This window comes from Dermacentor variabilis, chromosome 2 (assembly GCF_050947875.1).
Source record: "Dermacentor variabilis isolate Ectoservices chromosome 2, ASM5094787v1, whole genome shotgun sequence".
NCBI lineage: Eukaryota > Metazoa > Arthropoda > Arachnida > Ixodida > Ixodidae > Dermacentor > Dermacentor variabilis.
Window position 1 is genome coordinate 219589994 of NC_134569.1, and position 72089 is coordinate 219662082.

The 72089-nt window shown below is 46.4% G+C and overlaps 2 long non-coding RNA genes across 2 annotated transcripts; both read right to left on the bottom strand.

Annotated features, from left to right (window-relative positions):
* Positions 1-25955: 25955 nt before the first annotated feature.
* LOC142573111 (uncharacterized) lies at positions 25956-33627 on the bottom strand. The gene is made up of 3 exons (XR_012826223.1): positions 33296-33627; positions 32079-32169; positions 25956-26203 (listed from the first exon to the last, which is right to left on the bottom strand). It is a non-coding gene; the product is annotated as an uncharacterized LOC142573111 (long non-coding RNA).
* Positions 33628-46404: 12777 nt separating this feature from the next.
* LOC142573112 (uncharacterized) lies at positions 46405-54076 on the bottom strand. Its single transcript, XR_012826224.1, has 3 exons — positions 53745-54076; positions 52528-52618; positions 46405-46652 (listed from the first exon to the last, which is right to left on the bottom strand). It is a non-coding gene; the product is annotated as an uncharacterized LOC142573112 (long non-coding RNA).
* Positions 54077-72089: the final 18013 nt, after the last annotated feature.

Genomic DNA, 72089 nt, shown 5'->3' on the forward strand with positions numbered 1-72089 from the left:
GGTATTTTTTGGTGGAGTTAATTTAGGCGTGAATTTCCAGACATACCACTCAGGTCTACGACCGAATGGGTTATGTCAGCAACCACAGAGCGTCATGCTTCTAGCCACTTTAAGCTGGTTTGAAGAATGACGCAGCGGAGTTAGCAGCGCCCCCCAAGTGCACATCCCACGAATTGGAGCCATGCTCCGGGCAGGGGAGACACTTGTACCCTTTATGCGGTGGGTCTCCGCCGGCGGTGGGATTCGAACCCGCCACCTCCCGAAGCCGAGGCCGGCGCCCTAACCACTGCGCCACGACTTCGGTGACATTTCGAATGTTAACATCGTGTTTTGTGTGCGGGAACGCTTTCTCCCCCTTACCTACTCCGGAATCCTTTTGTTCCCTTCTCGCCTGAGGCAAATCTGCCCTTTTCATGGTGCGACGGCGCATGCGCCCAGGCCTAGCGGGTTAGTCGCGAAACATCTTGGAAGGGTCGTGCGCAAACCCGCGTGCCGGGAAGTCCCCTGTAAAAGAAAAGAAAAAAAGTAAGCGCTCGAACGCACGCCGCTACAAACGCTCGTGTCAGGTATTGCCTTGAAACTCCACTGGTAGCTCGTCAGCGTCAGCGCGGTGCCGAAAACATGTGTAGCTTAAGACTGCAAGTCAACTTTTAAACAGAAAGCGACTAGGTTGTCGTATGGACTGCGCCGTGAGGCTACGTTGTTGCCGCCCTTCATTGATGGCTGACCAATTCATTAAGCAAAATCCCTTGTGTTACACGTGGGCAACGCTTTAACATATCACGTTGAGGACGAAGTCTTGTTGCAAGGTCGGCCCTCACATGCTGGTGGTGGCAGCGCGCGCGTGGCTTCACGTACTCATTCAAGGCGCGGTAAGAATGGGTCGATACGAAACCGACAAGACGCTCACGTCAACGAGTGACCAACTGTTCAGTACAATGCGTCACTGAAAGCACACTATCATATCAGGCCGAACACGACGCAGCCGACGAGCGCGAGTTGCCGCTCGGCGACGGGCTTTCTTGCCAACAGCACGGCGAAAATCACTGCGCCGGCCAACGAAGCCTGAGCGATCGGCTATCAAACTGACGACGCGAAATGGCGACAGCGCCTTCGCTTGTGTATCTAATTAATCGCCGTCAAAGTGTGGAAAAACATGCCTGAAAGTTGAAGTGCACACGATTCAACCCTCCCACGCCATCCGTGCACATGAAGTTTGAGTCAATGCTGATGCTGTTCAACGAATGTTAAGCCTAATGCCGTCGTGCTCGTGCACACACTTTTGGTGGACTTGAGCTGAAAGGGAAGCAGTTAGAACGAATGAAAGAGCTTTTATAGCTCAGTGCGGTCGTTCGCGATTAGAAATGACTACACTCCACTTCGCAAGGCGCCTATACACTATAAGCGGCAAGCGGTGACACAGCGTTGTGCCAAAATCTGTACGCCACCGTTGCCGTATGTGTCCGTTCGCATTCGCTACGTAGATCGTTGGGGCAATATTTGCAGCTAAGCCGACACATTAGTCAATTCCAGAGATGCATTGTTTGCCTCTGCGTCAAGCGAGAAACAAGAGCGGGTGCATTTGGTTTACACCAGAAGAAACAACTGCCTCTCTCAGTTGTACTACCTGTGTCAGCGATGGCGTCCAACTTTACGCGAGAGAACGACACGGTCTGTAAATGAGCACTTAATTTATGCGAACACAGTTTTCTCAAAAACGTTTCCTGGTACGCGCAAACTCCTGAGTATGATGGAGTTGAAAAAAGCGATAATCAGAAATAAATTATCAGCCCGTAATATGTTATCTGGATCACAGTTGTCACTGTTGAAGTGGCTCGGCAGCTCATATTGTCGCGTCTCCGGGTGGTACAACTCGGCACATATGCGCAGCTATGTATGTTTTGCTACGTTCAGAGATTATTTCATATCAGCGATGCACCTTTTACAGAATATCTGACGCTCAACGATCTGCGCCTGCAGATGTCTATGCAAACATGTTTGCCGCTTCGATAAATCCGGCGTAGAAGGCTGCGCTCGAATACCTTTTGAATATGCGAAATGTGATAATAATGTTTAACAAAAATACCAAATGCGAGATTCAAGTCTAAAATGAGCGACCTCAAACTCCAAGGGAGCCTTGTCGGCAAACGGAACTTCACGTGCCTTTATCGGTCGCACCGTTTGCACAACAGCGCACACAGGCCCCCTCACCCAGTAGTCATTGACGGCTTCGTGGCTTCCACGAACGACATTCTGCCCGGAGAAAACATTATTAATGATTATCGATCCGCGAAACGCACACATGAAGCGCACTCACCGTGGGCGCAGGTACACAAATGAACCGGCGAAAGCCCCGACGCCCTTCGAAAATGTTTCCAGCTGTTTGCGCCAGAGGGCAGCACATGAAAATGAATTGCAATGGGTGATTAATATACAACGATTTCTAAACGCTTCTGGCCCGGTAGTTCTGAAGGAACACTTTCGCAGGCGTACCGACGGCCTTTCACAACTGTGAATACATGCTCGTCAACCACAGGAGTACAAATCGAAGCACGCCAAAACGAATATAAGCGCAAATGTAGAAGAAATAAATGGACGCCACCTGCGACCTTTTCTTTTTTTTCTATTCTTTTGTTTGCTTGATGAAAATCTGTATTGGAACATTGCAACTGTTGTCGTTACGTTATTTGCATAGGAACTAATATGCTTGGAAAGCTTCCCAATCATATTAAAGTGGATCGATGTGTGCATTTTTTAATATCGCGGTGATGTACATACTCTTAATACATGTTTGGACTGTTGATCTACAAGGCGGTAAGAATTGCTCCGCAAATTACTGCGTAGTTGACCATTTCTGGGCACAATCGATCACATAAAAGCAACGCACAGGCAAAAGCACGTAACTTGCTAGTAATTACGAAACTTTCTTCAATTTACTTCGTGACACACTATCCGCATACCGAATATAAGACGACGAGCACTACAAATGCTTATTTATGTATATCTCTTAACCGCTACGTCTCTTTTATGCGGCTTTGTTGAAGGCGTCTTTATGCACTAGTCTTGCGCAACATTATTTCATCAGCGCAAGAAACAAGGCAAACACTCAACAAGGTTGCAAGAAAGCATTTAACATAATCCTAGCTGTCTAGTGCAGCCTACCTTTGCTCATGTGCCCATGCCCTCGAAAATTCATGCGTATATCAGCGGATACAAGTAGACGCGATATAAGGGCCAAGAACACTTCTACATTAAAACACGTGAGAGTATATTGTGTTTATTCATAGAACCACTGTTGAAATACTTATTGAAATAGCAGTGTCTAAACAATGCTGGCTGCGTTTTGCGGCAATGCTATCCATCATGCGCCCGTGCTCGACCTGAAGATGTACTTGGTGGATCGGTCCCCGATAACTGGCTCTCGTGCACTTTCAGCCCTCCTCCACTAAAGCATGACGTCATCCTGCGTTCATGCATCATCTGATCAGGCAGCTCGCTTTCCTCCTTCTCCCCTTATGACCTGTGTTGTTTATTCTACCTCTGCATTTTATTCAGCAATATATCAAATACATCTGTTAAAAAATGGAGCACGCTTATGCTTCGCGTTTAAGAGTGGCATGTGACAGCATTCAAAGATCCCTGACTGCTTCTCACACTTCCCGGCAACTGCAGCATTTGTACCTGTGATGTTTACCGGGAAACGTCGGCTGCGAACGCTAGCCACGAAGGGGGGCTTTCTGGAAGAAATGGTGCTTCCAGCGTGCAGCCCGATGCGGCGTAGGCGAGCGCCATCTGGAGGCATTGCAAGGAACTGGGCGCACCACTCCGTCGCCCCCGAGATACTCACGAGACGGCGCCTGCAAATGGCGGACTCCGTTGGCGGTCCATCAATGGTGAAGCGCTGGGAAAGGCGTTTCTTTGAGTTTTCGCGTAACATAGTTATATTATCTCGTATTGTAAAATTACAATCCGCCACTATCATGTCTGTCGGTTTGTGTGTATGTCATACGTTACGATTTTTCGGCGTATTTCAGATTGAGGCATTCAATTTAGTCGCCTTCTTGCGCCAAATGGAGGACCTTGGTATGGCTGGTTTGAAAATCATTTTGTCGACAACGACGTCCGACGCCGGCTTCAGACACCAGATTTTGGGGGACACCGGGCCCTTAACGCTATCGCGTTAAAGTTGGCTCCAGCAGCTTGTTAGGAGCACGTATACCTGGCGTAAACGTGGCACATTATTTATCGACGACTGGTCATGAATTGGACCATTCCTATATCGCATACTGAACGAGTATGTTGTAGTTCGAACACGTTCCCAGTTCCTCAAGTCGTCTACGTGTCCATATTGCAACAGGCAGAAAATTGACAATTTTGGCACATACCAAGAGTCTCTTGCGCTATTCTCGTCGATACCACAACCAGCAGATACCCAATGGTCAAAGTTGAATCGCCTCCAGTTTGAAATTGTGATCGGTAGGCTGACGATCATTGAAACTAGGCGAAATTGGTAAATAAAGGCTACATTTCATCACCGAATGTACACCGAGCTATCGTTTCACAGTTTGACTTTGGTCTTAGCCAGTCAAAACTGACATCAGGCGCGAAAGAAAACAGTGAATGGATTGCGGTATGGGCCGCCTAAACTGTATAGTCATTTTGTATAGAATTTTTTTTCACTGATACATAGGGTGGCATTAACCAACTTACAATGTTCCTACACCGGCTAGCAGTCGACTTTTTATTTTCTAAGCGTCTGAATTACACAAACATTTCAACGAAAGGTTTTCTTCACGGCACCCATAGTCCCCATGTTTATATACACCGATATTTGTCCGGAATATATAGACCTTTAAGCTATATAAAATATCGTTCCTTGTTCTCCTTATCGTGGACATCAAGCGTAGCTTCCGGGTTAAAAGAAGGACATGTTTTAGGGGTAAAAAGAAAAAAAGAAGAGGCACCAGTGGCGATTTTTTGCCGCAACCTCCGCTACTGTTACGGCAACGCCGGTATTTTTTGGTGGGGATTAATTTAGGCGTGAATTGCCAGACATACCACTCAGGTCTACGACCGAATGGTTTATGTCAGCAACCACAGAGCGTCATGCTTCTAGCCACTTTAAGCTGGTTTGAAGAATGACGCAGCGGAGTTAGCAGCGCCCCCCAAGTGCACATGCCACGAATTAGAGCCATGCTCCGGGCAGGGGAGACACTTGTAACCTTTATGCGGTGGGTCTCCGCCGGCGGTGGGATTCGAACCCGCCACCTCCCGAAGCCGAGGCCGGCGCCCTAACCACTGCGCCACGACTTCGGTGACATTTCGAATGTTAACATCGTGTTTTGTGTGCGGGAACGCTTTCTCCCCCTTACCTACTCCGGAATCCTTTTGTTCCCTTCTCGCCTGAGGCAAATCTGCCCTTTTCATGGTGCGACGGCGCATGCGCCCAGGCGTAGCGGGTTAGTCGCGAAACATCTTGGAAGGGTCGTGCGCAAACCCGCGTGCCGGGAAGTCCCCTGTAAAAGAAAAGAAAGAAAGTAAGCGCTCGAACGCACGCCGCTACAAACGCTCGTGTCAGGTATTGCCTTGAAACTCCACTGGTAGCTCGTCAGCGTCAGCGCGGTGCCGAAAACATGTGTAGCTTAAGACTGCAAGTCAACTTTTAAACAGAAAGCGACTAGGTTGTCGTATGGACTGCGCCGTGAGGCTACGTTGTTGCCGCCCTTCATTGATGGCTGGCCAATTCATTAAGCAAAAGCCCTTGTGTTACACTTGGGCAACGCTTTAACATATCACGTTGAGGACGAAGTCTTGTTGCAAGGTCGGCCCTCACATGCTGGTGGTGGCAGCGCGCGCGTGGCTTCACGTACTCATTCAAGGCGCGGTAAGACTGGGTCGATACGAAACCGACAAGACGCTCACGTCAACGAGTGACCAACTGTTCAGTACAATGCGTCACTGAAAGCACACTATCATATCAGGCCGAACACGACGCAGCCGACGAGCTCGAGTTGCCGCACGGCGACGGGCTTTCTTGCCAACAGCACCGCGAAAATCACTGCGCCGGCCAACGAAGCCTGAGCGATCGGCTATCAAACTGACGACGCGAAATGGCGACAGCGCCTTCGCTTGTGTATCTAATTAATCGCCGTCAAAGTGTGGAAAAACATGCCTGAAAGTTGAAGTGCACAAGATTCAACCCTCCCACGCCATCCGTGCACATGAAGTTTGAGTCAATGCTGATGCTGTTCAACGAATGTTAAGCCTAATGCCGTCGTGCTCGTGCACACACTTTTGGTGGACTTGAGCTGAAAGGGAAGCAGTTAGAACGAATGAAAGAGCTTTTATAGCTCAGTGCGGTCGTTCGCGATTAGAAATGACTACACTCCACTTCGCAAGGCGCGTATACACTATAAGCGGCAAGCGGTGACACAGCGTTGTGCCAAAATCTGTACGCCACCGTTGCCGTATGTGTCCGTTCGCATTCGCTACGTAGATCGTTGGGGCAATATTTGCAGCTAAGCCGACACATTAGTCAATTCCAGAGATGCATTGTTTGCCTCTGCGTCAAGCGAGAAACAAGAGCGGGTGCATTTGGTTTACACCAGAAGAAACAACTGCCTCTCTCAGTTGTACTACCTGTGTCAGCGATGGCGTCCAACTTTACGCGAGAGAACGACACGGTCTGTAAATGAGCACTTAATTTATGCGAACACAGTTTTCTCAAAAACGTTTCCTGGTACGCGCAAACTCCTGAGTATGATGGAGTTCAAAAAAGCGATAATCAGAAATAAATTATCAGCCCGTAATATGTTATCTGGATCACAGTTGTCATTGTTGAAGTGGCTCGGCAGCTCATATTGTCGCGTCTCCGGGTGGTACAACTCGGCACATATGCGCAGCTATGTATGTTTTGCTACGTTCAGAGATTATTTCATATCAGCGATGCACCTTTTACAGAATATCTGACGCTCAACGATCTGCGCCTGCAGATGTCTATGCAAACATGTTTGCCGCTTCGATAAATCCGGCGTAGAAGGCTGCGCTCGAATACCTTTTGAATATGCGAAATGTGATAATAATGTTTAACTAAAATACCAAATGCGAGATTCAAGTCTAAAATGAGCGACCTCAAACTCCAAGGGAGCCTTGTCGGCAAACGGAACTTCACGTGCCTTTATCGGTCGCACCGTTTGCACAACAGCGCACACAGGCCCCCTCACCCAGTAGTCATTGACGGCTTCGTGGCTTCCACGAACGACATTCTGCCCGGAGAAAACATTATTAATGATTATCGATCCGCGAAACGCACACATGAAGCGCACTCACCGTGGGCGCAGGTACACAAATGAACCGGCGAAAGCCCCGACGCCCTTCGAAAATGTTTCCAGCTGTTTGCGCCAGAGGGCAGCACATGAAAATGAAACGCAATGGGTAATTAATATACAACGATTTCTAAACGCTTCTGGCCCGGTAGTTCTGAAGGAACACTTTCGCAGGCGTACCGACGGCCTTTCACAACTGTGAATACATGCTCGTCAACCACAGGAGTACAAATCGAAGCACGCCAAAACGAATATAAGCGCAAATGTAGAAGAAATGAATGGACGCCACCTGCGACCTTTTCTTTTTTTTCTATTCTTTTGTTTGCTTGATGAAAATCTGTATTGGAACATTGCAACTGTTGTCGTTACGTTATTTGCATAGGCACTAATATGCTTGGAAAGCTTCCCAATCATATTAAAGTGGATCGATGTGTGCATTTTTTAATATCGCGGTGATGTACATACTCTTAATACATGTTTGGACTGTTGATCTACAAGGCGGTAAGAATTGCTCCGCAAATTACTGCGTAGTTGACCATTTCTGGGCACAATCGATCACATAAAAGCAACGCACAGGCAAAAGCACGTAACTTGCTAGTAATTACGAAACTTTCTTCAATTTACTTCGTGACACACTATCCGCATACCGAATATAAGACGACGAGCACTACAAATGCTTATTTATGTATATCTCTTAACCGCTACGTCTCTTTTATGCGGCTTTGTTGAAGGCGTCTTTATGCACTAGTCTTGCGCAACATTATTTCATCAGCGCAAGAAACAAGGCAAACACTCAACAAGGTTGCAAGAAAGCATTTAACATAATCCTAGCTGTCTTGTGCAGCCTACCTTTGCTCATGTGCCCATGCCCTCGAAAATTCATGCGTATATCAGCGGATACAAGTAGACGCGATATAAGGGCCAAGAACACTTCTACATTAAAACACGTGAGAGTATATTGTGTTTATTCATAGAACCACTGTTGAAATACTTAATGAAATACAAGTATCTAAACAATGCTGGCTGCGTTTTGCGGCAATGCTATCCATCATGCGCCCGTGCTCGACCTGAAGATGTACTTGGTGGATCGGTCCCCGATAACTGGCTCTCGTGCACTTTCAGCCCTCCTCCACTAAAGCATGACGTCATCCTGCGTTCATGCATCATCTGATCAGGCAGCTCGCTTTCCTCCTTCTCCCCTTATGACCTGTGTTGTTTATTCTACCTCTGCATTTTATTCAGCAATATATCAAATACATCTGTTAAAAAATGGAGCACGCTTATGCTTCGCGTTTAAGAGTGGCACGTGACAGCATTCAAAGATCCCTGACTGCTTCTCACACTTCCCGGCAACTGCAGCATTTGTACCTGTGATGTTTACCGGGAAACGTCGGCTGCGAACGCTAGCCACGAAGGGGGGCTTTCTGGAAGAAATGGTGCTTCCAGCCTGAGGCCCGATGCGGCGTAGGCGAGCGCCATCTGGAGGCATTGCAAGGAACTGGGCGCACCACTCCGTCGCCCCCGAGATACTCACGAGACGGCGCCTGCAAATGGCGGACTCCGTTGGCGGTCCATCAATGGTGAAGCGCTGGGAAAGGCGTTTCTTTGAGTTTTCGCGTAACATAGTTATATTATCTCGTATTGTAAAATTACAATCCGCCACTATCATGTCTGTCGGTTTGTGTGTATGTCATACGTTACGATTTTTCGGCGTATTTCAGATTGAGGCATTCAATTAAGTCGCCTTCTTGCGCCAAATGGAGGACCTTGGTATGGCTGGTTTGAAAATCATTTTGTCGACAACGACGTCCGACGCCGGCTTCAGACACCATATTTTGGGGGACACCGGGCCCTTAACGCTATCGCGTTAAAGTTGGCTCCAGCAGCTTGTTAGGAGTACGTATACCTGGCGTAAACGTGGCACATTATTTATCGACGACTGGTCATGAATTGGACCATTCCTATATCGCATACTGAACGAGTATGTTGTAGTTCGAACACGTTCCCAGTTCCTCAAGTCGTCTACGTGTCCATATTGCAACAGGCAGAAAATTGACAATTTTGGCACATACCAAGAGTCTCTTGCGCTATTCTCGTCGATACCACAACCAGCAGATACCCAATGGTCAAAGTTGAATCGCCTCCAGTTTGAAATTGTGATCGGTAGGCTGACGATCATTGAAACTAGGCGAAATTGGTAAATAAAGGCTACATTTCATCACCGAATGTACACCGAGCTATCGTTTCACAGTTTGACTTTGGTCTTAGCCAGTCAAAACTGACATCAGGCGCGAAAGAAAACAGTGAATGGATTGCGGTATGGGCCGCCTAAACTGTATAGTCATTTTGTATAGAATTTTTTTTCACTGATACATAGGGTGGCATTAACCAACTTACAATGTTCCTACACCGGCTAGCAGTCGACTTTTTATTTTCTAAGCGTCTGAATTACACAAACATTTCAACGAAAGGTTTTCTTCACGGCACCCATAGTCCCCATGTTTATATACACCGATATTTGTCCGGAATATATAGACCTTTAAGCTATATAAAATATCGTTCCTTTTTCTCCTTATCGTGGACATCAAGCGTAGCTTCATGGTTAAAAGAAAAACATGTTTTGGGGGTAAAAAGAAAAAAAGATGAGGCACCGGTGGCGATTTTTTGCCGCAACCTCCGCTACTGTTACGGCAACGCCGGTATTTTTTGGTGGGGATAAATTTAGGCGTGAATTGCCAGACATACCACTCAGGTCTACGACCGAATGGGTTATGTCAGCAACCACAGAGCGTCATGCTTCTAGCCACTTTAAGCTGGTTTGAAGAATGACGCAGCGGAGTTAGCAGCGCCCCCCAAGTGCACATGCCACGAATTAGAGCCATGCTCCGGGCAGGGGAGACACTTGTAACCTTTATGCGGTGGGTCTCCGCCGGCGGTGGGATTCGAACCCGCCACCTCCCGAAGCCGAGGCCGGCGCCCTAACCACTGCGCCACGACTTCGGTGACATTTCGAAAGTTAACATCGTGTTTTGTGTGCGGGAACGCTTTCTCCCCCTTACCTACTCCGGAATCCTTTTGTTCCCTTCTCGCCTGAGGCAAATCTGCCCTTTTCATGGTGCGACCGCGCATGCGCCCAGGCCTAGCGGGTTAGTCGCGAAACGTCTTGGAAGGGTCGTGCGCAAACCCGCATGCCGGGAAGTCCCCTGTAAAAGAAAAGAAAAAAAGTAAGCGCTCGAACGCACGCCGCTACAAACGCTCGTGTCAGGTATTGCCTTGAAACTCCACTGGTAGCTCGTCAGCGTCAGCGCGGTGCCGAAAACATGTGTAGCTTAAGACTGCAAGTCAACTTTTAAACAGAAAGCGACTAGGTTGTCGTATGGACTGCGCCGTGAGGCTACGTTGTTGCCGCCCTTCATTGATGGCTGGCCAATTCATTAAGCAAAAGCCCTTGTGTTACACTTGGGCAACGCTTTAATATATCACGTTGAGGACGAAGTCTTGTTGCAAGGTCGGCCCTCACATGCTGGTGGTGGCAGCGCGCGCGTGGCTTCACGTACTCATTCAAGGCGCGGTAAGACTGGGTCGATACGAAACCGACAAGACGCTCACGTCAACGAGTGACCAACTGTTCAGTACAATGCGTCACTGAAAGCACACTATCATATCAGGCCGAACACGACGCAGCCGACGAGCGCGAGTTGCCGCACGGCGACGGGCTTTCTTGCCAACAGCACCGCGAAAATCACTGCGCCGGCCAACGAAGCCTAAGCGATCGGCTATCAAACTGACGACGCGAAATGGCGACAGCGCCTTCGCTTGTGTATCTAATTAATCGCCGTCAAAGTGTGGAAAAACATGCCTAAAAGTTGAAATGCACAAGATTCAACCCTCCCACGCCATCCGTGCACATGAAGTTTGAGTCAATGCTGATGCTGTTCAACGAATGTTAAGCCTAATGCCGTCGTGCTCGTGCACACACTTTTGGTGGACTTGAGCTGAAAGGGAAGCAGTTAGAACGAATGAAAGAGCTTTTATAGCTCAGTGCGGTCGTTCGCGATTAGAAATGACTACACTCCACTTCGCAAGGCGCGTATACACTATAAGTGGCAAGCGGTGACACAGCGTTGTGCCAAAATCTGTACGCCACCGTTGCCGTATGTGTCCGTTCGCATTCGCTACGTAGATCGTTCGGGCAATATTTGCAGCTAAGCCGACACATTAGTCAATTCCAGAGATGCATTGTTTGCCTCTGCGTCAAGCGAGAAACAAGAGCCGGTGCATTTGGTTTACACCAGAAGAAACAACTGCCTCTCTCAGTTGTACTACCTGTGTCAGCGATGGCGTCCAACTTTACGCGAGAGAACGACACGGTCTGTAAATGAGTACTTAATTTATGCGAACACAGTTTTCTCAAAAACGTTTCCTGGAACGCGCAAACTCCTGAGTATGATGAAGTTGAAAAAAGCGATAATCAGAAATAAATTAACAGCCCGTAATATGTTATCTGGATCACAGTTGTCATTGTTGAAGTGGCTCGGCAGCTCATATTGTCGCGTCTCCGGGTGGTACAACTCGGCACATATGCGCAGCTTTGTATGTTTAGCGACGTTCAGAGATTATTTCATATCAGCGATGCACCTTTTACAGAATATCTGACGCTCAACGATCTGCGCCTGCAGATGTCTATGCAAACAAGTTTACCGCTTCGATAAATCCGGCGTAGAAGGCTGCGCTCGAATACCTTTTGAATATGCGAAATGTGATAATAATGTTTAACAAAAATACCAAATGCGAGATTCAAGTCTAAAATGAGCGACCTCAAACTCCAAGGGAGCCTTGTCGGCAAAGGGAACTTCACGTGCCTTTATCGGTCGCACCGTTTGCACAACAGCGCACACAGGCCCCCTCACCCAGTAGTCATTGACGGCTTCGTGGCTTCCACGAACGACATTCTGCCCGGAGAAAACATTATTAACGATTATCGATCCGCGAAACGCACACATGAAGCGCACTCACCGTGGGCGCAGGTACACAAATGAACCGGCGAAAGCCCCGACGCCCTTCGAAAATGTTTCCAGCTGTTTGCGGCAGAGGGCAGCACAGGAAAATGAAACGCAATGGGTAATTAATATACAACGATTTCTAAACGCTTCTGGCCCGGTAGTTCTGAAGGAACACTTTCGCAGGCGTACCGACGGCCTTTCACAACTGTGAATACATGCTCGTCAACCACAGGAGTACAAATCGAAGCACGCCAAAACGAATATAAGCGCAAATGTAGAAGAAATAAATGGACGCCACCTGCGACCTTTTCTTTTTTTTCTATTCTTTTGTTTGCTTGATGAAAATCTGTATTGGAACATTGCAACTGTTGTCGTGACGTTATTTGCATAGGCACTAATATGCTTGGAAAGCTTCCCAATCATATTAAAGTGGATCGATGTGTGCATTTTTTAAAATCGCGGTGATGTACATACTCTTAATACAAGTTTGGACTGTTGATCTACAAGGCGGTAAGAATTTCTCCTCAAATTACTGCGTAGTTGACCATTTCTGGGCACAATCGATCACATAAAAGCAACGCACAGGCAAAAGCACGTAACTTGCTAGTAATTACGAAACTTTCTTCAATTTACTTCGTGACACACTATCCGCATACCGAATATAAAACGACGAGCACTACTAATGCTTATTTATGTATATCTCTTAACCGCTACGTCTCTCTTATGCGACTTTGCTGAAGGCGTCTTTATGCACTAGTCTTGCGCAACATTATTTCATCAGCGCAAGAAACTAGTGCAATAGGCAAACACTCAACAAGGTTGGAAGAAAGCATTTAACATAATCCTAGCTGTCTTGTGCAGCCTACCTTTGCTCATATGCCCATGCCCTCGAAAATTCATGCGTATATCAGCGGATACAAGTAGACGCGATATAAGGGCCAAGAACACTTCTACATTCAAACACGTGAGAGTATATTGTGTTTATTCATAGAACCACTGTTGAAATACTTATTGAAATAGCAGTATCTAAACAATGCTGGCTGCGTTTTGCGGCAATGCTATCCATCATGCGCCCGTGCTCGACCTGAAGATGTACTTGGTGGATCGGCCACCGATAACTGGCCCTCGTGCACTTTCAGCCCTCCTCCACTAAAGCATGACGTCATCCTGCGTTCATGCATCATCTGATCAGGCAGCTCGCTTTCCTCCTTCTCCCCTTATGACCTGTGTTGTTTATTCTACCTCTGCATTTTATTCAGCAATATATCAAATACATCTGTTAAAAAATGGAGCACGCTTATGCTTCGCGTTTAAGAGTGGCATGTGACAGCATTCAAAGATCCCTGACTGCTTCTCACACTTCCCGGTAACTGCAGCATTTGTACCTGTGATGTTTACCGGGAAACGTCGGCTGCGAACGCTAGCCACGAAGGGGGGCTTTCTGGAAGAAATGGTGCTTCCAGCGTGCAGCCCGATGCGGCGTAGGCGAGCGCCATCTGGAGGCATTGCAAGGAACTGGGCGCACCACTCCGTCGCCCCCGAGATACTCACGAGACGGCGCCTGCAAATGGCGGACTCCGTTGGTGGTCCATCAATGGTGAAGCGCTGGGAAAGGCGTTTCTTTGAGTTTTCGCGTAACATAGTTATATTATCTCGTATTGTAAAATTACAATCCGCCACTATCATGTCTGTCGGTTTGTGTGTATGTCATACGTTACGATTTTTCGGCGTATTTCAGATTGAGGCATTCAATTAAGTCGCCTTCTTGCGCCAAATGGAGGACCTTGGTATGGCTGCTTTGAAAATCATTTTGTCGACAACGACGTCCGACGCCGGCTTCAGACACCATATTTTGGGGGACACCGGGCCCTTAACGCTATCGCGTTAAAGTTGGCTCCAGCAGCTTTTTAGGAGTACGTATACCTGGCGTAAACGTGGCACATTATTTATCGACGACTGGTCATGAATTGGACCATTCCTATATCGCATACTGAACGAGTATGTTGTAGTTCGAACACATTCCCAGTTCCTCAAGTCGTCTACGTGTCCATATTGCAACAGGCAGAAAATTGACAATTTTGGCACATACCAAGAGTCTCTTGCGCTATTCTCGTCGATACCACAACCAGCAGATACCCAATGGTCAAAGTTGAATCGCCTCCAGTTTGAAATTGTGATCCGTAGGCTGACGATCATTGAAACTAGGCGAAATTGGTAAATAAAGGCCACATTTCATCACCGAATGTACACCGAGCTATCGTTTCAGAGTTTGACTTTGGTCTTAGCAAGTCAAAACTGACATCAGGCGCGAAAGAAAACAGTGAATGGATTGCGGCATGGGCCGCCTAAACTGTATAGTCATTTTGTATAGAATTTTTTTTTCACTGATACATAGGGTGGCATTAATCAACTTACAATGTTCCTACACCGGCTAGCAGTCGACTTTTTTTTTTCTAAGCGTCTGAAGTACACAAACATTTCAACGAAAGGTTTTCTTCACGGCACCCATAGTCCCCATGTTTATATACACCGATATTTGTCCGCAATATATAGACCTTTAAGCTATATAAAATATCGTTCCTTGTTCTCCTTATCGTGGACATCAAGCGTAGCTTCACGGTTAAAAGAAGGACATGTTTTGGGGGTAAAAAGAAAAAAAGAAGAGGCACCGGTGGCGATTTTTTGCCGCAACCTCCGCTACTGTTACGGCAACGCCGGTATTTTTTGGTGGGGATTAATTTAGGCGTGAATTGCCAGACATACCACTCAGGTCTACGACCGAATGGGTTATGTCAGCAACCACAGAGCGTCATGCTTCTAGCCACTTTAAGCTGGTTTGAAGAATGACGCTTCGGAGTTAGCAGCGCCCCCCAAGTGCCCATCCCACGAATTGGAGCCATGCTCCGGGCAGGGGAGACACTTGTACCCTTTATGCGGTGGGTCTCCGCCGGCGGTGGGATTCGAACCCGCCACCTCCCGAAGCCGAGGCCGGCGCCCTAACCACTGCGCCACGACTTCGGTGACATTTCGAATGTTAACATCGTGTTTTGTGTGCGGGAGCGCTTTCTCCCCCTTACCTACTCCGGAATCCTTTTGTTCCCTTCTCGCCTGAGGCAAATCTGCCCTTTTCATGGTGCGACGGCGCATGAGCCCAGGCCTAGCGGGTTAGTCGCGAAACATCTTGGAAAGGTCGTGCGCCAACCCGCGTGCCGGGAAGTCCCCTGTAAAAGAAAAGAAAAAAAGTAAGCGCTCGAACGCACGCCGCTACAAACGCTCGTGTCAGGTATTGCCTTGAAACTCCACTGGTAGCTCGTCAGCGTGGTGCCGAAAACATGTGTAGCTTAAGACTGCAAGTCAACTTTTAAACAGAAAGCGACTAGGTTGTCGTATGGACTGCGCCGTGAGGCTACGCTGTTGCCGCCCTTCATTGATGGCTGGCCAATTCATTAAGCAAAAGCCCTTGTGTTACACTTGGGCAACGCTTTAACATATCACGTTGAGGACGAAGTCTTGTTGCAAGGTCGGCCCTCACATGCTGGTGGTGGCAGCGCGCGCGTGGCTTCACGTACTCATTAAAGGCGCGGTAAGACTGGGTCGATACGAAACCGACAAGACGCTCACGTCAACGAGTGACCAACTGTTCAGTACAATGCGTCACTGAAAGCACACTATCATATCAGGCCGAACACGACGCAGCCGACGAGCGCGAGTTGCCGCACGGCGACGGGCTTTCTTGCCAACAGCACCGCGAAAATCACTGCGCCGGCCAACGAAGCCTAAGCGATCGGCTATCAAACTGACGACGCGAAATGGCGACAGCGCCTTCGCTTGTGTATCTAATTAATCGCCGTCAAAGTGTGGAAAAACATGCCTGAAAGTTGAAATGCACAAGATTCAGCCCTCCCACGCCATCCGTGCACATGAAGTTTGAGTCAATGCTGATGCTGTTCACCGAATGTTAAGCCTAATGCCGTCGTGCTCGTGCACACACTTTTGGTGGACTTGAGCTGAAAGGGAAGCAGAACGAATGAAAGAGCTTTTATAGCTCAGTGCGGTCGTTCGCGATTAGAAATGACTACACTCCACTTCGCAAGGCGCGTATACACTATAAGCGGCAAGCGGTGACAAAGCGTTGTGCCAAAATCTGTACGCCACCGTTGCCGTATGTGTCCGTTGGCATTCGCTACGTAGATCGTTGGGGCAATATTTGCAGCTAAGCCGACACATTAGTCAATTCCAGAGATGCATTGTTTGCCTCTGCGTCAAGCGAGAAACAAGAGCCGGTGAATTTGGTTTACACCAGAAGAAACAACTGCCTCTCTCAGTTGTACTACCTGTGTCAGCGATGGCGTCCAACTTTACGCGAGAGAACGACACGGTCTGTAAATGAGCACTTAATTTATGCGAACACAGTTTTCTCAAAAACGTTTCCTGGTACGCGCAAACTCCTGAGTATGATGGAGTTCAAAAAAGCGATAATCAGAAATAAATTAACAGCCCGTAATATGTTATCTGGATCACAGTTGTCATTGTTGAAGTGGCTCGGCAGCTCATATTGTCGCGTCTCCGGGTGGTACAACTCGGCACATATGCGCAGCTATGTATGTTTTGCTACGTTCAGAGATTATTTCATATCAGCGATGCACCTTTTACAGAATATCTGACGCTCAACGATCTGCGCCTGCAGATGTCTATGGAAACAAGTTTACCGCTTCGATAAATCCGGCGTAGAAGGCTGCGCTCGAATACCTTTTGAATATGCGAAATGTGATCATAATGTTTAACAAAAATACCAAATGCGAGATTCAAGTCTAAAATGAGCGACCTCAAACTCCAAGGGAGCCTTGTCGGCAAACGGAACTTCACGTGCCTTTATCGGTCGCACCGTTTGCACAACAGCGCACACAGGCCCCCTCACCCAGTAGTCATTGACGGCTTCGTGGCTTCCACGAACGACATTCTGCCCGGAGAAAACATTATTAATGATTATCGATCCGCGAAACGCACACATGAAACGCACTCACCGTGGGCGCAGGTACACAAATGAACCGGCGAAAGCCCCGACGCCCTTCGAAAATGTTTCCAGCTGTTTGCGGCAGAGGGCAGCACAGGAAAATGAAACGCAATGGGTAATTAATATACAACGATTTCTAAACGCTTCTGGCCCGGTAGTTCTGAAGGAACACTTTCGCAGGCGTACCGACGGCCTTTCACAACTGTGAATACATGCTCGCCAACCACAGGAGTACAAATCGAAGCACGCCAAAACGAATATAAGCGCAAATGTAGAAGAAATAAATGGACGCCACCTGCGACCTTTTTTTTTTCTATTCTTTTGTTTGCTTGATGAAAATCTGTATTGGAACATTGCAACTGTTGTCGTTACGTTATTTGCATAGGCACTAATATGCTTGGAAAGCTTCCCAATCATATTAAAGTGGATCGATGTGTGCATTTTTTTAATATCGCGGTGATGTACATACTCTTAATACATGTTTGGACGGTTGATCTACAAGGCGGTAAGAATTGCTCCTCAAATTACTGCGTAGTTGACCATTTCTGGGCACAATCGATCACATAAAAGCAACGCACAGGCAAAAGCACGTAACTTGCTAGTAATTACGAAACTTTCTTCAATTTACTTCGTGACACACTATCCGCATACCGAATATAAGACGACGAGCACTACTAATGCTTATTTATGTATATCTCTTAACCGCTACGTCTCTCTTATGCGGCTTTGCTGAAGGCGTCTTTATGCACTAGTCTTGCGCAACATTATTTCATCAGCGCAAGAAACAAGTGCAATAGGCAAACACTCAACAAGGTTGGAAGAAAGCATTTAACATAATCCTAGCTGTCTTGTGCAGCCTACCTTTGCTCATATGCCCATGCCCTCGAAAATTCATGCGTATATCAGCGGATACAAGTAGACGCGATATAAGGGCCAAGAACACTTCTACATTAAAACACGTGAGAGTATATTGTGTTTATTCATAGAACGACTGTTGAAATACTTATTGAAATAGCAGTATCTAAACAATGCTGGCTGCGTTTTGCGGCAATGCTATCCATCATGCGCCCGTGCTCGACCTGAAGATGTATTTGGTGGATCGGCCCCCGATAACTGGCTCTCGTGCACTTTGAGCCCTCGTCCACTAAAGCAAGACGTCAACCTGCGTTCATGCATCATCTGATCAGGCAGCTCGCTTTCCTCCTTCTCCCCGTATGACCTGTGTTGTTTTTCTACCTCTGCATTTTATTCAGCAATATATCAAATACATCTGTTAAAAAATGGAGCACGCTTATGCTTCGCGTTTAAGAGTGGCACGTGACAGCATTCAAAGATCCCTGACTGCTTCTCACACTTCCCGGCAACTGCAGCATTTGTACCTGTGATGTTTACCGGGAAACGTCGGCTGCGAACGCTAGCCACGAAGGGGGGCTTTCTGGAAGAAATGGTGCTTCCAGCGTGCGGCCCGATGCGGCGTAGGCGAGCGCCATCTGGAGGCATTGCAAGGAACTGGGCGCACCACTCCGTCGCCCCCGAGATACTCACGAGACGGCGCCTGCAAATGGCGGACTCCGTTGGCGGTCCATCAATGGTGAAGCGCTGGGAAAGGCGATTCTTTGAGTTTTCGCGTAACATAGTTAGATTATCTCGTAATGTAAAATTACAATCCGCCACTATCATGTCTGTCGGTTTGTGTGTATGTCATACGTTACGATTTTTCGGCGTATTTCAGATTGAGGCATTTAATTAAGTCGCCTTCTTGCGCCAAATGGAGGACCTTGGTATGGCTGGTTTGAAAATCATTTTGTCGACAACGACGTCCGACGCCGGCTTCAGACACCATATTTTGGGGGACACCGGGCCCTTAACGCTATCGCGTTAAAGTTGGCTCCAGCAGCTTGTTAGGAGTACGTATACCTGGCGTAAACGTGGCACATTATTTATCGACGACTGGTCATGAATTGGACCATTCCTATATCGCATACTGAACGAGTATGTTGTAGTTCGAACACGTTCCCAGTTCCTCAAGTCGTCTACGTGTCCATATTGCAACAGGCAGAAAATTGACAATTTTGGCACATACCAAGAGTCTCTTGCGCTATTCTCGTCGATACCACAACCAGCAGATACCCAATGGTCAAAGTTGAATCGCCTCCAGTTTGAAATTGTGATCCGTAGGCTGACGATCATTGAAACTAGGCGAAATTGGTAAATAAAGGCTACATTTCATCACGGAATGTACACCGAGCTATCGTTTCAGAGTTTGACATTGGTCTTAGCCAGTCAAAACTGACATCAGGCGCGAAAGAAAACAGTGAATGGATTGCGGTATGGGCCGCCTAAACTGTATAGTCATTTTGTATAGAATTTTTTTTCACTGATATATAGGGTGGCATTAATCAACTTACAATGTTCCTACACCGGCTAGCAGTCGACTTTTTTTTTTCTAAGCGTCTGAAGTACACAAACATTTCAACGAAAGGTTTTCTTCACGGCACCCATAGTCCCCATGTTTATATACACCGATATTTGTCCGCAATATGTAGACCTTTAAGCTATATAAAATATCGTTCCTTGTTCTCGTTATCGTGGACATCAAGCGTAGCTTCACGGTTAAAAGAAGGACATGTTTTGGGGGTAAAAAGAAAAAAACAAGAGGCACCGGTGAAGATTTTTTGCCGCAACCTCCGCTACTGTTACGGCAACGTCGGTATTTTTTGGTGGGGATTAATTTAGGCGTGAATTGCCAGACATACCACTCAGGTCTACGACCGAATGGGTTATGTCAGCAACCACAGAGCGTCATGCTTCTAGCCACTTTAAGCTGGTTTGAAGAATGACGCAGCGGAGTTAGCAGCGCCCCCCAGGTGCACATCCCACGAATTGGAGCCATGCTCCGGGCAGGGGAGACACTTGTACCCTTTATGCGGTGGGTCTCCGCCGGCGGTGGGATTCGAACCCGCCACCTCCCGAAGCCGAGGCCGGCGCCCTAACCACTGCGCCACGACTTCGGTGACATTTCGAATGTTAACATCGTGTTTTCTGTGCGGGAACGCTTTCTCCCCCTTACCTACTCAGGAATCCTTTTGTTCCCTTCACGCCTGAGGCAAATCTGCCCTTTTCATGGTGCGACGGCGCATGCGCCCAGGCCTAGCGGGTTAGTCGCGAAACATCTTGGAAGGGTCGTGCGCAAACCCGCGTGCCGGGAAGTCCCCTGTAAAAGAAAAGAAAAAATTTAAGCGCTCGAACGCACGCCGCTACAAACGCTCGTGTAAGGTATTGCCTTGAAACTCCACTGGTAGCTCGTCAGCGTCAGCGCGGTGCCGAAAACATGTGTAGCTTAAGACTGCAAGTCAACTTTTAAACAGAAAGCGACTAAGTTGTCGTATGGACTGCGCCGTGAGGCTACGTTGTTCCCGCCCTTCATTGATGGCTGGCCAATTCATTAAGCAAAAGCCCTTGTGTTACACTTGGGCAACGCTTTAACGTATCACGTTGAGGACGAAGTCTTGTTGCAAGGTCGGCCCTCACATGCTGGTGGTGGCAGCGCGCGCGTGGCTTCACGTACTCATTCAAGGCGCGGTAAGACTGGGTCGATACGAAAACGACAAGACGCTCACGTCAACGAGTGACCAACTGTTCAGTACAATGCGTCACTGAAAGCACACTATCATATCAGGCCGAACAAGACGCAGCCGACGAGCGCGAGTTGCCGCACGGCGACGGGCTTGCTTGCCAACAGCACCGCGAAAATCACTGCGCCGGCCAACGAAGCCTAAGCGATCGGCTATCAAACTGACGACGCGAAATGGCGACAGCGCCTTCGCTTGTGTATCTAATTAATCGCCGTCAAAGTGTGGAAAAACATGCCTGAAAGTTCAAATGCACAAGATTCAACCCTCCCACGCCATCCGTGCACATGAAGTTTGAGTCAATGCTGATGCTGTTCAACGAATGTTAAGCCTAATGCCGTCGTGCTCGTGCACACACTTTTGGTGGACTTGAGCTGAAAGGGAAGCAGTTAGAACGAATGAAAGAGCTTTTATAGCTCAGTGCGGTCGTTCGCGATTAGAAATGACTACACTCCACTTCGCAACGCGCGTATACACTATAAGCGGCAAGCGGTGACACAGCGTTGTGCCAAAATCTGTACGCCACCGTTGCCGTATGTGTCCATTCGCATTCGCTACGTAGATCGTTGGGGCAATATTTGCAGCTAAGCCGACACATTAGTCAATTCCAGAGATGCATTGTTTGCTTCTGCGTCAAGCGAGAAACAAGAGCCGGTGCTTTTGGTTTACACCAGAAGAAACAACTGCCTCTCTCAGTTGTACTACCTGTGTCAGCGATGGCGTCCAACTTTACCCGAGAGAACGACACGGTCTGTAAATGAGCACTTAATTTATGCGAACACAGTTTTCTCAAGAACGTTTCCTGGTACGCGCAAACTCCTGAGTATGATGGAGTTCAAAAAAGCGATAATCAGAAATAAATTATCAGCCCGTAATATGTTATCTGGATCACAGTTGTCATTGTTGAAGTGGCTCGGCAGCTCATATTGTCGCGTCTCCGGGTGGTACAACTCGGCACATATGCGCAGCTATGTATGTTTTGCTACGTTCAGAGATTATTTCATATCAGCGATGCACCTTTTACAGAATATCTGACGCTCAACGATCTGCGCCTGCAGATGTCTATGCAAACAAGTTTACCGCTTCGATAAATCCGGCGTAGAAGGCTGCGCTCGAATACCTTTTGAATATGCGAAATGTGATAATAATGTTTAACAAAAATACCAAATGCGAGATTCAAGTCTAAAATGAGCGACCTCAAACTCCAAGGGAGCCGTGTCGGCAAACGGAACTTCACGTGCCTTTATCGGTCGCACCGTTTGCACAACAGCGCACACAGGCCCCCTCACCCAGTAGTCATTGACGGCTTCGTGGCTTCCACGAACGACATTCTGCCCGGAGAAAACATTATTAATGATTATTGATCCGCGAAACGCACACATGAAGCGCACTCACCGTGGGCGCAGGTACACAAATGAACCGGCGAAAGCCCCGACGCCCTTCGAAAATGTTTCCAGCTGTTTGCGGCAGAGGGCAGCACAGGAAAATGAAACGCAATGGGTAATTAATATACAACGATTTCTAAACGCTTCTGGCGCGGTAGTTCTGAAGGAACACTTTCGCAGGCGTACCGACGGCCTTTCACAACTGTGAATACATGCTCGTCAACCACAGGAGTACAAATCGAAGCACGCCAAAACGAATATAAGCGCAAATATAGAATAAATAAATATACGCCACCTGCGACCTTTTCTTTTTTTTCTATTCTTTTGTTTGCTTGATGAAAATCTGTATTGGAACATTGCAACTGTTGTCACTTACGTTATTTGCATAGGCACTAATATGCTTGGAAAGCTTCCCAATCATATTAAAGTGGATCGATGTGTGCATTTTTTAATATCGCGGTGATGTACATACTCTTAATACATGTTTGGACTGTTGATCTACAATGCGGTAAGAATTGCTCCTCAAATTACTGCGTAGTTGACCATTTCTGGGCACAATCGATCACATAAAAGCAACGCACAGGCAAAAGCACGTAACTTGCTAGTAATTACGAAACTTTCTTCAATTTACTTCGTGACACACTATCCGCATACCGAATATAAGACGACGAGCACTACTAATGCTTATTTATGTATATCTCTTAACCGCTACGTCTCTTTTATGCGGCTTTGCTGAAGGCGTCTTTATGCGCTAGTCTTGCGCAACATTATTTCATCAGCGCAAGAAACAAGTGCAATAGGCAAACACTCAACAAGGTTGGAAGAAAGCATTTAACATAATCCTAGCTGTCTTGTGCAGCCTACCTTTGCTCATATGCCCATGCCCTCGAAAATTCATGCGTATATCAGCGGATACAAGTAGACGCGATATAAGGGCCAAGAACACTTCTACATTAAAACACGTGAGAGTATATTGTGTTTATTCATAGAACCACTGTTGAAATACTTATTGAAATAGCAGTATCTAAACAATGCTGGCTGCGTTTTGCGGCAATGCTATCCATCATGCGCCCGTGCTCGACTTGAAGATGTACTTGGTGGATCGGCCCCCGATAACTGGCTCTCGTGCACTTTGAGCCCTCCTCCACTAAAGCATGACGTCATCCTGCGTTCATGCATCATCTGATCAGGCAGCTCGCTTTCCTCCTTCTCCCCTTATGAGCTGTGTTGTTTATTCTACCTCTGCATTTTATTCAGCAATATATCAAATACATCTGTTAAAAAATGGAGCACGCTTATGCTTCGCGTTTAAGAGTGGCACGTGACAGCATTCAAAGATCCCTGACTGCTTCTCACACTTCCCGGCAACTGCAGCATTTGTACCTGTGATGTTTACCGGGAAACGTCGGCTGCGAACGCTAGCCACGAAGGGGGGCTTTCTGGAAGAAATGGTGCTTCCAGCTTGCGGCCCGATGCGGCGTAGGCGAGCGCCATCTAGAGGCATTGCAAGGAACTGGGCGCACCACTCCGTCGCCCCCGAGATACTCACGAGACGGCGCCTGCAAATGGCGGACTCCGTTGGCGGTCCATCAATGGTGAAGCGCTGGGGAAGGCGTTTCTTTGAGTTTTCGCGTAACTTAGTTATATTATCTCGTATTGTAAAATTACAATCCGTCACTATCATGTCTGTCGGTTTGTGTGTATGTCATACGTTACGATTTTTTGGCGGATTTCAGATTGAGGCATTCAATTAAGTCGCCTTCTTGCGCCAAATGGAGGACCTTGGTATGGCTGGTTTGAAAATCATTTTGTCGACAACGACGTCCGACGCCGGCTTCAGACACAATATTTTGGGGGACACCGGGCCCTTAACGCTATCGCGTTAAAGTTGGCTCCAGCAGCTTGTTAGGAGTACGTATACCTGGCGTAAACGTGGCACATTATTTATCGACGACTGGTCATGAATTGGACCATTCCTATATCGCATACTGAACGAGTATGTTGTAGTTCGAACACGTTCCCAGTTCCTCAAGTCGTCTACGTGTCCATATTGCAACAGGCAGAAATTTGACAATTTTGGCACATACCAAGAGTCTCTTGCGCTATTCTCGTCGATACCACAACCAGCAGATACCCAATGGTCAAAGTTGAATCGCCTCCAGTTTGAAATTATGATCGGTAGGCTGACGATCATTGAAACTAGGAGAAATTGGTAAATAAAGGCTACATTTCATCACCGAATGTACACCGAGCTATCGTTTCAGAGTTTGACTTTGGTCTTAGCCAGTCAAAAGTGACATCAGGCGCGGAAAGAAAACAGTGAATGGATTGCGGTATGGGCCGCCTAAACTGTATAGTCATCTTGTATAGAATTTTTTTTCACTGATACATAGGGTGGCATTAACCAACTTACAATGTTCCTACACCGGCTAGCAGTCGACTTTTTTTTTTCTAAGCGTCTGAAGTACACAAACATTTCAACGAAAGGTTTTCTTCACGGCACCCATAGTCCCCATGTTTATATACACCGATATTTGTCCGCAATATATAGACCTTCAAGCTATATAAAATATCGTTCCTTGTTCTCCTTATCGTGGACATCAAGCGTAGCTTCACGGTTAAAAGAAGGACAGGTTTTGGGGGTAAAAAGAAAAAAAGAAGAGGCACCGGTGGCGATTTTTTGCCGCAACCTCCGCTACTGTTACGGCAACGCCGGTATTTTTTGGTGGGGATTAATTTAGGCGTGAATTGCCAGACATACCACTCATGTCTACGACCGAATGGGTTATCTCAGTTTGAGTCAATGCTGATGCTGTTCAACGAATGTTAAGCCTAATGCCGTCGTGCTCGTGCACACACTTTTGGTGGACTTGAGCAGAAAGGGAAGCAGTTAGAACGAATGAAAGAGCTTTTATAGCTCAGTGCGGTCGTTCGCGATTAGAAATGACTACACTCCACTTCGCAAGGCGCGTATACACTATAAGCGGCAAGCGGTGACACAGCGTTGTGCCAAAATCTGTACGCCACCGTTGCCGTATGTGTCCGTTCGCATTCGCTACGTAGATCGTTGGGGCAATATTTGCAGCTAAGCCGACACATTAGTCAATTCCAGAGATGCATTCACTGTAAAATAATTTACACCCCTAAGGGTTTTTTTTGTGTGTCTATAACTAACCCCCTAGCACCCTAGAAAAAGCTGGGTTTTATAGGCAATTACACCCTTGTGATGGTTATTCTATATTCCAATAACACCCTATCCCTTCAGGGTGTTTTGAACAACATATTACCCTTCGACCCATGGGGTGTAAGGGTGTGATCAGGAATATATTACCCCTTCACCTATCAGGTGTAATGAGCAATATAATAGCCCTTGCTATAAGGGTGTTGAAGTACGGCATATTGAAGCGGGTACACATGCACTTCATTGTATGTTTTGTAAGTCTACAGTCAGGCTAGCACATAGAAATGTTATGTACGGAGTGCATACAATAGGTAATGTGTTTCCAAGCGCATGGCATAGCAACTTTGAGAGAAAACACATAAGAACGTGTGAGTGTTCTGCGTGAAATGGTCCATTTACCACAGATACAGGAAGAGTGACTGCATGGAGGGTCATTTATTCTAGCCACCTGTACAATATTTAGAGCTTGCACTACGCCTTGTATGTGGTGACAAGTCTTGTGGTCGTTCTACACTGAAGAACAGTCTTATTCAAACCAATGTTCCAGGGCACAGGCGAGGCTGGTGATGCCTTTGTGTAGCTCCATTCCAATGTCCTAAGGCGAGCCATCATAGATGAAGCCATTTCTTCATTGATCACTGTAGCCATCTGCTTGTTTTCTACCTGCAAAATGATTTGTTGTAATTCAATGTCAGGAAAAGTACACGAAACATGACAAGCAGCGCTTCCCTGCATCATTCACTTTAATATTTCAAGATCACATGAAGACCACGATAAAGAAAACAAGCACAGATGGTACTAACTTCCAAGAAATCGTTATTTCGAAAAAATAAGGCATTTATTCTGCCACATCATGAATGTAGGAGAGAGAGGCTACACAATTAAATGAGGGCAATTAAGAAATTATTGCCTCCAAGCCCACTACTTTGCCAATATTACTGCAAAGATTTTGAACGCTTTATCATTGATGCACTTATGTTTATGCTATCGAATGTCACCTCACCTTCGTATCTCTTCCCGTTCCAGAGTAATCGAGCAATTCATGGCATCCAGTGGTGACGTCCAGTTGAAACAGCAGGCTGTAATTGAATTTCTGACTGCGGAAGGTTGTGCACATATCAACATTCATCGCCATCTGACTGCAGTTTACGGGGATGCCTGTGTTGACATCAGCACTGTGCAGAGGTGGACAAGGACTGTGAAAGACCAAAATCATGCCGCATCAAATCTCCAGGATCAGCACCGAAATGGACGGCCCACAATGGCTTCTGAAGAGGGTCATGAACATCAGGCAGATAAGTTGACTCAGGGCAATCGCAGGATCAAGCAACACCAGATTGCAACAACACTCGCCATTTCCATTGGCTCAGTGAGCCACATCATTAAAGACCTGCGTTACAAGAAGACTTGCGCTTGTTGGGTGCCACGGCGACTGAAGACTGACATGAAGTTGAAACATAGCCAACAAGTTCAAATCTTCTTGTAACCCAGGAGTTTCTTAATTATGTGGTTCACTGAACCAATGGAAATGGTGAGTGTTTTTGCAATCTGGTGTTGCTTGATCCTGCGATTGACCCGATTCAACTCATCTGCCTGATGCTGATGATCCTCATCAGAAGCCGTTGCGGGCCGTCCAGTTCGGTGCTGATCCTGGACGTTTGATGCGGCTGGATTTTGATGTTTCACAGTGCTTGCCCACCTCCGCACAATGCTGACTTCAACACAGGCATACCCGTAAACTGCTTTCAGACGGCAATGAATGTTGAAGGGCGTAGAACCTTCTGCAGTGAGAAATTCAATTACAGCCCGCTATTTCAAGCGGACATCACCACTGGATGCCATGCATTGATCGATTACTTTGGAATGCGAAGAGATAGGAAGATGGGGCATGTGACATTCTATAGCTTAAACATCAGTGCATTAATGACAAAGAGCCAAAATGTTTGCAGTACTACTGGCAAAGTAGTGTGTTTGGAGGCATTACTTCCTTAACCGCCGTCATATTACAGCAATAACGCTGGGTAGTTTGTTTTCGTGCGTGACATCTGACCCAAAACTACAATTTGGAATGTGCACAAATAAAGATGCTCGTGTTGAGTCCAATAAATTGCTTAGAAATATATCAATCCTGTCTTATGCGATAAGTTTACAATGAGAAGCCACATCATCTCACTGCAGCTTTTCCCTACAAGCAAGTTATATTGAAAATAAGGTGCAGACATATGCTTCGCTATGCATTGCAGGGTAACCATCAAGAGGTACTTTGACATTAATGCCTTGTTCCCAAAACCAATAGTGTAAATGCCAACCATTATTTCACAGGAGGTGGTGGCCACAAGGCAAAAACAAATTCGCAGGGTTTACGTGCCTAAACAATGACCTTACATTCATCGGTTAATATAACACATGGCATTGTTGTTTTGCCTGCCTCCTCAGGAATATACATCATTCATAGGAGTAGAAATAAGCGTTTTCACAGAAGCTTGCTCTTTTAACAAGAGGCACAAACGATGCTGTTCATCAGATTTCCCAGGCAAACAATGCAAGCATCGCTATACTCACTATTACAAACAATGCATGCATCACTATACTAAGCATCACTAAGCTGACCTTTATTTTTTTCTTAATCTATGACCTACACAGTGGCTGGTAACAACCCCTCTCTCAGAACTAGTTGGCATCTCTACTAGAAGCCCTACCTACACCTTTTTACATCATCTTAAGACATCTCCACTAAGCAAGCACATAATCCTGCTGACGTTTTTGTTACAGAGGTTTTCACTAAAGATCTTCCAAGCAAGAACCCTTTAGCATCTGATCATTTAGATGCTTTGAACTGGAACAACACAGTGAATGCATCATGCTTTACAGAAGTTTAGCTATTTTAATCAAAGCACAGTTAAAGCCTTTCATGTATGAAGTTTGTCATCTGCTTTCACTTGATCTTGCTGGTTATCTGATTGTAAGTTACACTAAGATCAAACATTCTAATGGCCAACATCTTTCATCTGTGAAGCGCAGAAAACTTTAGTGCACTTGTCAGTGTTGTTACAGCATTCTTAAATGTGATGATTAGGCTGCTGGCTGTTTAGCACTGTAGTAGCATTGTACAGGGTGATCATTTTTAAGTTTTATGGAATTTTAAAAAATTTCCTGTGGCAGATGGCATAATTCTTGTCCTTGACCTAGATTATTTGAAGAGGTGGACATCACTAGCATGAGAAATCTAAACACATGTTCGACTAATTAAAAAAATTCACTATTCACTTCGTAACTGATTATTTTACTGCGCATATTGCAATTTACCAATTGTAGCCAGTGAGCTTGGAAGACGTGTGTGCTTGAACTTCCAGGATGACACCAGTTTAGGAATAATTCCCTGATAAAGAACACTACACAATGGTGTTCCAATTACTTTTGTGCATCAGTGCAGAAAGCACATTTTGTTAAAAAAGTAAGTGGAACAACAGTGCATTTTTACGGCAAGTTTGATGGTCATTCTGGAAATCAATTCCAAAGTTGATGCATCTTGTAATCTCACTGGCTATGATTCGTAAATTACAATATGTGCTTCATATATGTGGTGGCGCTGGCAAACACTCCTAGAGTTCTACTAGGAAACAGAAATACCGAATAAAGTGGATGGGGAAAAGGCACCTGTTGTAGTTCAATTGGTAAAGCATCGCCCGCATAATGCGAAGACGTGGGTTCGTTCCCCACCTGTGGCAAGTTGTTTTTTCATCCACTTTCATTTTCAGTAATTTATAATTTCTTTATTTCATTTACTAATCACAAGTAATTTACCCTAAGTTGTCCTTGGTGTTAGTGTTTGCTAGCTTCTTAGGATAAGATTAATAAACATCGGCCCCTCGGTTAAGCCACTTTGTTTTTGTTTATATGTGCCATGAAGTAAGTAATTGAAAAGCTAATTTATAGATTTTCGTTAATTAGTTGAACATGTGTTTAAATTTCTCGTGCAAGATATTTCTGCCTGTTTGAATATTCCTGCTCAAGGACTAGAATTATGCTATATGCAACAGGTTATATTTAAAAATTCCACAAAACTTACTATCATCACCCTGTATAAAGACACTGTGAATTTTAAAACAAGCTTCAGTGAAGCTTACTGAATTAGCAAATGGCCAGTGTAACTAGCATGATTATCCTGGAAATCTTTTGTAGCTTATAAGCATAGAGCATTTCACTTACACATTTAGGAATGCGAAATTTTCTTGAAATCAGCCCTTTGTTTTTAACAGCTAGCATCCCTGCCAGTTTGGTTAGACATAATGTTGCATGACTTCAATAGTACTGCAAAATCAGATTTTCTTTCTGCTCCCAGTGTCTAGTGATGTATCTTTCCAGTGTCCTTAGCAGCTGAGATAACTAATGTTCCTGCAGGTAAATATCAGAAAACATTGCGATAACTGCCAAGTAAATGCAATCGTGCGTCTTGTTTACAATACAGCATGTGCTCTACCTCCTGCCAGGTTTGTTCTCCATATCAGGCCAGCACGCAACTTGTACAAGAGGCACCTGTCGCATGCATGAAGATATTTTATGAGGTTATGGTGGTGTCAAAACATGATATCAACCATAATGCCTTAAACTATTATATGAAACACTTGTACAAAGATAGAAAAGGCACCAATTTTGAATTTATCACATTCGGTTTACGGTACCATAGTAGAAATGGCTCAACTAGTACAGGTACTAGCAAACAGGCTAGTTGGTATTGGTCGATGACGTTCGACAATGTGAACTCGACAAAGGATGGAGAAAGAGGCGATAGCATTTTTCTCCATTTCTCGCCACTTTCGACATCCTTTGTACAAGTCCGCACTGTTGAACATCATGGGTCAACTAGTACAGCCTGAAAAAAATGTCATGAAAGAAAACTTGGCTCTCAATCTCGACAATTCTGCCTGTCAGGTATTATGGTTTCTTCTGAACTTATTTCTTTATATAAAGTCATGCCCATCAAGTAAAGCTTACCGAAAGAAATGAAAACAACATCAACACCTCTCAAGGCACATGCATCAAAGGAGTTAGAGCATCATACACATTACCTTTAAGTGCAAAAGTATTCTTTTTCTTAGGCAAATTGCATTTTTAGTTTCTTAAAGCCTATATATTCATTTGTCACAGCTATGGGAAAATCACAAGGTTGAAAAAGATGTGTTGGTGCAATTTCAACATTTATGTACAACACCAAAAGGTAAAGCACAGGAAGTCTCACTGCTCCTCTGTCTAAATGACACTCAGTTTCATTTGTCATGTCCACTCCCATCCTGATGGCAGCAGAAACAGGAAGAGAGCAGCGTGGTTCAGAAAGCAGACGAAGGAGCTGATATCCTAGCTGACATAACGAGTAAAGAAGGGAGCTGGTCAGGCTATGTAGTGCAGACTTGAGACATCATGCACTAGCGCAAGAAAAACAGCGGACGACAGCTAGAAGCACACACGACAGAGCTCTAGGCTTCAACTGAAATTTTGGCTACACAGAAACATAGGATTCAGGGGATGCGACCTCAACGGATGGAAGCAACATTCATCTTTCCCTTTCCCTGTCTGACAAAGGAGGTATCGGAGCAAATTGATGGATAGGTTCATTTCGAGATACGAACACTCTTTTTGGTGAGAGCCAAGGAAGGGGTGCTTACACACCTATCACCCACTTTTTGATGCAAAGTGCTTCGAATATTTTCATGTCGACCTGCCTCTAGAGCCGCATGGGCAGATGAGCGCTTTGAAACTGCTCAGTGCATGAGCACCTACAGGAATGATTGGCCAGATGGCCACCAGCCACTGGCAGCTGCCCTATCTTGGTTCCCCGAAGCAGTCTTTTAAACACCGACCTGTTTGACTTGAGGGAACATAGGGCTGCTTTCAGTGCCTTAGTGGCTAGTGGCCACCTGGCCAATTATCGCCATACGTGCTCATGCACCAGGCAGTTTCAAAGCAATCGTGAGCTCAGGCAGCTCCAGAAGCAGGTTCATAGGGAAATATACGAACCGCTTTGCATAAAGAAAGTGGGGAACAGGTGTGTGAGCAGCCGTCCCTGGCTCTTACCAAGAGTGTTCGTATGTGAAATTAACCTGTTCATCAATTTGTTCCGATAGCTCCTGTGTTGTTTACGTTGGTCGACATTCTGTGCATCCCATGTTTCTGTGCAGCAAAAATTTCAGTTGAAGTCTAAAGTTTTGTCTTATGTGCTTCTTTATGTTGTCGTCTTTTTCACGCTAGTTATTGATGTCTAGAGTCTGCGATGAGCACCAACTAGCCCAAGTGCCTTCTTCAACCATGTAATGCATACGGCAGATAACCGGCGGCACATTCGAGTTACAGAACGGATGCCAAGCGAGGACAAGGGTAGTCAAGGACGGTAGAGAATTAGACTGTATGATGAAGTCAGGAAATTTGCAGGCTTCACTTCGAATCAGCTAACGCAGGACAGAGGTAATTGGAGCTCACTGGGAGAAGTCTTCATCCTCCTGTGGAAAAAATATGTAGGCCAATTGTGATGAAAAAAGTATACCTGTTGGCTCAGACATCTTCACTGCCTTTTGAGCAATGTGTAGGCCCAAGACAATCAGCCGGTTCCCATGCAATTGCTTCATGCTGACTAACTGCATGGGCACAAGAAAACAACTCACCATTAATACCACTCGAGATTGACCACTTAATAAAAGAACCTCTCAAAACTGCAAACACAATTAAGCATTTACCAGCCTAATACATACATATATACAAGCCAAGAATAGTTACAATAACCATACGCTTTATAACTAGACATTAGAATAAGGTAGTGAAACATAGAATAGCCGTAGGATGTTCAGTGCAGTTCATTTCAGAAATACTGTCGACGACTGACAGGACGCCTTAGGCAAGGTTCAGTCGTACAACAAGAAAACAAATAGTAGTAGTAATAAGCATGCGTGCGTGAAACCAAAAAAACGAGTTCAAGGTCGAGAAAAATATGATCAGGCTCGGTGTACTTATTTATACGAAAAGATAAATTAATAAACAAATAGCGCAACCACGCGTTCATCCGCAACGGCACGAAATCTTCTAGAACAAACGAGTACAACTGAAAACGAAGGATAACCACATAGCCGGGATGTTGTGGTTCTTTTGTATTAGTTCTAGCGATGAAAGCACAAGCATTGCAAGCTACCTGCGTCATTACCTACCACGTGACCTGGGACAAAAAATAAAAAATAAGAACAAAACGAGTGCAAATACACAAGCGACATTTAATACGGTTGTCACACTGCACACTTTTGGCCGCGATCGATCCTGACTGGGATCGAATTTCTGGTCACGTTCGGCTTCCTTGCTGAATCTGCGGACGGGAGCCAATCGCGGTCGAAAATTTCAATCCAGAACAGGCTCAATCGTGATCGAAAGTGGCCGTGTGACACCGGTATAAGTATGCGCCCATCTTAGGCAACAGAATGAATTAGCCAAACCAAAGTATTATTTACCTGCCTGCGCTGTATACTGACGCGTAACAGTACTTAATTCTCTACAACTCTATGTGCTGTCACAATTAGTTGAGGACACACGAACAATGAAACATCCGATATATTTTCATTTCTTTTTCACGTTCGGTGCCCGTAGGCTCCGCCTGAAGTACACATACTACACTCGCATCCAACACACCTTGTGCTGTCCTTTAAAGAGATTACGCGAAAATTACTACCACAATGACGCGCCATAAAAACGCGACGCTGAATGTGACCACGTACGTACCTTTCATATGAGCCGTCCATGCGCCTTGCAAAAGGCCCTCGGTTTGAAGGCGGAGCGCTGTCACGATGTGTACTCTGGGCACGCCATTTCGTTTACGTAGTGGATGGACGATGATGACGATGGATTCCGCCGAAAAAAAAGTCCACTTCATCACTGTCCAGGCTGAATGGAAGATGTTTTCTCGTTGACCACGAATGACGGCCGTCGTAGGCATAGTAAACACACTGTCACAAAGAAACACCGATGTAGGCCGCTACTGCCTTTCTTTCTCACGCATAATCGCGTCGCCTTCAGTCCAGATGCTCCCTTCGCGTCGATGAGCACAAAAGTACACGAAAAATTGGAGGACGCTTAAGCTTCGCCTTCAAGAGTGGAACGCGACAGCGTTCCCATCGACCCGCCAAGGGGTGTAAGACAATGCGCTACGGCGCAGGGATCACTTACGAGGCGCCCCGCATTGGACTTTGCGGCCACCTATCACACGGAGAGCGTCGAGCAACGCAGCGTTCGGCGCGGCAACGAAACGTGCGCCTGAGCAAACGGAACGAACCAAAGAACTCGGTGTCTCGGAGGGGGAAACGATCTACGCCAGCCAAACGTCGTGATCGGCACGGGCAGAGAGATAGATAGATAGTGATCTAAAGGAAGGAACGGCGCTTGATTCTGCAACCCGCGTGGGAGCACGGCGAAGCGTCGTCAGGGGAGAGGGAGTCGGAGCCGCGACGCGCCTGGCACCGGTCCGCGCACAGCCCCAATGCGCGCATGGCGCGCCACCTGTCGGGGCAGCGCCGTACATTGCGAGGAGGGGGTCTTCTGTGCTTGCCGCACGATGGCTCTGCGTGTGCGGTAAGCGCAGAAGAAATGTAGCGGAAACTTACTTCGCTACTCGTGTAAATGCGACTTCTGTAAGTTACATGCTCATAATTACCGATATACACCGCAGTATAACTTTCTACGGCACGTTTTTTAAGTTACACCGCGTTCACTAGAAGCGCGTTTGTACCGCTTTCAAGCGTCGAACTCGTGGCTGAGTGGTAGCGTCTCCGTCTCACACTCCGGAGACCCTGGTTCGATTCCCACCCAGCCCATCTTGGAAGTTGCTTTTTATTTATGAAGTGCCTCACGGCCAACGCCGCGGACGCCGACGACACCGGCTTTTCTGCGACACGAACTCCTTAACGCTATCGCGTTAAAACAACGAGGTGGTGCAACCTAAACGTAGCGAAAAACAATCTAATTACTCACAACTTCAAGACTGTCACGGAGAACACACACATGTGCACCCGGCGGCCCGCCGCGACTCTCAGCAGCGATCGCGGCGACACCCGTCGGTCGAAGTTATTGCGATTTCGGTTTCGTTTTCAAGGCATAAATACATATATTCTTTTAAACTACGTGTGTATATAACTTTCGAGGCTATTTATTTTAAGCTACCTCTGAGCAATTATTATTATTATTATTTTATTTTTATTTTTATTATTATTATTATTAGTATTAGTATTATTATTATTATTATTATTATTATTATTATTATGATTATTATAAACAGAGGCAGATCCCACGCACTGTGGGAATCGACATAAGCGCAGCTTGCTGTTCTATTTGCGTTCACTGACGATATTTGGCGATGATGTTGACGGCCTACCACAGTCGTGATGTGATGTTGAATGTTATAATACAGAAAGACGTGCTTGCTCGAGGCGCTGTTGCGCGCCATTTTTCGTAGCTTACGTGAAAGTTAACGCTCTAATTCCCTTACACGAGCGCATCGCATCGGGGCTGAAGCGCTGATTTGCCGAACAGCCGTTTGCGTGTTGTCGTCTTGACGCTGCGGTGCTTTAGTGCGGCTTTGAGTCTCTGCATGCCCTGAGTCAGTGATCCACGTGCACAAAACTGCGCGGTGCTTACTTTTTAGAAATAGCAGAAACGTGCCCTTTCATACCTTGAAGTAAATTATTGTTTGCCCGCAACTGTTGCCATGTTTAGTAGTGGGCATTATGACGGCCAAAGGGGTTCAGAGAGTATTGTAGCGATGCCCACGAAGTTCTCGCTAAAAGGGCTCGCACACGCCTTCCCTGAGTCCCTCTCATGTACATTATGCACGCTCTCAAACCACCCACCGCCGCGGCTGGCAAGGCAGTGACAGCAGGAGCAGCAGAATTGGAAATTATAAGGGAGGAGGCATAGAAAGCGTCGCTTTAAAATCTAGCAGAACGCCTCTGCGCACACCGTAACCTGTCATCCAGAGCTCTGGTGTTTTGACAGAGTTCAATTTCATTCTACAAAGTATTTCCCGTATTCAGCATGTGCACCTGTCCTACCCGTCTCGCGAGGGGAGACGGGCGAGTCTCGCGCAGGTCTGCATATGCCAAGACATCTCGAACGTACTTTGCAGGTGGACAATCGCGCGCAGACTTGAAAAATGCCTCGCCACTGTTCCGTGGACAAAGATGGGTCTGCAAATGCCCCGCCAATTTCTGGAATCTCATTCTATCTATAATGATTGGCTCAATGTCCTATCCATGCAGGCAATAATACTGTCTCCGATTTGGGAGGGGAAATATTTGAGTAAATAGCACTGTTAGTCGGTGTGGCAAATACTGTATGCATCGCAAATTGTACGTTGGTTCTCTATACTTTCTCACATTTCCCTCCCTTTCTTTTTGAGCACTCCGTTCTGGCAGCTGTTTGCAAGCCAGTAGAACTTTCCTTTCCTATACAACTACAAACTTAATAGTTTCTTCTTGTACAGCCAGCTTCGTAAATTGACGCAGACGCGAAGCCATGAGCGTTTTGCACGGCTCTTTCTGTAGAGGCTGCTTGATCAAAGCATTGTGGTGGGTGAGAAGGCTCAAGTTTGCCTACGAAGCTACCTTGTTTTTAAACGTCAGAGAAGCAGAACTAATTGGGGTTATTGATTCCGCGAAAGAATCTCAGGTGGGGTCAAATCTTCCCGAATCGGCGTATCTTTTGTCCGAGTAGGGTTCGTCGCCCCCTTTTCTGCCTGTTTCGTTGTGCTTGAAAGAAACCTACACGACCGCATTGCTTTGGAGCGATTGTGGCGCGTCCAGCTGCATGCTGTCACGTGGCCTATTTATTTCGCTGGATTGCTGGCGTCCCACAAGCAAGAGCTGCACTTGTTCTGCCTTGCTGAAAACGTTTTGAACATTTTTCTTTTTGGTTAAATATTCAATACTAGAAAAATTATGTGCGTGCTTTTGGATCCCGCGGAATTTGTGCGTGATGACATTTGAGAACTGTGTGCCACTTAGCCCACTATGACATAATAGTAGTGCTTCAGCAACATGTTTTTCGCGGGACATATTTAAAATGGCTCATCAAAAGAGACAGTGAAACGGTGGAGAACCGTCTTCAGGAGTTTTGTCGGCATTGAAAGTCCGACATGTCTCGGGGGGAAGGGGTTGGGGTAGGGGAGGGGAGGGCCCGCTACTGGATCCGCCACTGGTTTGTAGTGCCGTGGGACGCGCTGTCTCTTTGTACAACTGTATGTTTGTGAATGTAATAAAAATAAACAAAAACACCCTTGCACCCACCCCCAATATCCTTAGTCAGTGCACCCTTTTGGTGGGCAAAAGGGTGTTATGACATCTAGAACTGCCCTACGCTTCGCAAGAAGTCATGATGATGGGATATTTCTAGAATGAAAACACCCTTCAAGGGTGTTATGACTCGCAATTCTCACCATCAAGGGTGTAAATTATTTTACTGTGTTGTTTGCCTCTGCGTCAAGCGAGAAACAAGAGCCGGTGCATTTGGTTTACACCAGAAGAAACAACTGCCTCTCTCAGTTGTACTACCTGTGTCAGCGATGGCGTCCAACTTTACGCGAGAGAACGACACGGTCTGTAAGTGAGCACTTAATTTATGCGAACACAGTTTTCTCAAAAACGTTTCCTGGAACGCGCAAACTCCTGAGTATGGTGGAGTTCAAAAAAACGATAATCACAAATAAATTGTGATTATCCCGTAATATGTTATCTGGATCACAGTTGTCATTGTTCAAGTGGCTCGGCAGCTCATATTGTCGCGTCTCCGGGTGGTACAACTCGGCACATATGCGCAGCTATGTATGTTTTGCTACGTTCAGAGATTATTTCATATCAGCGATGCACCTTTTACAGAATATCTGACGCTCAACGATCTGCGCCTGCAGATGTCTATGCAAACAAGTTTACCGCTTCGATAAATCCGGCGTAGAAGGCTGCGCTCGAATACCTTTTGAATATGCGAAATGTGATAATAATGTTTAACAAAAATACCAAATGCGAGATTCAAGTCTAAAATGAGCTACCTCAAACTCCAAGGGAGCCTTGTCGGCAAACGGAACTTCACGTACCTTTATCGGTCGCACCGTTTGCACAACAGCGCACACAGGCCCCCTCACCCAGTAGTCATTGACGGCTTCGTGGCTTCCACGAACGACATTCTGCCCGGAGAAAACATTATTAATGATTATCGATCCGCGAAACGCACACATGAAGCGCACTCACCGTGGGCGCAGGTACACAAATGAACCGGCGAAAGCCCCGACGCCCTTCGAAAATGTTTCCAGCTGTTTGCGGCAGAGGGCAGCACAGGAAAATGAAACGCAATGGGTAATTAATATACAACGATTTCAAAACGCTTCTGGCCCGGTAGTTCTGAAGGAACACTTTCGTAGGCGTACCAACGGCCTTTCACAACTGTGAATACATGCTCGTCAACCACAGGAGTACAAATCGAAGCACGCCAAAACGAATATAAGCGCAAATGTAGAAGAAATAAATGGACGCCACCTGCGACCTTTTTTTTTCTATTCTTTTGTTTGCTTGATGAAAATCTGTATTGGAACATTGCAACTGTTGTCGTTACGTTATTTGCATAGGCACTAATATGCTTGGAAAGCTTCCCAATCATATTAAAGTGGATCGATGTGTGCATTTTTTTAATATCGCGGTGATGTACATACTCTTAATACATGTTTGGACTGTTGATCTACAAGGCGTTAAGAATTGCTCCTCAAATTACTGCGTAGTTGACCATTTCTGGGCACAATCGATCCCATAAAAGCAACGCACAGGCAAAAGCACGTAACTTGCTAGTAATTACGAAACTTTCTTCAATTTACTTCGTGACACACTATCCGCATACCGAATATAAGACGACGAGCACTACTAATGCTTATTTATGTATATCTCTTAACCGCTACGTCTCTCTTATGCGGCTTTGCTGAAGGCGTCTTTATGCACTAGTCTTGCGCAACATTATTTCATCAGCGCAAGAAACAAGTGCAATAGGCAAACACTCAACAAGGTTGGAAGAAAGCATTTAACATAATCCTAGCTGTCTTGTGCAGCCTACCTTTGCTCATATGCCCATGCAATCGAAAATTCATGCGTATATCAGCAGATACAAGTAGACGCGATATAAGGGCCAAGAACACTTCTACATTAAAACACGTGAGAGTATATTGTGTTTATTCATAGAACCAATGTTGAAATACTTATTGAAATAGCAGTATCTAAACAATGCTGGCTGCGTTTGGCGGCAATGCTATCTATCATGCGCCCGTGCTCGACCTGAAGATGTACTTGGTGGATCGGCCCCCGATAACTGGCTCTCGTGCACTTTCAGCCCTCCTCCACTAAAGCATGACGTCATCCTGCGTTCATGCATCATCTGATCAGGCAGCTCGCTTTCCTCCTTCTCCCCTTATGAGCTGTGTTGTTTATTCTACCTCTGCATTTTATTCAGCAATATATCAAATACATCTGTTAAAAAATGGAGCACGCTTATGCTTCGCGTTTAAGAGTGGCACGTGACAGCATTCAAAGATCCCTGACTGCTTCTCACACTTCCCGGCAACTGCAGCATTTGTACCTGTGATGTTTACCGGGAAACGTCGGCTGCGAACGCTAGCCACGAAGGGGGGCTTTCTGGAAGAAATGGTGCTTCCAGCGTGCGGCCCGATGCGGCGTAGGCGAGCGCCATCTGGAGGCATTGCAAGGAACTGGGCGCACCACTCCGTCGCCCCCGAGATACTCACGAGACGGCGCCTGCAAATGGCGGACTCCGTTGGCGGTCCATCAATGGTGAAGCGCTGGGAAAGGCGTTTCTTTGAGTTTTCGCGTAACATAGTTACATTATCTCGTATTGTAAAATTACAATCCGCCACTATCATGTCTGTCGGTTTGTGGGTATGTCATGCGTTACGATTTTTCGGCGTATTTCAGATTGAGGCATTCAATTAAGTCGCCTTCTTGCGCCAAATGGAGGACCTTGGTATGGCTGGTTTGAAAATCATTTTGTCGACAACGACGTCCGACGCCGGCTTCAGACACCATATTTTGGGGGACACCGGGCCCGTAACGCTATCGCGTTAAAGTTGGCTCCAGCAGCTTGTTAGGAGTACGTATACCTGGCGTAAACGTGGCACATTATTTATCGACGACTGGTCATGAATTGGACCATTCCTATATCGCATACTGAACGAGTATGTTGTAGTTCGAACACGTTCCCAGTTCCTCAAGTCGTCTACGTGTCCATATTGCAACAGGCAGAAAATTGACAATTTTGGCACATACCAAAAGTCTCTTGCGCTATTCTCGTCGATACCACAACCAGCAGATACCCAATGGTCAAAGTTGAATCGCCTCCAGTTTGAAATTGTGATCGGTAGGCTGACGATCATTGAAACTAGGCGAAATTGGTAAATAAAGGCTACATTTCATCACCGAATGTACACCGAGCTATCGTTTCAGAGTTTGACTTTGGTCTTAGCCAGTCAAAACTGACATCAGGCGCGAAAGAAAACAGTGAATGGATTGCGGTATGGGCCGCCTAAACTGTATAGTCATTTTGTATATAATTTTTTTTTCACTGATACATAGGGTGGCATTAATCAACTTACAATGTTCCTACACCGGCTAGCAGTCGACTTTTTTTTTTCTAAGCGTCTGAAGTACACAAACATTTCAACGAAAGGTTTTCTTCACGGCACCCATAGTCCCCATGTTTATATACACCGATATTTGTCCGCAATATATAGACCTTTCAGCTATATAAAATATCGTTCCTTGTTCTCCTTATCGTGGACATCAAGCGTAGCTTCACGGTTAAAAGAAGGACATGTTTTGGGGGTAAAAAGAAAAAAAGAAGAGGCACCGGTGGCGATTTTTTGCCGTAACCTCCGCTACTGTTACGGCAACGCCGGTATTTTTTGGTGGGGATTAATTTAGGCGTGAATTGCCAGGCATACCACTCAGGTCTACGACCGAATGGGTTATGTCAGCAACCACAGAGCGTCATGCTTCTAGCCACTTTAAGCTGGTTTGAAGAATGACGCAGCGGAGTTAGCAGCGCCCCCCAAGTGCACATCCCACGAATTGGAGCCATGCTCCGGGCAGGGGAGACACTTGTACCCTTTATGCGGTGGGTCTCCGCCGGCGGTGGGATTCGAACCCGCCACCTCCCGAAGCCGAGGCCGGCGCCCTAACCACTGCGCCACGACTTCGGTGACATTTCGAATGTTAACATCGTGTTTTGTGTGCGGGAGCGCTTTCTCCCCCTTACCTACTCCGGAATCCTTTTGTTCCCTTCTCGCCTGAGGCAAATCTGCCCTTTTCATGGTGCGACGGCGCATGCGCCCAGGCCTAGCGGGTTAGTCGCGAAACATCTTGGAAAGGTCGTGCGCCAACCCGCGTGCCGGGAAGTCCCCTGTAAAAGAAAAGAAAAAAAGTAAGCGCTCGAACGCACGCCGCTACAAACGCTCGTGTCAGGTATTGCCTTGAAACTCCACTGGTAGCTCGTCAGCGTGGTGCCGAAAACATGTGTAGCTTAAGACTGCAAGTCAACTTTTAAACAGAAAGCGACTAGGTTGTCGTATGGACTGCGCCGTGAGGCTACGTTGTTGCCGCCCTTCATTGATGGCTGGCCAATTCATTAAGCAAAAGCCCTTGTGTTACACTTGGGCAACGCTTTAACATATCACGTTGAGGACGAAGTCTTGTTGCAAGGTCGGCCCTCACATGCTGGTGGTGGCAGCGCGCGCGTGGCTTCACGTACTCATTCAAGGCGCGGTAAGACAGGGTCGATACGAAACCGACAAGACGCTCACGTCAACGAGTGACCAACTGTTCAGTACAATGCGTCACTGAAAGCACACTATCATATCAGGCCGAACACGACGCAGCCGACGAGCGCGAGTTGCCGCACGGCGACGGGCTTTCTTGCCAACAGCACCGCGAAAATCACTGCGCCGGCCAACGAAGCCTAAGCGATCGGCTATGAAACTGACGACGCGAAATGGCGACAGCGCCTTCGCTTGTGTATCTAATTAATCTCCGTCAAAGTGTGGAAAAACATGCCTGAATGTTGAAATGCACAAGATTCAACCCTCCCACGCCATCCGTGCACATGAAGTTTGAGTCAATGCTGATGCTGTTCAACGAATGTTAAGCCTAATGCCGTCGTGCTCGTGCACACACTTTTGGTGGACTTGAGCTGAAAGGGAAGCAGTTAGAACGAATGAAAGAGCTTTTATAGCTCAGTGCGGTCGTTCGCGATTAGAAATGACTACACTCCACTTCGCAAGGCGCGTATACACTATAAGCGGCAAGCGGTGACACAGCGTTGTGCCAAAATCTGTACGCCACCGTTGCCGTATGTGTCCGTTCGCATTCGCTACGTAGATCGTTGGGGCAATATTTGCAGCTAAGCCGACACATTAGTCAATTCCAGAGATGCATTGTTTGCCTCTGCGTCAAGCGAGAAACAAGAGCCGGTGCATTTGGTTTACACCAGAAGAAACAACTGCCTCTCTCAGTTGTACTACCTGTGTCAGCGATGGCGTCCAACTTTACGCGAGAGAACGACACGGTCTGTAAATGAGCACTTAATTTATGCGAACACAGTTTTCTCAAAAACGTTTCCTGGTACGCGCAAACTCCTGAGTATGATGGAGTTCAAAAAAGCGATAATCAGAAATAAATTATCAGCCCGTAATATGTTATCTGGATCACAGTTGTCATTGTTGAAGTGGCTCGGCAGCTCATATTGTCGCGTCTCCGGGTGGTACAACTCGGCACATATGCGCAGCTATGTATGTTTTGCTACGTTCAGAGATTATTTCATATCAGCGATGCACCTTTTACAGAATATCTGACGCTCAACGATCTGCGCCTGCAGATGTCTATGCAAACAAGTTTACCGCTTCGATAAATCCGGCGTAGAAGGCTGCGCTCGAATACCTTTTGAATATGCGAAATGTGATAATAATGTTTAACAAAAATACCAAATGCGAGATTCAAGTCTAAAATGAGCGACCTCAAACTCCAAGGGAGCCGTGTCGGCAAACGGAACTTCACGTGCCTTTATCGGTCGCACCGTTTGCACAACAGCGCACACAGGCCCCCTCACCCAGTAGTCATTGACGGCTTCGTGGCTTCCACGAACGACATTCTGCCCGGAGAAAACATTATTAATGATTATTGATCCGCGAAACGCACACATGAAGCGCACTCACCGTGGGCGCAGGTACACAAATGAACCGGCGAAAGCCCCGACGCCCTTCGAAAATGTTTCCAGCTGTTTGCGGCAGAGGGCAGCACAGGAAAATGAAACGCAATGGGTAATTAATATACAACGATTTCTAAACGCTTCTGGCGCGGTAGTTCTGAAGGAACACTTTCGCAGGCGTACCGACGGCCTTTCACAACTGTGAATACATGCTCGTCAACCACAGGAGTACAAATCGAAGCACGCCAAAACGAATATAAGCGCAAATATAGAATAAATAAATATACGCCACCTGCGACCTTTTCTTTTTTTTCTATTCTTTTGTTTGCTTGATGAAAATCTGTATTGGAACATTGCAACTGTTGTCACTTACGTTATTTGCATAGGCACTAATATGCTTGGAAAGCTTCCCAATCATATTAAAGTGGATCGATGTGTGCATTTTTTAATATCGCGGTGATGTACATACTCTTAATACATGTTTGGACTGTTGATCTACAATGCGGTAAGAATTGCTCCTCAAATTACTGCGTAGTTGACCATTTCTGGGCACAATCGATCACATAAAAGCAACGCACAGGCAAAAGCACGTAACTTGCTAGTAATTACGAAACTTTCTTCAATTTACTTCGTGACACACTATCCGCATACCGAATATAAGACGACGAGCACTACTAATGCTTATTTATGTATATCTCTTAACCGCTACGTCTCTTTTATGCGGCTTTGCTGAAGGCGTCTTTATGCGCTAGTCTTGCGCAACATTATTTCATCAGCGCAAGAAACAAGTGCAATAGGCAAACACTCAACAAGGTTGGAAGAAAGCATTTAACATAATCCTAGCTGTCTTGTGCAGCCTACCTTTGCTCATATGCCCATGCCCTCGAAAATTCATGCGTATATCAGCGGATACAAGTAGACGCGATATAAGGGCCAAGAACACTTCTACATTAAAACACGTGAGAGTATATTGTGTTTATTCATAGAACCACTGTTGAAATACTTATTGAAATAGCAGTATCTAAACAATGCTGGCTGCGTTTTGCGGCAATGCTATCCATCATGCGCCCGTGCTCGACTTGAAGATGTACTTGGTGGATCGGCCCCCGATAACTGGCTCTCGTGCACTTTGAGCCCTCCTCCACTAAAGCATGACGTCATCCTGCGTTCATGCATCATCTGATCAGGCAGCTCGCTTTCCTCCTTCTCCCCTTATGAGCTGTGTTGTTTATTCTACCTCTGCATTTTATTCAGCAATATATCAAATACATCTGTTAAAAAATGGAGCACGCTTATGCTTCGCGTTTAAGAGTGGCACGTGACAGCATTCAAAGATCCCTGACTGCTTCTCACACTTCCCGGCAACTGCAGCATTTGTACCTGTGATGTTTACCGGGAAGCGTCGGCTGCGAACGCTAGCCACGAAGGGGGGCTTTCTGGAAGAAATGGTGCTTCCAGCTTGCGGCCCGATGCGGCGTAGGCGAGCGCCATCTGGAGGCATTGCAAGGAACTGGGCGCACCACTCCGTCGCCCCCGAGATACTCACGAGACGGCGCCTGCAAATGGCGGACTCCGTTGGCGGTCCATCAATGGTGAAGCGCTGGGGAAGGCGTTTCTTTGAGTTTTCGCGTAACTTAGTTATATTATCTCGTATTGTAAAATTACAATCCGTCACTATCATGTCTGTCGGTTTGTGTGTATGTCATACGTTACGATTTTTTGGCGGATTTCAGATTGAGGCATTCAATTAAGTCGCCTTCTTGCGCCAAATGGAGGACCTTGGTATGGCTGGTTTGAAAATCATTTTGTCGACAACGACGTCCGACGCCGGCTTCAGACACCATATTTTGGGGGACACCGGGCCCTTAACGCTATCGCGTTAAAGTTGGCTCCAGCAGCTTTTTAGGAGTACGTATACCTGGCGTAAACGTGGCACATTATTTATCGACGACTGGTCATGAATTGGACCATTCCTATATCGCATACTGAACGAGTATGTTGTAGTTCGAACACGTTCCCAGTTCCTCAAGTCGTCTACGTGTCCATATTGCAACAGGCAGAAATTTGACAATTTTGGCACATACCAAGAGTCTCCTGCGCTATTCTCGTCGATACCACAACCAGCAGATACCCAATGGTCAAAGTTGAATCGCCTCCAGTTTGAAATTGTGATCGGTAGGCTGACGATCATTGAAACTAGGAGAAATTGGTAAATAAAGGCTACATTTCATCACCGAATGTACACCGAGCTATCGTTTCAGAGTTTGACTTTGGTCTTAGCCAGTCAAAAGTGACATCAGGCGCGGAAAGAAAACAGTGAATGGATTGCGGTATGGGCCGCCTAAACTGTATAGTCATCTTGTATAGAATTTTTTTTCACTGATACATAGGGTGGCATTAACCAACTTACAATGTTCCTACACCGGCTAGCAGTCGACTTTTTTTTTTCTAAGCGTCTGAAGTACACAAACATTTCAACGAAAGGTTTTCTTCACGGCACCCATAGTCCCCATGTTTATATACACCGATATTTGTCCGCAATATATAGACCTTCAAGCTATATAAAATATCGTTCCTTGTTCTCCTTATCGTGGACATCAAGCGTAGCTTCACGGTTAAAAGAAGGACAGGTTTTGGGGGTAAAAAGAAAAAAAGAAGAGGCACCGGTGGCGATTTTTTGCCGCAACCTCCGCTACTGTTACGGCAACGCCGGTATTTTTTGGTGGGGATTAATTTAGGCGTGAATTGCCAGACATACCACTCATGTCTACGACCGAATGGGTTATCTCAGTTTGAGTCAATGCTGATGCTGTTCAACGAATGTTAAGCCTAATGCCGTCGTGCTCGTGCACACACTTTTGGTGGACTTGAGCAGAAAGGGAAGCAGTTAGAACGAATGAAAGAGCTTTTATAGCTCAGTGCGGTCGTTCGCGATTAGAAATGACTACACTCCACTTCGCAAGGCGCGTATACACTATAAGCGGCAAGCGGTGACACAGCGTTGTGCCAAAATCTGTACGCCACCGTTGCCGTATGTGTCCGTTCGCATTCGCTACGTAGATCGTTGGGGCAATATTTGCAGCTAAGCCGACACATTAGTCAATTCCAGAGATGCATTCACTGTAAAATAATTTACACCCCTAAGGGTTTTTTTTGTGTGTCTATAACTAACCCCCTAGCACCCTAGAAAAAGCTGGGTTTTATAGGCAATTACACCCTTGTGATGGTTATTCTATATTCCAATAACACCCTATCCCTTCAGGGTGTTTTGAACAACATATTACCCTTCGACCCATGGGGTGTAAGGGTGTGATCAGGAATATATTACCCCTTCACCTATCAGGTGTAATGAGCAATATAATAGCCCTTGCTATAAGGGTGTTGAAGTACGGCATATTGAAGCGGGTACACATGCACTTCATTGTATGTTTTGTAAGTCTACAGTCAGGCTAGCACATAGAAATGTTATGTACGGAGTGCATACAATAGGTAATGTGTTTCCAAGCGCATGGCATAGCAACTTTGAGAGAAAACACATAAGAACGTGTGAGTGTTCTGCGTGAAATGGTCCATTTACCACAGATACAGGAAGAGTGACTGCATGGAGGGTCATTTATTCTAGCCACCTGTACAATATTTAGAGCTTGCACTACGCCTTGTATGTGGTGACAAGTCTTGTGGTCGTTCTACACTGAAGAACAGTCTTATTCAAACCAATGTTCCAGGGCACAGGCGAGGCTGGTGATGCCTTTGTGTAGCTCCATTCCAATGTCCTAAGGCGAGCCATCAGAGATGAAGCCATTTCTTCATTGATCACTGTAGCCATCTGCTTGTTTTCTACCTGCAAAATGATTTGTTGTAATTCAATGTCAGGAAAAGTACACGAAACATGACAAGCAGCGCTTCCCTGCATCATTCACTTTAATATTTCAAGATCACATGAAGACCACGATAAAGAAAACAAGCACAGATGGTACTAACTTCCAAGAAATCGTTATTTCGAAAAAATAAGGCATTTATTCTGCCACATCATGAATGTAGGAGAGAGAGGCTACACAATTAAATGAGGGCAATTAAGAAATTATTGCCTCCAAGCCCACTACTTTGCCAATATTACTGCAAAGATTTTGAACGCTTTATCATTGATGCACTTATGTTTATGCTATCGAATGTCACCTCACCTTCGTATCTCTTCCCGTTCCAGAGTAATCGAGCAATTCATGGCATCCAGTGGTGACGTCCAGTTGAAACAGCAGGCTGTAATTGAATTTCTGACTGCGGAAGGTTGTGCACATATCAACATTCATCGCCATCTGACTGCAGTTTACGGGGATGCCTGTGTTGACATCAGCACTGTGCAGAGGTGGACAAGGACTGTGAAAGACCAAAATCATGCCGCATCAAATCTCCAGGATCAGCACCGAAATGGACGGCCCACAATGGCTTCTGAAGAGGGTCATGAACATCAGGCAGATAAGTTGACTCAGGGCAATCGCAGGATCAAGCAACACCAGATTGCAACAACACTCGCCATTTCCATTGGCTCAGTGAGCCACATCATTAAAGACCTGCGTTACAAGAAGACTTGCGCTTGTTGGGTGCCACGGCGACTGAAGACTGACATGAAGTTGAAACATAGCCAACAAGTTCAAATCTTCTTGTAACCCAGGAGTTTCTTAATTATCTGGTTCACTGAACCAATGGAAATGGTGAGTGTTTTTGCAATCTGGTGTTGCTTGATCCTGCGATTGACCCGATTCAACTCATCTGCCTGATGCTGATGATCCTCATCAGAAGCCGTTGCGGGCCGTCCAGTTCGGTGCTGATCCTGGACGTTTGATGCGGCTGGATTTTGATGTTTCACAGTGCTTGCCCACCTCCGCACAATGCTGACTTCAACACAGGCATACCCGTAAACTGCTTTCAGACGGCAATGAATGTTGAAGGGCGTAGAACCTTCTGCAGTGAGAAATTCAATTACAGCCCGCTATTTCAAGCGGACATCACCACTGGATGCCATGCATTGATCGATTACTTTGGAATGCGAAGAGATAGGAAGATGGGGCATGTGACATTCTATAGCTTAAACATCAGTGCATTAATGACAAAGAGCCAAAATGTTTGCAGTACTACTGGCAAAGTAGTGTGTTTGGAGGCATTACTTCCTTAACCGCCGTCATATTACAGCAATAACGCTGGGTAGTTTGTTTTCGTGCGTGACATCTGACCCAAAACTACAATTTGGAATGTGCACAAATAAAGATGCTCGTGTTGAGTCCAATAAATTGCTTAGAAATATATCAATCCTGTCTTATGCGATAAGTTTACAATGAGAAGCCACATCATCTCACTGCAGCTTTTCCCTACAAGCAAGTTATATTGAAAATAAGGTGCAGACATATGCTTCGCTATGCATTGCAGGGTAACCATCAAGAGGTACTTTGACATTAATGCCTTGTTCCCAAAACCAATAGTGTAAATGCCAACCATTATTTCACAGGAGGTGGTGGCCACAAGGCAAAAACAAATTCGCAGGGTTTACGTGCCTAAACAATGACCTTACATTCATCGGTTAATATAACACATGGCATTGTTGTTTTGCCTGCCTCCTCAGGAATATACATCATTCATAGGAGTAGAAATAAGCGTTTTCACAGAAGCTTGCTCTTTTAACAAGAGGCACAAACGATGCTGTTCATCAGATTTCCCAGGCAAACAATGCAAGCATCGCTATACTCACTATTACAAACAATGCATGCATCACTATACTAAGCATCACTAAGCTGACCTTTATTTTTTTCTTAATCTATGACCTACACAGTGGCTGGTAACAACCCCTCTCTCAGAACTAGTTGGCATCTCTACTAGAAGCCCTACCTACACCTTTTTACATCATCTTAAGACATCTCCACTAAGCAAGCACATAATCCTGCTGACGTTTTTGTTACAGAGGTTTTCACTAAAGATCTTCCAAGCAAGAACTCTTTAGCATCTGATCATTTAGATGCTTTGAACTGGAACAACACAGTGAATGCATCATGCTTTACAGAAGTTTAGCTATTTTAATCAAAGCACAGTTAAAGCCTTTCGTGTATGAAGTTTGTCATCTGCTTTCACTTGATCTTGCTGGTTATCTGATTGTAAGTTACACTAAGATCAAACATTCTAATGGCCAACATCTTTCATCTGTGAAGCGCAGAAAACTTTAGTGCACTTGTCAGTGTTGTTACAGCATTCTTAAATGTGATGATTAGGCTGCTGGCTGTTTAGCACTGTAGTAGCATTGTACAGGGTGATCATTTTTAAGTTTTATGGAATTTTAAAAAATTTCCTGTGGCAGATGGCATAATTCTTGTCCTTGACCTAGATTATTTGAAGAGGTGGACATCACTAGCATGAGAAATCTAAACACATGTTCGACTAATTAAAAAAATTCACTATTCACTTCGTAACTGATTATTTTACTGCGCATATTGCAATTTACCAATTGTAGCCAGTGAGCTTGGAAGACGTGTGTGCTTGAACTTCCAGGATGACACCAGTTTAGGAATAATTCCCTGATAAAGAACACTACACAATGGTGTTCCAATTACTTTTGTGCATCAGTGCAGAAAGCACATTTTGTTAAAAAAGTAAGTGGAACAACAGTGCATTTTTACGGCAAGTTTGATGGTCATTCTGGAAATCAATTCCAAAGTTGATGCATCTTGTAATCTCACTGGCTATGATTCGTAAATTACAATATGTGCTTCATATATGTGGTGGCGCTGGCAAACACTCCTAGAGTTCTACTAGGAAACAGAAATACCGAATAAAGTGGATGGGGAAAAGGCACCTGTTGTAGTTCAATTGGTAAAGCATCGCCCGCATAATGCGAAGACGTGGGTTCGTTCCCCACCTGTGGCAAGTTGTTTTTTCATCCACTTTCATTTTCAGTAATTTATAATTTCTTTATTTCATTTACTAATCACAAGTAATTTACCCTAAGTTGTCCTTGGTGTTAGTGTTTGCTAGCTTCTTAGGATAAGATTAATAAACATCGGCCCCTCGGTTAAGCCACTTTGTTTTTGTTTATATGTGCCATGAAGTAAGTAATTGAAAAGCTAATTTATAGATTTTCGTTAATTAGTTGAACATGTGTTTAAATTTCTCGTGCAAGATATTTCTGCCTGTTTGAATATTCCTGCTCAAGGACTAGAATTATGCTATATGCAACAGGTTATATTTAAAAATTCCACAAAACTTACTATCATCACCCTGTATAAAGACACTGTGAATTTTAAAACAAGCTTCAGTGAAGCTTACTGAATTAGCAAATGGCCAGTGTAACTAGCATGATTATCCTGGAAATCTTTTGTAGCTTATAAGCATAGAGCATTTCACTTACACATTTAGGAATGCGAAATTTTCTTGAAATCAGCCCTTTGTTTTTAACAGCTAGCATCCCTGCCAGTTTGGTTAGACATAATGTTGCATGACTTCAATAGTACTGCAAAATCAGATTTTCTTTCTGCTCCCAGTGTCTAGTGATGTATCTTTCCAGTGTCCTTAGCAGCTGAGATAACTAATGTTCCTGCAGGTAAATATCAGAAAACATTGCGATAACTGCCAAGTAAATGCAATCGTGCGTCTTGTTTACAATACAGCATGTGCTCTACCTCCTGCCAGGTTTGTTCTCCATATCAGGCCAGCACGCAACTTGTACAAGAGGCACCTGTCGCATGCATGAAGATATTTTATGAGGTTATGGTGGTGTCAAAACATGATATCAACCATAATGCCTTAAACTATTATATGAAACACTTGTACAAAGATAGAAAAGGCACCAATTTTGAATTTATCACATTCGGTTTACGGTACCATAGTAGAAATGGCTCAACTAGTACAGGTACTAGCAAACAGGCTAGTTGGTATTGGTCGATGACGTTCGACAATGTGAACTCGACAAAGGATGGAGAAAGAGGCGATAGCATTTTTCTCCATTTCTCGCCACTTTCGACATCCTTTGTACAAGTCCGCACTGTTGAACATCATGGGTCAACTAGTACAGCCTGAAAAAAATGTCATGAAAGAAAACTGGGCTCTCAATCTCGACAATTCTGCCTGTCAGGTATTATGGTTTCTTCTGAACTTATTTCTTTATATAAAGTCATGCCCATCAAGTAAAGCTTACCGAAAGAAATGAAAACAACATCAACACCTCTCAAGGCACATGCATCAAAGGAGTTAGAGCATCATACACATTACCTTTAAGTGCAAAAGTATTCTTTTTCTTAGGCAAATTGCATTTTTAGTTTCTTAAAGCCTATATATTCATTTGTCACAGCTATGGGAAAATCACAAGGTTGAAAAAGATGTGTTGGTGCAATTTCAACATTTATGTACAACACCAAAAGGTAAAGCACAGGAAGTCTCACTGCTCCTCTGTCTAAATGACACTCAGTTTCATTTGTCATGTCCACTCCCATCCTGATGGCAGCAGAAACAGGAAGAGAGCAGCGTGGTTCAGAAAGCAGACGAAGGAGCTGATATCCTAGCTGACATAACGAGTAAAGAAGGGAGCTGGTCAGGCTATGTAGTGCAGACTTGAGACATCATGCACTAGCGCAAGAAAAACAGCGGACGACAGCTAGAAGCACACACGACAGAGCTCTAGGCTTCAACTGAAATTTTGGCTACACAGAAACATAGGATTCAGGGGATGCGACCTCAACGGATGGAAGCAACATTCATCTTTCCCTTTCCCTGTCTGACAAAGGAGGTATCGGAGCAAATTGATGGATAGGTTCATTTCGAGATACGAACACTCTTTTTGGTGAGAGCCAAGGAAGGGGTGCTTACACACCTATCACCCACTTTTTGATGCAAAGTGCTTCGAATATTTTCATGTCGACCTGCCTCTAGAGCCGCATGGGCAGATGAGCGCTTTGAAACTGCTCAGTGCATGAGCACCTACAGGAATGATTGGCCAGATGGCCACCAGCCACTGGCAGCTGCCCTATCTTGGTTCCCCGAAGCAGTCTTTTAAACACCGACCTGTTTGACTTGAGGGAACATAGGGCTGCTTTCAGTGCCTTAGTGGCTAGTGGCCACCTGGCCAATTATCGCCATACGTGCTCATGCACCAAGCAGTTTCAAAGCAATCGTGCGCTCAGGCAGCTCCAGAAGCAGGTTCATAGGGAAATATACGAACCGCTTTGCATAAAGAAAGTGGGGAACAGGTGTGTGAGCAGCCGTCCCTGGCTCTTACCAAGAGTGTTCGTATGTGAAATTAACCTGTTCATCAATTTGTTCCGATAGCTCCTGTGTTGTTTACGTTGGTCGACATTCTGTGCATCCCATGTTTCTGTGCAGCAAAAATTTCAGTTGAAGTCTAAAGTTTTGTCTTATGTGCTTCTTTATGTTGTCGTCTTTTTCACGCTAGTTATTGATGTCTAGAGTCTGCGATGAGCACCAACTAGCCCAAGTGCCTTCTTCAACCATGTAATGCATACGGCAGATAACCGGCGGCACATTCGAGTTACAGAACGGATGCCAAGCGAGGACAAGGGTAGTCAAGGACGGTAGAGAATTAGACTGTATGATGAAGTCAGGAAATTTGCAGGCTTCACTTCGAATCAGCTAACGCAGGACAGAGGTAATTGGAGCTCACTGGGAGAAGTCTTCATCCTCCTGTGGAAAAAATATGTAGGCCAATTGTGATGAAAAAAGTATACCTGTTGGCTCAGACATCTTCACTGCCTTTTGAGCAATGTGTAGGCCCAAGACAATCAGCCGGTTCCCATGCAATTGCTTCATGCTGACTAACTGCATGGGCACAAGAAAACAACTCACCATTAATACCACTCGAGATTGACCACTTAATAAAAGAACCTCTCAAAACTGCAAACACAATTAAGCATTTACCAGCCTAATACATACATATATACAAGCCAAGAATAGTTACAATAACCATACGCTTTATAACTAGACATTAGAATAAGGTAGTGAAACATAGAATAGCCGTAGGATGTTCAGTGCAGTTCATTTCAGAAATACTGTCGACGACTGACAGGACGCCTTAGGCAAGGTTCAGTCGTACAACAAGAAAACAAATAGTAGTAGTAATAAGCATGCGTGCGTGAAACCAAAAAAACGAGTTCAAGGTCGAGAAAAATATGATCAGGCTCGGTGTACTTATTTATACGAAAAGATAAATTAATAAACAAATAGCGCAACCACGCGTTCATCCGCAACGGCACGAAATCTTCTAGAACAAACGAGTACAACTGAAAACGAAGGATAACCACATAGCCGGGATGTTGTGGTTCTTTTGTATTAGTTCTAGCGATGAAAGCACAAGCATTGCAAGCTACCTGCGTCATTACCTACCACGTGACCTGGGACAAAAAATAAAAAATAAGAACAAAACGAGTGCAAATACACAAGCGACATTTAATACGGTTGTCACACTGCACACTTTTGGCCGCGATCGATCCTGACTGGGATCGAATTTCTGGTCACGTTCGGCTTCCTTGCTGAATCTGCGGACGGGAGCCAATCGCGGTCGAAAATTTCAATCCAGAACAGGCTCAATCGTGATCGAAAGTGGCCGTGTGACACCGGTATAAGTATGCGCCCATCTTAGGCAACAGAATGAATTAGCCAAACCAAAGTATTATTTACCTGCCTGCGCTGTATACTGACGCGTAACAGTACTTAATTCTCTACAACTCTATGTGCTGTCACAATTAGTTGAGGACACACGAACAATGAAACATCCGATATATTTTCATTTCTTTTTCACGTTCGGTGCCCGTAGGCTCCGCCTGAAGTACACATACTACACTCGCATCCAACACACCTTGTGCTGTCCTTTAAAGAGATTACGCGAAAATTACTACCACAATGACGCGCCATAAAAACGCGACGCTGAATGTGACCACGTACGTACCTTTCATATGAGCCGTCCATGCGCCTTGCAAAAGGCCCTCGGTTTGAAGGCGGAGCGCTGTCACGATGTGTACTCTGGGCACGCCATTTCGTTTACGTAGTGGATGGACGATGATGACGATGGATTCCGCCGAAAAAAAAGTCCACTTCATCACTGTCCAGGCTGAATGGAAGATGTTTTCTCGTTGACCACGAATGACGGCCGTCGTAGGCATAGTAAACACACTGTCACAAAGAAACACCGATGTAGGCCGCTACTGCCTTTCTTTCTCACGCATAATCGCGTCGCCTTCAGTCCAGATGCTCCCTTCGCGTCGATGAGCACAAAAGTACACGAAAAATTGGAGGACGCTTAAGCTTCGCCTTCAAGAGTGGAACGCGACAGCGTTCCCATCGACCCGCCAAGGGGTGTAAGACAATGCGCTACGGCGCAGGGATCACTTACGAGGCGCCCCGCATTGGACTTTGCGGCCACCTATCACACGGAGAGCGTCGAGCAACGCAGCGTTCGGCGCGGCAACGAAACGTGCGCCTGAGCAAACGGAACGAACCAAAGAACTCGGTGTCTCGGAGGGGGAAACGATCTACGCCAGCCAAACGTCGTGATCGGCACGGGCAGAGAGATAGATAGATAGTGATCTAAAGGAAGGAACGGCGCTTGATTCTGCAACCCGCGTGGGAGCACGGCGAAGCGTCGTCAGGGGAGAGGGAGTCGGAGCCGCGACGCGCCTGGCACCGGTCCGCGCACAGCCCCAATGCGCGCATGGCGCGCCACCTGTCGGGGCAGCGCCGTACATTGCGAGGAGGGGGTCTTCTGTGCTTGCCGCACGATGGCTCTGCGTGTGCGGTAAGCGCAGAAGAAATGTAGCGGAAACTTACTTCGCTACTCGTGTAAATGCGACTTCTGTAAGTTACATGCTCATAATTACCGATATACACCGCAGTATAACTTTCTACGGCACGTTTTTTAAGCCACACCGCGTTCACTAGAAGCGCGTTTGTACCGCTTTCAAGCGTCGAACTCGTGGCTGAGTGGTAGCGTCTCCGTCTCACACTCCGGAGACCCTGGTTCGATTCCCACCCAGCCCATCTTGGAAGTTGCTTTTTATTTATGAAGTGCCTCACGGCCAACGCCGCGGACGCCGACGACACCGGCTTTTCTGCGACACGAACTCCTTAACGCTATCGCGTTAAAACAACGAGGTGGTGCAACCTAAACGTAGCGAAAAACAATCTAATTACTCACAACTTCAAGACTGTCACGGAGAACACACACATGTGCACCCGGCGGCCCGCCGCGACTCTCAGCAGCGATCGCGGCGACACCCGTCGGTCGAAGTTATTGCGATTTCGGTTTCGTTTTCAAGGCATAAATACATATATTCTTTTAAACTACGTGTGTATATAACTTTCGAGGCTATTTATTTTAAGCTACCTCTGAGCAATTATTATTATTATTATTTTATTTTTATTTTTATTATTATTATTATTAGTATTAGTATTAGTATTATTATTATTATTATTATTATTATTATTATGATTATTATAAACAGAGGCAGATCCCACGCACTGTGGGAATCGACATAAGCGCAGCTTGCTGTTCTATTTGCGTTCACTGACGATATTTGGCGATGATGTTGACGGCCTACCACAGTCGTGATGTGATGTTGAATGTTATAATACAGAAAGACGTGCTTGCTCGAGGCGCTGTTGCGCGCCATTTTTCGTAGCTTACGTGAAAGTTAACGCTCTAATTCCCTTACACGAGCGCATCGCATCGGGGCTGAAGCGCTGATTTGCCGAACAGCCGTTTGCGTGTTGTCGTCTTGACGCTGCGGTGCTTTAGTGCGGCTTTGAGTCTCTGCATGCCCTGAGTCAGTGATCCACGTGCACAAAACTGCGCGGTGCTTACTTTTTAGAAATAGCAGAAACGTGCCCTTTCATACCTTGAAGTAAATTATTGTTTGCCCGCAACTGTTGCCATGTTTAGTAGTGGGCATTATGACGGCCAAAGGGGTTCAGAGAGTATTGTAGCGATGCCCACGAAGTTCTCGCTAAAAGGGCTCGCACACGCCTTCCCTGAGTCCCTCTCATGTACATTATGCACGCTCTCAAACCACCCACCGCCGCGGCTGGCAAGGCAGTGACAGCAGGAGCAGCAGAATTGGAAATTATAAGGGAGGAGGCATAGAAAGCGTCGCTTTAAAATCTAGCAGAACGCCTCTGCGCACACCGTAACCTGTCATCCAGAGCTCTGGTGTTTTGACAGAGTTCAATTTCATTCTACAAAGTATTTCCCGTATTCAGCATGTGCACCTGTCCTACCCGTCTCGCGAGGGGAGACGGGCGAGTCTCGCGCAGGTCTGCATATGCCAAGACATCTCGAACGTACTTTGCAGGTGGACAATCGCGCGCAGACTTGAAAAATGCCTCGCCACTGTTCCGTGGACAAAGATGGGTCTGCAAATGCCCCGCCAATTTCTGGAATCTCATTCTATCTATAATGATTGGCTCAATGTCCTATCCATGCAGGCAATAATACTGTCTCCGATTTGGGAGGGGAAATATTTGAGTAAATAGCACTGTTAGTCGGTGTGGCAAATAAAGTATGCATCGCAAATTGTACGTTGGTTCTCTATACTTTCTCACATTTCCCTCCCTTTCTTTTTGAGCACTCCGTTCTGGCAGCTGTTTGCAAGCCAGTAGAACTTTCCTTTCCTATACAACTACAAACTTAATAGTTTCTTCTTGTACAGCCAGCTTCGTAAATTGACGCAGACGCGAAGCCATGAGCGTTTTGCACGGCTCTTTCTGTAGAGGCTGCTTGATCAAAGCATTGTGGTGGGTGAGAAGGCTCAAGTTTGCCTACGAAGCTACCTTGTTTTTAAACGTCAGAGAAGCAGAACTAATTGGGGTTATTGATTCCGCGAAAGAATCTCAGGTGGGGTCAAATCTTCCCGAATCGGCGTATCTTTTGTCCGAGTAGGGTTCGTCGCCCCCTTTTCTGCCTGTTTCGTTGTGCTTGAAAGAAACCTACACGACCGCATTGCTTTGGAGCGATTGTGGCGCGTCCAGCTGCATGCTGTCACGTGGCCTATTTATTTCGCTGGATTGCTGGCGTCCCACAAGCAAGAGCTGCACTTGTTCTGCCTTGCTGAAAACGTTTTGAACATTTTTCTTTTTGGTTAAATATTCAATACTAGAAAAATTATGTGCGTGCTTTTGGATCCCGCGGAATTTGTGCGTGATGACATTTGAGAACTGTGTGCCACTTAGCCCACTATGACATAATAGTAGTGCTTCAGCAACATGTTTTTCGCGGGACATATTTAAAATGGCTCATCAAAAGAGACAGTGAAACGGTGGAGAACCGTCTTCAGGAGTTTTGTCGGCATTGAAAGTCCGACATGTCTCGGGGGGAAGGGGTTGGGGTAGGGGAGGGGAGGGCCCGCTACTGGATCCGCCACTGGTTTGTAGTGCCGTGGGACGCGCTGTCTCTTTGTACAACTGTATGTTTGTGAATGTAATAAAAATAAACAAAAACACCCTTGCACCCACCCCCAATATCCTTAGTCAGTGCACCCTTTTGGTGGGCAAAAGGGTGTTATGACATCTAGAACTGCCCTACGCTTCGCAAGAAGTCATGATGATGGGATATTTCTAGAATGAAAACACCCTTCAAGGGTGTTATGACTCGCAATTCTCACCATCAAGGGTGTAAATTATTTTACTGTGTTGTTTGCCTCTGCGTCAAGCGAGAAACAAGAGCCGGTGCATTTGGTTTACACCAGAAGAAACAACTGCCTCTCTCAGTTGTACTACCTGTGTCAGCGATGGCGTCCAACTTTACGCGAGAGAACGACACGGTCTCTAAGTGAGCACTTAATTTATGCGAACACAGTTTTCTCAAAAACGTTTCCTGGAACGCGCAAACTCCTGAGTATGGTGGAGTTCAAAAAAACGATAATCACAAATAAATTGTGATTATCCCGTAATATGTTATCTGGATCACAGTTGTCATTGTTCAAGTGGCTCGGCAGCTCATATTGTCGCGTCTCCGGGTGGTACAACTCGGCACATATGCGCAGCTATGTATGTTTTGCTACGTTCAGAGATTATTTCATATCAGCGATGCACCTTTTACAGAATATCTGACGCTCAACGATCTGCGCCTGCAGATGTCTATGCAAACAAGTTTACCGCTTCGATAAATCCGGCGTAGAAGGCTGCGCTCGAATACCTTTTGAATATGCGAAATGTGATAATAATGTTTAACAAAAATACCAAATGCGAGATTCAAGTCTAAAATGAGCTACCTCAAACTCCAAGGGAGCCTTGTCGGCAAACGGAACTTCACGTACCTTTATCGGTCGCACCGTTTGCACAACAGCGCACACAGGCCCCCTCACCCAGTAGTCATTGACGGCTTCGTGGCTTCCACGAACGACATTCTGCCCGGAGAAAACATTATTAATGATTATCGATCCGCGAAACGCACACATGAAGCGCACTCACCGTGGGCGCAGGTACACAAATGAACCGGCGAAAGCCCCGACGCCCTTCGAAAATGTTTCCAGCTGTTTGCGGCAGAGGGCAGCACAGGAAAATGAAACGCAATGGGTAATTAATATACAACGATTTCAAAACGCTTCTGGCCCGGTAGTTCTGAAGGAACACTTTCGTAGGCGTACCAACGGCCTTTCACAACTGTGAATACATGCTCGTCAACCACAGGAGTACAAATCGAAGCACGCCAAAACGAATATAAGCGCAAATGTAGAAGAAATAAATGGACGCCACCTGCGACCTTTTTTTTTCTATTCTTTTGTTTGCTTGATGAAAATCTGTATTGGAACATTGCAACTGTTGTCGTTACGTTATTTGCATAGGCACTAATATGCTTGGAAAGCTTCCCAATCATATTAAAGTGGATCGATGTGTGCATTTTTTTAATATCGCGGTGATGTACATACTCTTAATACATGTTTGGACTGTTGATCTACAAGGCGGTAAGAATTGCTCCTCAAATTACTGCGTAGTTGACCATTTCTGGGCACAATCGATCACATAAAAGCAACGCACAGGCAAAAGCACGTAACTTGCTAGTAATTACGAAACTTTCTTCAATTTACTTCGTGACACACTATCCGCATACCGAATATAAGACGACGAGCACTACTAATGCTTATTTATGTATATCTCTTAACCGCTACGTCTCTCTTATGCGGCTTTGCTGAAGGCGTCTTTATGCACTAGTCTTGCGCAACATTATTTCATCAGCGCAAGAAACAAGTGCAATAGGCAAACACTCAACAAGGTTGGAAGAAAGCATTTAACATAATCCTAGCTGTCTTGTGCAGCCTACCTTTGCTCATATGCCCATGCAATCGAAAATTCATGCGTATATCAGCAGATACAAGTAGACGCGATATAAGGGCCAAGAACACTTCTACATTAAAACACGTGAGAGTATATTGTGTTTATTCATAGAACCAATGTTGAAATACTTATTGAAATAGCAGTATCTAAACAATGCTGGCTGCGTTTGGCGGCAATGCTATCCATCATGCGCCCGTGCTCGACCTGAAGATGTACTTGGTGGATCGGCCCCCGATAACTGGCTCTCGTGCACTTTCAGCCCTCCTCCACTAAAGCATGACGTCGTCCTGCGTTCATGCATCATCTGATCAGGCAGCTCGCTTTCCTCCTTCTCCCCTTATGAGCTGTGTTGTTTATTCTACCTCTGCATTTTATTCAGCAATATATCAAATACATCTGTTAAAAAATGGAGCACGCTTATGCTTCGCGTTTAAGAGTGGCACGTGACAGCATTCAAAGATCCCTGACAGCTTCTCACACTTCCCGGCAACTGCAGCATTTGTACCTGTGATGTTTACCGGGAAACGTCGGCTGCGAACGCTAGCCACGAAGGGGGGCTTTCTGGAAGAAATGGTGCTTCCAGCGTGCGGCCCGATGCGGCGTAGTTCGAGTGCCATCTGGAGGCATTGCAAGGAACTGGGCGCAGCACTCCGTCGCCCCCGTGATACTCACGAGACGGCGCCTGCAAATGGCGGACTCCGTTGGCGGTCCATCAATGGTGAAGCGCTGGGAAAGGCGTTTCTTTGAGTTTTCGCGTAACATAGTTATGTTATCTCGTATTGTAAAATTACAATCCGTCACTATCATGTCTGTCGGTTTGTGTGTATGTCATACGTTACGATTTTTCGGCGTATTTCAGATTGAGGCATTCAATTAAGTCGCCTTCTTGCGCCAAATGGAGGACCTTGGTATGGCTGGTTTGAAAATCATTTTGTCGACAACGACGTCCGACGCCGGCTTCAGACACCATATTTTGGGGGACACCGGGCCCGTAACGCTATTGCGTTAAAGTTGGCTCCAGCAGCTTGTTAGGAGTACGTATACCTGGCGTAAACGTGGCACATTATTTATCGACGACTGGTCATGAATTGGACCATTCCTATATCGCATACTGAACGAGTATGTTGTAGTTCGAACACGTTCCCAGTTCCTCAAGTCGTCTACGTGTCCATATTGCAACAGGCAGAAAATTGACAATTTTGGCACATACCAAAAGTCTCTTGCGCTATTCTCGTCGATACCACAACCAGCAGATACCCAATGGTCAAAGTTGAATCGCCTCCAGTTTGAAATTGTGATCGGTAGGCTGACGATCATTGAAACTAGGCGAAATTGGTAAATAAAGGCTACATTTCATCACCGAATGTACACCGAGCTATCGTTTTAGAGTTTGACTTTGGTCTTAGCCAGTCAAAACTGACATCAGGCGCGAAAGAAAACAGTGAATGGATTGCGGTATGGGCCGCCTAAACTGTATAGTCATTTTGTATAGAATTTTTTTTCACTGATACATAGGCTGGCATTAACCAACTTACAATGTTCCTACACCGGCTAGCAGTCGACTTTTTTTTTTTCTAAGCGTCTGAATTACACAAACATTTCAACGAAAGGTTTTCTTCACGGCACCCATAGTCCCCATGTTTATATACACCGATATTTGTCCGCAATATATAGACCTTTAAGCTATATAAAATATCGTTCCTTGTTCTGCTTATCGTGGACATCAAGCGTAACTTCACGGTTAAAAGAAGGACATGTTTTGGGGGTAAAAAGAAAAAAAGAAGAGGCACCGGTGGCGATTTTTTGCCGCAACCACCGCTACTGTTACGGCAACGCCGGTATTTTTTGGTGGGGATTAATTTAGGCGTGAATTGCCAGACATACCACTCAGGTCTACGACCGAATGGGTTATGTCAGCAACCACAGAGCGTCATGCTTCTAGCCACTTTAAGCTGGTTTGAAGAATGACGCAGCGGAGTTAGCAGCGCCCCCCAAGTGCACATCCCACGAATTGGAGCCATGCTCCGGGCAGGGGAGACACTTGTACCCTTTATGCGGTGGGTCTCCGCCGGCGGTGGGATTCGAACCCGCCACCTCCCGAAGCCGAGGCCGGCGCCCTAACCACTGCGCCACGACTTCGGTGACATTTCGAATGTTAACATCGTGTTTTGTGTGCGGGAGCGCTTTGTGCCCCTTACCTACTCCGGAATCCTTTTGTTCCCTTCTCGCCTGAGGCAAATCTGCCCTTTTCATGGTGCGACGGCGCATGCGCCCAGGCCTAGCGGGTTAGTCGCGAAACACCTTGGAAGGGTCGTGCGCAAACCCGCGTGCCGGGAAGTCCCCTGTAAAAGAAAAGAAAAAAGTAAGCGCTCGAACGCACGCCGCTACAAACGCTCGTGTCAGGTATTGCCTTGAAACTCCACTGGTAGCTCGTCAGCGTCAGCGCGGTGCCGAAAACATGTGTAGCTTAAGACTGCAAGTCAACTTTTAAACAGAAAGCGACTAGGTTGTCGTATGGACTGCGCCGTGAGGCTACGTTGTTGCCGCCCTTCATTGATGGCTGGCCAATTCATTAAGCAAAAGCCCTTGTGTTACACTTGGGCAACGCTTTAACATATCACGTTGAGGACGAAGTCTTGTTGCAAGGTCGGCCCTCACATGCTGGTGGTGGCAGCGCGCGCGTGGCTTCACGTACTCATTCAAGGCGCGGTAAGACAGGGTCGATACGAAACCGACAAGACGCTCACGTCAACGAGTGACCAACTGTTCAGTACAATGCGTCACTGAAAGCACACTATCATATCAGGCCGAACACGACGCAGCCGACGAGCGCGAGTTGCCGCACGGCGACGGGCTTTCTTGCCAACAGCACCGCGAAAATCACTGCGCCGGCCAACGAAGCCTAAGCGATCGGCTATCAAACTGACGACGCGAAATGGCGACAGCGCCTTCGCTTGTGTATCTAATTAATCGCCGTCAAAGTGTGGAAAAACATGCCTGAAAGTTGAAATGCACAAGATTCAACCCTCCCACGCCATCCGTGCTCATGAAGTTTGAGTCAATGCTGATGCTGTTCAACGAATGTTAAGCCTAATGCCGTCGTGCTCGTGCACACACTTTTGGTGGACTTGAGCTGAAAGGGAAGCAGTTAGAACGAATGAAAGAGCTTTTATAGCTCAGTGCGGTCGTTCACGATTAGAAATGACTACACTCCACTTCGCAAGGCGCGTATACACTATAAGCGGCAAGCGGTGACAAAGCGTTGTGCCAAAATCTGTACGCCACCGTTGCCGTATGTGTCCGTTCGCATTCGCTACGTAGATCGTTGGGGCAATATTTGCAGCTAAGCCGACCCATTAGTCAATTCCAGAGATGCATTGTTTGCCTCTGCGTCAAGCGAGAAACAAGAGCCGGTGCATTTGGTTTACACAAGAAGAAACAACTGCCTCTCTCAGTTGTACTACCTGTGTCAGCGATGGCGTCCAACTTTACGCGAGAGAAGGACACGGTCTGTAAATGAGCACTTAATTTATGCGAACACAGTTTTCTCAAAAACGTTTCCTGGTACGCGCAAACTCCTGAGTATGATGGAGTTCAAAAAAGCGATAATCAGAAATAAATTAACAGCTTGTAATATGTTATCTGGATGACAGTTGTCATTGTTGAAGTGGCTCGGCAGCTCATATTGTCGCGTCTCCGGGTGGTACAACTCGGCACATATGCGCAGCTATGTATGTTTTGCGACGTTCAGAGATTATTTCATATCAGCGATGCACCTTTTATAGAATATCTGACGCTCAACGATCTGCGCCTGCAGATGTCTATGCAAACAAGTTTACCGCTTCGATAAATCCGGCGTAGAAGGCTGCGCTCGAATACCTTTTGAATATGCGAAATGTGATAATAATGTTTAACAAAAATACCAAATGCGAGATTCAAGTCTAAAATGAGCGACCTCAAACTCCAAGGGAGCCTTGTCGGCAAACGGAACTTCACGTGCCTTTATCGGTCGCACCGTTTGCAGAACAGCGCACACAGGCCCCCTCACCCAGTAGTCATTGACGGCTTCGTGGCTTCCACGAACGACATTCTGCCCGGAGAAAACATTATTAACGATTATCGATCCGCGAAACGCACACATGAAGCGCACTCACCGTGGGCGCAGGTACACAAATGAACCGGCGAAAGCCCCGACGCCCTTCGAAAATGTTTCCAGCTGTTTGCGCCAGAGGGCAGCACAGGAAAATGAAACGCAATGGGTAATTAATATACAACGATTTCTAAACGCTTCTGGCCCGGTAGTTCTGAAGGAACACTTTCGCAGGCGTACCGACGGCCTTTCACAACTGTGAATACATGCTCGTCAACCACAGGAGTACAAATCGAAGCACGCCAAAACGAATGTAAGCGCAAATGTAGAAGAAATAAATGGACGCCACCTGCGACCTTTTCTTTTTTTTCTATTCTTTTGTTTGCTTGATGAAAATCTGTATTGGAACATTGCAACTGTTGTCGTTACGTTATTTGCATAGGCACTAATATGCTTGGAAAGCTTCCCAATCATATTAAAGTGGATCGATGTGTGCATTTTTTAATATCGCGGTGATGTACATACTCTTAATACATGTTTGGACTGTTGATCTACAAGGCGGTAAGAATTGCTCCTCAAATTACTGCGTAGTTGACCATTTCTGGGCACAATCGATCACATAAAAGCAACGCACAGGCAAAAGCACATAACTTGCTAGTAATTACGAAACTTTCTTCAATTTACTTCGTGACACACTATCCGCATACCTAATATAAGACGACGAGCACTACTAATGCTTATTTATGTATATCTCTTAACCCCTACGTCTCTCTTATGCGGCTTTGCTGAAGGCGTCTTTATGCACTAGTCTTGCGCAACATTATTTCATCAGCGCAAGAAACAAGTGCAATAGGCAAACACTCAACAAGGTTGGAAGAAAGCATTTACCATAATCCTAGCTGTCTTGTGCAGCCTACCTTTGCTCATATGCCCATGCAATCGAAAATTCATGCGTATATCAGCGGATACAAGTAGACGCGATATAAGGGCTAAGAACACTTCTACATTCAAACACGTGAGAGTATATTGTGTTTATTCATAGAAGCACTGTTGAAATACTTATTGAAATAGCAGTATCTAAACAATGCTGGCTGCGTTTTGCGGCAATGCTATCCATCATGCGCCCGTGCTCGACCTGAAGATGTACTTGGTGGATCGGCCCCCGATAACTGGCTCTCGTGCACTTTGAGACCTCCTCCACTAAAGCATGACGTCATCCTGCGTTCATGCATCATCTGATCAGGCAGCTCGCTTTCCTCCTTCTCCCCTTATGAGCTGTGTTGTTTATTCTACCTCTGCATTTTATTCAGCAATATATCAAATACATCTGTTAAAAAATGGAGCACGCTTATGCTTCGCGTTTAAGAGTGGCACGTGACAGCATTCAAAGATCCCTGACTGCTTCTCACACTTCCCGGCAACTGCAGCATTTGTACCTGTGATGTTTACCGGGAAACGTCGGCTGCGAACGCTAGCCACGAAGGGGGGCTTTCTGGAAGAAATGGTGCTTCCAGCGTACGCCCCGATGCGGCGTAGGCGAGCGCCATCTGGAGGCATTGCAAGGAACTGGGCGCACCACTCCGTCGCCCCCGAGATACTCACGAGACGGCGCCTGCAAATGGCGGACTCCGTTGGCGGTCCATCAATGGTGAAGCGCTGGGAAAGGCGTTTCTTTGAGTTTTCGCGTAACATAGTTATATTATCTCGTATTGTAAAATTACAATCCGCCACTATCATGTCTGTCGGTTTGTGTGTATGTCATAAGTTACGATTTTTCGGCGTATTTCAGATTGAGGCATTCAAATAAGTCGCCTTCTTGCGCCAAATGGAGGACCTTGGTATGGCTGGTTTGAAAATCATTTTGTCGACAACGACGTCCGACGCCGGCTTCAGACACCAGATTTTGGGGGACACCGGGCCCTTAACGCTATCGCGTTAAAGTTGGCTCCAGCAGCTTGTTAGGAGCACGTATACCTGGCGTAAACGTGGCACATTATTTATCGACGACTCGTCATGAATTGGACCATTCCTATATCGCATACTGAACGAGTATGTTGTAGTTCGAACACGTTCCCAGTTCCTCAAGTCGTCTACGTGTCCATATTGCAACAGGCAGAAAATTGACAATTTTGGCACATACCAAGAGTCTCTTGCGCTATTCTCGTCGATACCACAACCAGCAGATACCCAATGGTCAAAGTTGAATCGCCTCCAGTTTGAAATTGTGATCCGTAGGCTGACGATCATTGAAACTAGGCGAAATTGGTAAATAAAGGACACATTTCATCACCGAATGTACTCCGAGCTATCGTTTCAGAGTTTGACTTTGGTCTTAGCCAGTCAAAACTGACATCAGGCGCGAAAGAAAACAGTGAATGGATTGCGGTATGGGCCGCCTAAACTGTATAGTCATTTTGTATAGAATTTTTTTTTCACTGATACATAGGGTGGCATTAATCAACTTACAATGTTCCTACACCGGCTAGCAGTCGACTTTTTTTTTTCTAAGCGTCTGAAGTACACAAACATTTCAACGAAAGGTTTTCTTCACGGCACCCATAGTCCCCATGTTTATATTCACCGATATTTGTCCGCAATATATAGACCTTTAAGCTATATAAAATATCGTTCCTTGTTCTCCTTATCGTGGACATCAAGCGTAGCTTCACGGTTAAAAGAAGGACATGTTTTGGGGGTAAAAAGAAAAAAAGAAGAGGCACCGGTGGCGATTCTTTGCCGCAACCTCCGCTACTGCTACGGCAACGCCGGTATTTTTTGGCGGAGATTAATTTAGGCGTGAATTGCCAGACATACCACTCAGGTCTACGACCGAATGGGTTATGTCAGCAACCACAGAGCGTCATGCTTCTAGCCACTTTAAGCTGGTTTGAAGAATGACGCAGCGGAGTTAGCAGCGCCCCCCAAGTGCACATCCCACGAATTGGAGCTGTTGCGTTTCGCCTGCGACACGTGGTTTTGCCGGCGCGACTGCGGCGGGGCGGCAGACATTTTGGCCCGATCGTCGTCGCCGCAACACTCATCGCCAGGTGTTTCCAGGCGCGACTGCGGCGATGCGACCGCGCAGGGACCATCCTCTCATTCCAGTCATTGTGCCCGAAACAGGCGATGCCAAAGCAGGGGCCATCCTCTCATTACGGTCATTGTGCCCGACCGGCAGCGCTACAACAGGGTGCTACGAGATCGTGCTCGACAGGGTGCTACGAGATCGTGCTCGTCATGGTGCTACGGCATCGCTACGACAGTGTGCGTCACCATTAGCCCATTGTACATTCACGTGCTCGTCTTTTGAGGGGTTCCTTCTTGCCCTCAACTGCGAGAGTATAAAAACAGCTGCCCCCGGACGCAAAAGAGAGGGCTCCGATTTCTTCTGTTGAGTGAAGTGCTCTCCCGTCTCTCTACTTCGGTCAAACCTGACCGCCAACTCTTTGCGATGTTAAAATAAACAAGTTGTTTCGTTGTTACCAGTCGACTCATGCTTTGCCGGGACCTTCGGATGCTTCCAGTTGTACCCCAGGCCGCCAGGCCAACGCTACCCTTGGGGCTTGCGACCCAGGTACAACCACGGGCGTCAGCGCCGAGTTCCCAACAGATCGTACCAGCAGTCCGATCCAAACATCTGGTTGGCAGCGGTGAGATCGCCTCCGACTTCAAACATCTGTCTGCCAGCGGTGAGACAGCGACAACGGAGGCCAGCAGCGAAGAGATGCAGTTGACTGTATGCTGAGCAGCTCAACGACGATCCGGGAGCAGTGCAACGAGCCCTGTGTGACGACTGGTTGCCTGCAGCGGAACGACTGCGCGGAATTCCTGCCTGCGAGGTTTGGTGAGTGCGGGACTTTCTTCTTCTGAGCTTTGCCAGGCTTTTTGTTAGTGTCAGAAACAGAGCTGGTAATTGTGGTTGTCGTTGCTGCCGGGTTAGTTTGCGGCAAGACAATAGTAAGCAGTAGAGAAAGCAGCATTCAGAGCAGCCATGGATTTGAAGTCGTTGCGCAAACCGAAATTGTTGGAGCTTGCAAGAGAGTTGGGTCTGGATGTCTCAGACAAACTCAGAAAACCTGAACTGCTAAGGACTATTCTTGAGTTAGAGGCTGAGGATGACGAGCTGTCGGAATGCCTTGAGACTATTGAGGAGAGGTCAAAAAGACAGGAGCGCGAACTTAAAGAGCAAAAAGAGAAACAGGAGCGCGAACTTAAAGAGCAAAAAGAGAAACAGGAGCGCGAACTTAAAGAGCAGAAAGAAAAAGAAGAGCGTGACCGTCAACACGCTTTGGAAATGAAGCGTCTTGAGGTAGAGATGGAACGCGCTCGTAATGGAAGTCAGGCACACGGTGCAGGAGAACGCGTATTGTTCAAAATGACTGACCTGATGCGGCCGTTTAAGCTTGGAGAGGACATTGGTTTGTTCCTGGTTAACTTTGAGCGAACGTGCGAGAAGCAGGGGTTCTCTCGGGAAACGTGGCCACAGCGCTTGCTCACTTTGTTACCCGGCGAGGCGGCCGACGTAGTCGCTCGCTTGGATAGAGAGGAAGCAGAGGATTTCGACACAGTGAAATCGAGTCTTCTAAAAAAGTACCGGCTGTCTGCGGAGGCGTTCCGTCGGAAGTTTCGGGAAAATGAGAAAGGCAGAAGTGAGTCATATACAGAGTTTGCGTATAGGCTTATGTCGAACATGCAGGAGTGGCTCAAAGAAGAGAAAGCGTTTGGTGACCACGATAAAGTTCTGCAGTGTTTCGGGCTAGAACAGTTTTATAGTCGGTTACCGGAGAACGTGCGATACTGGGTCTTGGATAGGCCAGACGTTTGTACAGTGGCTAAAGCCGCTGAGCTAGCCGAGGAGTTTGTGACGCGTCGGGCTCGCGGAGCTAAGGACGGTCAAAAGGGTGAATTTGGCTCGAAGTTTGAGAGGCCGAAGTTCACACCCATGAGAGCAAAGGGGAACACGCGTAGTGCGGATGCGAGTGGAAGCAGTGCGACCGAACCTAAGGAGACGGCGGCAGCCGAAGCCGAACGCAGAAAGCGGTTCGAGATGAGGCGAGCGGGCGTTTGTTATACGTGCCAGAAGCCGGGTCACTTTTCGGCGCAGTGTCCGGAAACAACACCAAAAGTTGTGTTTTTTTCAATAGGCAGCACTGACGAGAACATGAAGCTTCTCGAGCCTTACATGCGAGACCTCTTCGTGAACGGGAAAGAGTGCCGAGTGCTTCGCGATTCCGCAGCTACGATGGATGTAGTTCACCCGTCTTACGTAGAACCCCATATGTTCACGGGCGAGTGCGCATGGATCAAGCAAGCCGTGGAAGCTCATAGCGTGTGTCTGCCGGTAGCAAAAGTGCTTATTGAAGGACCTTTCGGAGCGCTTGAGACGGAGGCGGCAGTGTCATCTATGCTGCCCCCCCAGTACCCGTACCTATTTTCAAACAGGTCCGATCACCTCCTGCGCGAGAAGGGGCTTTTGTTTGGTGAAGCTAGTGTTCAGGCCTTAACCAGATCGAAGGTTCGGGAGCTCGCTGCAAAGGCGGTAGTTGCGGGGCCGACGTTATCAAACAACGAAAAAGGGTCAGAGGCGCAGCAAGCTGATATTCAGAGCACGCCCGAACTGAATAAACTTGAGTCTGTAACGTTAAAGGCGCCAGATACTGGAGAGGAAACGCCCGACACGGGAAAGTTAGAAGAGCTATCTACTGATTTGCTCATCGCGCCTACGTCAGACGGACTTGATAGGTTGCTAAAAGTCAGCCGGTCGGCTTTGATAGCCGAGCAAAAAAAGGATGGTAGCCTAGAAAACATACGCTGCAATGTCAAAGAAGGCATCGCCAGGAAAACTGCGCGTTTTGTGGAAAGAGGTGGAGTCCTGTACCGGAAGTATCTAGACCGCAGAGGAGTGGAGTTCGATCAGCTGATCGTGCCTCAATGCTATCGTCAGGATCTGTTGCGCTTGTCACACGGGGGTTCGTGGTCCGGACACCTAGGAGTTAAGAAAACTAAGGACCGTCTCTTGCAAGAGTACTATTGGCCAGGGTGTTTTCGGGACGCAGACCATTTCGTGAGGACATGTGACACTTGTCAGCGGGTGGGCAAACCAGGGGACAAATCGAGGGCGCCGTTGAAATTGGTACCTATCATTACGGAGCCTTTTAGACGGCTCGTTATTGATACTGTGGGACCTCTGCCGGTAACAGCCACGGGGTACAGACACATTTTGACTGTGATCTGCCCAGCGACAAAGTTCCCTGAAGCAGTGCCGCTTAAAGAACTCAGCTCAGTTGAGATAGTTAATGCACTACTGTCCATATTTGCGCGAGTTGGTTTTCCTGCGGAAATCCAATCAGATCAGGGCACAGTGTTTACTAGCGCTTTGACGACAACTTTTCTCGAAAGGTGTGGGGTAAAGCTGTTACACAGCTCAGTGTACCACCCACAGTCGAATTCCGTTGAGAAGCTCCACTCCGTGATGAAGCGCGTGTTGAGAGCCTTGTGTTTTGAACATCGAACTGACTGGGAGCTGTGTCTGCCTGGGGTGATGTTTGCATTAAGGACCGCGCCGCATGCAGCTACGGGGTTTTCGCCAGCTGAACTGGTGTACGGTCGCTCGCTTCGATCTCCGCTTCGCATGCTTCGAGAATCATGGGAAGGCAGGGGCGACGACCCAGTCGTGGTGGAGTACGTGCTTAAGCTCCTCGAACGCTTAAGAAGGGCACAGGAGTTGTCAGGTGAAGCAATGACAAAGGCCCAGCAGAGGGCCAAGGTTTATTATGATCGGACAGCCAGGGCCCGTCGTTTTGAGGTTGGCGATGAGGTCATGATATTGCGCACATCGCTAAACAACAAACTAGACGTGCAGTGGGAGGGCCCAGCGCGAATTGTTCAGAAACTGTCGGACGTTAACTACGTGGTAAGTCTGCCAGGAAAGCGGAAAGCACAGCAAGTTTACCACTGTAATCTGCTCAAACCTTATAGACAAAGGGAAGCAGTAGTGTGCATGATGGTAAACGTTCCTGAAGAGCTTCCGGTCGAGCTTCCGGGACTAGGCTCAGTGACGAACAGGGAAGACACCGGTCAAGTCATTAGTGACCTTATCAGTAAAGCGCCGCTGTCGCCTGAGCAGAAAACCGAACTACACCAGCTATTACAAGAGTTTCAAGGTCTGTTCTCTGAGAGGCCTGGTAGGACTTCTGTACTTACTCATGATATAGAACTTACCTCCACAGAGCCAGTACGATCCAAGGCGTATCGGGTGTCACCCCGCCAGAGCGATATTATGAAGGCTGAGGTAAAGAAAATGCTACAGCTCGGTGTTATTGAGGCAGGTGAGAGTGATTATACCTCCCCTTTGATTTTAGTTGAGGTACCGGGCAAGGAACCTCGTCCTTGCGTCGACTACCGCAGGCTTAATTCCATCACTAAGGATCAAATTTATCCGATCCCTAACATCGAGGAGCGCCTTGAGAAAGTTAGTAGCGCTCAGTTTATTTCCACCCTAGATCTTGTCAGGGGTTATTGGCAGGTTCCACTTACAGAAGAGGCTAGTAGGTATGCGGCGTTCATTTCACCAATGGGAACATTCCGTCCTAAAGTGTTGAGTTTTGGTTTGAAGAACGCGCCATACTGTTTTTCAAGTCTCATGGATAAAGTGTTGCGGGGACAGCAAGAATTCGCTTTACCGTATCTAGACGACGTAGCGATATTCTCCGCATCCTGGTCTGAGCATATGACACACTTGCGGGCAGTGCTAACCCGCCTGCGCGAAGCAGGCTTGACAGTAAAGGCTCCTAAGTGCCAGTTAGCACAGGCCGAGGTTGTCTACCTCGGTCACGTGATTGGTCAGGGTCGTCGCCGCCCCTCTGAAATAAAAGTGGCCGCTGTGCGAGACTTTCCGCAACCGCGCACCAAGACCGATATTCGGTCGTTCTTGGGTGTCGCCGGCTACTATCAGAGGTACATCCCTAGGTACTCTGATATCGCGGCTCCCCTGACGGATGCTCTAAGAAAGACAGAGCCTCAAACAGTCGTCTGGGACGAGACAAAGGAAAGAGCTTTTAGCGCCCTAAAGAGTGCCCTAACAAGCCAGCCTGTGCTACGATCGCCAGACTATACAAAAGGGTTCATTGTTCAGTGCGATGCTAGTGAGCGAGGCATGGGCGTTGTACTGTGCCAACGGGAAAATGGAGAAGTAGAACACCCCGTCCTGTATGCTAGTCGTAAGCTGACCAGTCGTGAGCAGGCGTATAGCGCCACCGAGAAAGAGTGTGCGTGTCTCGTGTGGGCCGTTCAGAAATTGTCATGCTATCTAGCCGGCTCGAGGTTTATCATTGAGACGGATCACTGCCCTCTCCAATGGCTGCAGACCATCTCTCCCAAAAATGGCCGCCTCCTGCGCTGGAGCCTCGCTTTACAACAATATTCCTTTGAGGTGCGTTACAAAAAGGCGAGTCTCAACGGTAACGCCGATGGCTTAAGTCGAAGCCCCTAACGTAGGAATCAGCCTCAAAATTGTTTGTTACTGATGTTTTTTTTTTCCTGAGGCAGGATTTTTTTTAACATATTGCTTTTGTTTAGTGTTTCAAAGTGATGATATGCTTTCTAGTGCAAGTTTTCAATTTGTGGACGCGTTCTGAGTGATGCTAGACTACTGTAAGGAACTAGGCAGTGGTATAAAAAGGGGAAAGAGCCTGGCAGGGCTTAGTGAGGGTTGTGCCGTGCTTGCTGACTGAGCGGTTGAGTTTCAGCGTAGTTCTAACGCTTGCCGGGAACGAGAACAAAAATGTGAACTCTCCCGAAGTCACTTTGCAGTGTCCCGTGCGAACCTGAACGAGAGAACGAGGCCTTCTCTGTGCGCTGCGCTCAAGAAACGTCGAG